At 52.7% G+C, this 70,492-nt stretch overlaps 1 protein-coding gene across 1 annotated transcript; it reads left to right on the forward strand.

The window, feature by feature from the left end:
- The first annotated feature begins 1,020 nt into the window (after positions 1–1,020).
- Positions 1,021–21,040, forward strand: DHCR7 (7-dehydrocholesterol reductase). The gene is made up of 9 exons (XM_068976940.1): positions 1,021–1,035; positions 7,027–7,155; positions 9,462–9,565; positions 10,139–10,361; positions 11,823–11,913; positions 12,595–12,808; positions 14,521–14,725; positions 15,537–15,668; positions 19,051–21,040. The coding sequence occupies exons 3-9, from the start codon at positions 9,468–9,470 to the stop codon at positions 19,513–19,515; spliced, it is 1,428 nt and encodes a 475-aa protein (XP_068833041.1). The 5' UTR covers positions 1,021–1,035; positions 7,027–7,155; positions 9,462–9,467; the 3' UTR covers positions 19,516–21,040.
- The last annotated feature ends 49,452 nt before the right edge of the window (positions 21,041–70,492 follow it).

Here is a 70,492-nt window from a genome sequence, read left to right on the forward strand (position 1 = left end):
TTGAGTCTTTGAAGGTTGCTACTGGAGGCCAGCAGATTGCTGTTCTGAGACTGGCCGGTGGTCCTTGAGGGTGATAAAGTTCAGAAAACTCAAATTCTCAGTGACGCAGGAACATGTATGAAACCCTGTCCACAGTGGTCATCCAGAGCCATCTCAAATGCCTGAACCATAGGTCCCCCATTTCGATTTTTTTAAACGGGCTTCTTTGTTTTGAATGGTTAAAGCAGAGGTAGAAAGCCTGGTTTAACAGGCCACAGACGGGTTGTTTTGGTGAGCCTGCAGTTCGCCGCCCGCCCCCATCCCCCATTCAAATTCTCCCTCTGGCCAACTCTGCTACTTCTGTCCTCGCGGCACTGCACAGCTGATAGTACCCTGAACGCCACCTCTGGCCGCCTTCCAGGCGAGCCCTCACTCGTGATGGCCTTCCAGCCGAGAGCTCTCCCTGATACCCCGAATAAAACTGCAGCCTGTGCCGTCCTGCTTCTGCCTCCTCCACGCCGGTTTTCACCATATTCCTCACTGACGGTTTGGTTACTGATCCCGCTTCCCCGGCACCGCCACCCGCACGTGCACCCCAAGGACAGCGATCTTATCTGTTTCGTGGGTTGATGTGGACCCGGCAGTCTGTACACGGTTGGCTCAGTGTGCGCTGAGCGCCTTTGAAGCCCCATTGGCAGAAGAGGAAACAGGCTGGGGAGCTCAGCGGCCCGTCCACCACCGCGGCTGGGGACGCGCCCCCCAGCCTGGGCCGCGCTCCCGGGGCCCCTGGGTCCGCCCCCGCCGGCAGGCGGCGCGCTGGGCAGGTCCTCCGCTGTCAGTCTCGCGCCCCGCGGCTGCGGAGTGGAGCGCGCGGTGGCCCGGAGTCAGCCCACGGGGTGGGGCGAGGCGCCGCGGCCAATCGCCGGGCCCGAGGGGCGCCGGGTCTCACGGGGCCCGTCTGCGATTGGCCGCCTGTCGCTACACCTCATCGCGGGGACGGGGCGGCGATCGGCTCAGACCGCGCGGGTCAGAGCTGGCGCGGAGCCGGGTGCGCAGGTGAGCAGACCCGCCGCGCTGGTGTGTGCTGCGCGCAGGTGGGTGCGCGCAGGGGGCGGGTGGACAGATCCGGGCCCGCGCGCAGGCCGGGGGTGGGCTGGGCTCGGAGGGCGGCGGGTGCTCCGCGTAGGAGCAGACGCATGGGCAGGGAGTGCGTGCGTGCGGGCGAGCAAAGTCTGGAGGTTTGGGGGCCCGGGTTGGCCACCCGAAGACTGCTGGGTGGACTGCTTTGGGGATGCTGGTCCCCTGGCGGTGGTCGGGAGCTCCCTGGGCGAACTGAGACGGGGCGGAGCCAGGTGAGTGCCTTTTGGGCCGGGGGTGGGGGGCTCTTCCTTCCTCAGGTGCCCCGCACGAGTGGATGCAGCTTTCTGCTGAGGAAACATGGGGCATCTGTCTGCTCACTGAGAAGTGGGAGCCCGGAGCAGCGGACTCTGAATTGCTTCTAGGAATAGGCTAATTGCAGGGGGGCTGGGGGTAGGGGTCGGGGCCCCGGCCGGCAGTGCAGGAAGTTGCTCACAATAGACCAATCGCGCCCTCCTCTTCCAGCGTTCCCCACTAACTTAACTGATGGAGTAGTATTGCCTCTTTCTTGGACATTTTATAATTTTATGGAAAAGAAGGGTAGGAATTGCCCTGGGGAGATTTCAGACAAGAGAAAGGAGGGAGGAAAACTGCAAATGAGGAGATCGAGTTTATCAAAAGTGGGGTTTCCTGAAGGTCCAGCGCTGTGCTGGGTGCTCTGACCTAAATTCTCAAAACACTGCGTTCTAGACATCGCCCCATCTTACAGATGAGAAGACTGAGGCTCCCCAGAGGTGCAGTGACATGTGGAGAGTCGTGTACTTAGCGACATAGCCAGGGTTCAAACCCAGAGATACTGGCAACAGACTGGTTTGGAGAGAGGAGTCCTCAGGGCAATGCCTGCATTTACTGGGGGGGAGGGGGGTGGGTGGGCAGGTGAACAATCCCAGCTACCTTGAAGGCCCCCAGGAAGACTGGCAGGATCAGGCCTGAGGGGGTGGAGTTACCCCACCTGCAGGACACTCTCCACAACAGGATGTTTCCCAGGCAAAAACCCAGAAACAAACATGCAGTTACTTCTTACAATAATCCTCATAAAAATCCTTCTGTATACTTACTGCTTAAAAAAAAAAGGTACGGATTAATGTAGCAGATTAAGAAAGTAGATTAAGACTAAGATTAGAAAAAGCCAAGAAGTGAAGTTTCGAAAGAATCTGGAGGTAAACTAATCTGGGGGGGATAAAAGGAGGGAGGGTGGGTGCATATCTAGTGACAAGTAGCTTGGTGACAATCTGGAGAATAAGCAGCCAAGTTCAGGGACTCCTGGGGCTGGACTGAGGGGATTTGCACTTTTAAGAAACAATTTTCTTTCTTTATTTCTGGCTCTGCTGGGTCTTTGCGGCTTTGAGGGCTCTCTCTGGTGGCCGCGAGCGGGGGCTGCCCTCTATTGCAGTGTGCAGTCTTCTCCTCGCGGCAGCTTCTCGTGTTGTAGAGCACGGGCTCGAGGGTGCTTGGGCTCAGCAGACGTGCACCATCAACATCCTGACACAGGCTTAGTTGCTCCGAGGCATGCGGGATCGTCCTGGATCAGGGACTGAACCCGCATCTCCCCCCATGGCTGGCAGACTTTTTGTTTTCACCACTGAGCCACCAGGGAAGCCCCGGACTTGGACGTTTGACTTCTAAACGTGATTGTGTTATAGGGAGCATGTGTGTTGCTAACTTTTGAAAAACAGAAACCCTTGCGTCTGCAGTCAAAGCTGCAGTTTACCCTTTAGAATTAGAGAGTTAGAATTAGGACTTGGTGTTTCTGGAATTTCCTTCCAGGGCTCTTGCCTATTTCTGGAGGCCCCAGAAGGGCCCCAGGCGTGAGTTGCTCCGCCCCAACCAGGACCTCAACCCTCTCCACGGCAGCCGGGCCAGAGCTCTCCAGGGCGAAGCTCTGGGAAGGGCCAAGAGCCATCTCTGCATTTGGCAACGGAGGCTCGTGAATTGCACGTGCAGGTGAGAGGATGACCACTCCACCCAAAGTGGGTGGGAGGACGTCAAAAAGCTGCAGGTAAACTCAAGTATCACTGCGCACATCACCACCCCCTGCCTTGAGGACCAATGACCTCCCTGCCCCTGGAGAGAGCCACAGATGTTCTCAGAACTGTGGATTTAAGGACTCCCAAGAGCTATTTCAACAGCTCTTTTTATTGTTGTTAAATTATTTTATAATACAAGTACATGTCTACTAGAAAAATTAGGAAAACGGGCTGGAGGAACCCAAGTGGAAGGCCCACACTGTTGAGGATTTGGTGTATGGCTTAAAAAAAAAAAAATTTAATTTGCCTGCACCAGGTGTTAGTTGCGGCAGGTAGGATCTAGTTCCCTGACCGGGGGTTGGACCTGGGCCCCCTGCTTTGGGAGTACAGAGTCTTAGCCACTGGATCAGAGTGACTTTTTGAATAGCTTTTTAGTGATAGACTGTCTTACAGCTTGCCCTTGTGCTGGTACATACCAGGGAACCTTCTTCCACATTAACCTCATTCTTTGTAATAGCTGCTGGGTATTCCACTGTACCAGGGCGTCATTGTTTTTCTCGTCTCCTATTGATAGTCATGTTGTCAGCTCCAATATGTTGCAAGTGCTCCGGAATGGAAGTGCTTGCATCTGCCTTTTCACACAGTCATGTGTTTATGTCCCAGGATAAATTCCGACAGGTAGCGACTGAGCCAACCCGGAGGTCTACCCGGCCTCTGGAACTGTCCTCCAGTTGAAGAGCAGCTGCCCAGCCCTCACTGGCCCTGAATTCTATCATTCCTTTAAGTACGAGTTAGGGCACGTCTGTCCTTTTATGTGTCTCCTACTCTTTAGACAGACGCATTTCTAAACCAGAACCTCTGCTGTTCCAATAATGCTCCAGCTGCTTCTCTGTGTATGTTAGGATAGTACCTAGCCCAGCACTCACAGAGATTGACTGTTATCATCACTGCTCGGAATGTTTTATTTTATTATTATTATTTTTGTTTGGGCTGTGCTGGGTCTTCGTTCTCGACTTGTGGCAAGCGGGGGTGCGCTTTGCTGTGGTGCGTAAGCGTCTCGTGTCGGGGGCTCCTCATTGCGGAGCGTGGCTTCAGCAGCGGTGGTGCAGGGCCTGTGTTCCTCTGTGGCATGTCGGCTCCTCTGGGACCGGGAAGCAAACTGGTGTCCCCTGCGTTGCGAGGCTGACTCTTAGCCCCTGGACCTCCAGGGAAGCCCACTACTCTGAATTGTACTCCTCAGCCTCCCAAGTGTGCCACAGGAGGTGGCGTGCCCGCAGACCCAGCTCCGTCCCTGTGGCTCTGTGCCAGCTATGTTCTCCACTTTCCTTGCCTCAGCTTCCCCATCTGTAAAACTGGGCCCGATGACGGGAGTCTCCAGAGTGGGCTGGGAATTCGGTGGTTCGCAGGTGCTGGCAGCTTGGTAGCTGCTCTGTGGCCCTGTGACTGCCTGTGTCACCCAGGGACGGCCCCGACAGTATCTCGTGCTGCCCTAATACCTTGCTGCTCCCCGATCAAGAATCAGAGCCTGCTTCCCCTCCCCTGGAAAGGTCGTGGGCTTCTGACCCAGTGTAGCCAACAGAACGCTCTGGGAGTGATGTCACATGCCTTCCCAGGAAGAAGAGGCAGCTTGGGCACCTCCTCCCTCCACCCTGAGGCCTCCATGCTGGGAGGAAACCCAGGCTCACCCACACCATCACATCCCAGGCTGGAGCTAGCCTAGCCAGCCTCCCCAAGTCCCCAACCCACAGGAACACTGAAAGAGGGCAAAGGATGGTTTGGTTTGGTTTGGACTGCACTGCTCGTGGGATCTTAGTCCCCTAATCAGGGACTGAACCCAAGCCCTCAGCAGTGAAAGTGCAGAGTCCTAACCACCGGACGGCCAGGGAATTCCCAAAAGACTATTGTTTTCAGCCTCTGCACTGAGAAAAGATGAGTTGCGTGGAAGGCAGCAGGATGCTTCAGTGTTGGGCATTGCAGGGGCATCCGCCTTAGACCTCTGCCAGGCTGAGCTTCACCCTGACACCCTGCATGAGCCCACCTTCCTGAGGCCTGGGTGGTGCTGACGGCGGTCTTGGCAGTGGCTGCCTCTCTGGGAAGAACTCCAGCAGCTTGGGAGGGGCTCTGAGCACCTGGCCCTGGGACTTCGTTTACCCCACAGGGTGGGTTACTTTGTAGATGAGGAAACTGAGGCTAGTGAGCAGAAGGAGCTGCTCACGGTCACCCACTTTGGGTTCCAAGTGGGGGTGTGTTGGCAGCAGACCTGATCCTGCAGGGAGCTCGCAGCCTTGCCAGTGGCATCCGGGCCTCCTGGGCATCACCGTGCCATCCCATCTCTGCCGTGCTTCTGCACCTCTGATGCTTCTCCAAACACCAAATCCTCAAGATGCTTAAAGGGCTGCCACAGGACTTAAGTCATCTGTTGCACGGGTCCTGGGCTGTTGATGGTGGTGTTCTCAGCTAGGAACGCTGAAGGCACTCACCTGGCCTGCTTAACTGTGAGAAGCCCTGTAAACCCTGCTCCCACTGGGACCACGAAGTGGCCAGACCGGCCCTTGTGGTTCTTATGATTGCAGGACACCATCAGCAAAAGCCATTACGGAAGGTTGAGGAACAAGGTTTATTACTCACAGGTCCTGTGGGTACTTGCCTGCCTGCATCCATTCAGCCACACTGTGTGGGTGGAAAGAGGATGAGTGTGGGCCTGGAGCCCTGCCTTTACCAGGGCATGAGAGTGAAGTGTCTAGAGTTTCATGGGCTCACTCTTTTAAAAAATATTTGTCTATTTTTAAACGGAAGATAAGAGCTTTACAGTAGTGTTGATTTCTGCCACACATCAATATGAATCAGCCGTAGGCATGCGTATGTCTGCCACCTCCCACCTCCATGAACCTATTTGCAGGGCAGCAGTGGAAACACTAGTCACGCATGGATGTAAGGGTTGGACCATAAAGAAGGCTGAGCACCAAAGAATTGATGCTTTTGAACTGTGATGCTGGAGAAGACTCTTGAGAGTCCCTTGGACTCCAAGGAGATCAAATCACTCAATGCTAAAGGAAATCAACCCTGAATATTCATTGGAAGGACTGACACTGAAGTTGAAGCTCCAGTACTTTGGCTACCCAATGCCAAGAGCCGACTCATTGGAAAAGACCCTGATGCTGGGAAAGATTGAGGGCAAAAGAAAGAGGGTGACAGAAGATGAGATGATTGGATGGCATCATTGATTCAATGGACATGAGTTTGAACAAACTCTGGGAGATGGTGAAGGACAGGGAAGCCCAGTGGGCTGCAGTCCATGGGGTCGCATGTGGAACTCAAAAAGTGGCCCAGGGAGCTGACCAGGGTGCCGAAAAGCCCCATGCACTTCCTTGGCTCCTCCCTGGGTGTGTATGGGGGCTTTGAAGCCCCAAGACACTCAGGAAGGTCACTGGGTCCAGTAAGTCTGCAGAGAACCAGGCTCCAAGCCCAGATCACTGTCTGTGATGCCCTGTATTCACGGCACTCGCTGGTTCCGGGAATGTGTAGGGAGAAGATGCGTGCTTCGGGCTAGGGGTGGGTGTGGGGGTGGAGCGGGCAGGGTGGGACTTGATCCAGGTCATGTGCACTGCCCAGTATGAGTCTGCAGAGAAGCCAGCTTGGGCTGTTCATCAGTCCACCATGTTAAGGCTCGTCTCCAGGGCAACGCCTCCACGAAGCACCCCTCATCCAGCTCTACCTGTCGTTCATAAGTGCTTCCTCTTTGGCAGACATCTCGTGCCAGGCAGATAGGCTACGAGATAAGATCACCTTATCGTGGAGATCCCCACACAAGGGCCCTCTTGCACTTTCAAACCCTGGACACTGAGCCACACCTTTCGCTTGGTTACCAGGTGGGACTTGAGAAAATTATGATCTTTGGTCCTTATCTCCCTGAGTCTTTTCATCACCTTTGTGTGCCCTGCAGGGCTCTGTTCAGTGGGTTGAAAAGGATCTCGCAGGCCTGTGGAGCATAGGAGTCTAGAGAGTTGAAAGGGAGCAGTTCAAGAAGGAAAACCTGCATTCTGCAGTCGAGCCGCTTGGGAAGAGGTTGGAGGTAAGCACCTCTCAGAGCTGCTGCTTGCTTTCAAAGGCAGCTGGTCCATCAGCACTCACTGTCCACTCCTACCTGATTCTTAGGAAAAAAAGTTAAGTTACTTCCTGGACACCACCCTCTCCCCTGTTTTCAGCTATCTACTGCTAAGGGTGTCCCTTCCACATTTATTAAAAATTCAGTGCTTATGACAGAGGTGCATGGATGGTTCAATGGTAGAATTCTCACCTGCCACGTGGGAGGGACACATGCACCTCCTGGCCCACGCAGCCACAGCGTTCCCTTCTGGGGCTTCCCTGGTGGTTCAGGTGGTAAAGAATCCATTTACAGGGCAGGAGACACAGGAGACCCGGGTTTGACCCCTGGGTCAGGTTGATCCCTTGGCAAAGGGAATGGCTGTCCACTCCGGTATTCTTGCCTGGGAAATCCCATGGACAGAGGAGCCTGGCAGGCTACGGTCCATGGGGTGGCAGAAAGTCAGACATGCCTGAGCAGCTCACACACGCTGACAGAGAGGTGGATGAAGGCCATTATAAGTGCAAAATAATTGCGTGAGCTTGTTTTAATCCTTAGAAAATATGCTTTTGTGTCCAGTGTTAGCTCTTGGCCTGTACATTTCTGGCCCTTTGGCAGTTTTCCAGCATGTTAGATCAGAGCAACTGCCACGTGCCAGGCTCAGTAGTCTGTGCTTTGGGCTGAAAGATGAGTGGCTCTCTGTCCATAAAGAACTCTTTCGTCTGCCGAGTACGTCATGAATGCTCCATAAACTAACCTGTGAGAATAAAGTGATGTCCTGCAGCTTTCATCATTGAGAAATTTTAAGTGACTGTACAGTTGTATTAAAGTGATTCGTCTTCACATTTAAAATGAAACCAGCATTAAAAGACTTATATATAAAAAATAAACAGTTCCCTACGTCATCTTAGAGTCCCGCTTCCCAGAAGCAAGTACTTTTTCATTCTCTAAGCTACTTTTGTGTTGTTTTTTACCTGCTTATTTCTAAATGATTTCCTTTTAACACCCTCAACTTTACACTTTTTTTTTTTTTTTCCTGTCTGGCAAAATTATTATTTACTGTTAAGCCATGTAATGTACTATAATTATGGTTTGGTGTTTTTCCCCTTATATGGCTTTTTATTTATTTATTTATTTGGAATGAATGGTTGCCTCCCTTTTTCCACATGCTAAGGTTTCTATGTACCTGTCACTAACTGTTTTTCCTGCATGTTGTAACAGAGCCATCATAGTTATCAGTAATTTTTGTATACTCTGCAACACAACAAAATGTGTTGTTTTCATTCCCGGCTTCCCCCCGCCCCTGGCCCAAAACCATTCATCTTGTGCCACAGTGGGCTGGTTACTGTCTGGTTCACTGCCCAGCTGTTATCTTGGGATCTCCTCTTCTGCTTTCACTGGCCTTTTCTTTAGCAGCTTACGTTTCCCTCAGGATTTTTAAAGTTTTCCATCTTGTCTCCTAGAACCAGCTTGCTACTAGCGTGATTCTTACTCCTGGATTTTTTTCTGAAAGCATTGAAGATCATCTTTTTTTTTTCCATGCCTGATATTCTGAAACGTCACCATTGTGAATTCATTCTGAAAGTGGGGGTGTCCCTAGTTCCCTCATTATGACCACGGGTTGGCTTGTCTCTTGGTACAAGATGAATGGCTATGGGTGGGATGGAGAAATGGAACTGATAAACTGTGCTGGAATATGTAGAGAAGTTATTAATGTGTATGACAGCTCATTAGAGCATTCAGAAGAAAAAAAAATAGTGCTAGATGCATAGAAATCTTAGTGAATGGAGAAAGTGAGGCAACCATTAACTCCAGGAAAAATAGAAAGTCGTCCCGAGGAGGGAGCATTTTGTGAGCCCCAAATAAGGAGACCTGTGAAGTGTGTTCTAAGCAGAGAAATAGCAGGTATCGTGAATAAGATAAATCACGTTCATGGAGGGATAGAGACTTCTGTGTGCCTGCAGCAGAGGGTGTGATGGGAGCGTGCCGGGGAGGGGGGGAGCAGGAGCATGCGGTGGGGGGTTTCTAAGCCACGGGTGTTTGGGTTTCTGTAACAAGAAGGATGTTCTGCTGTTGTTGGAAAGTGAACTGAGATGAGAGCAGAAGTAGGGCTGGGCGGGAGGCTATTGCAGGCTCCGGGAGTGGGAGTCCCTGCCTGGAATCGCCCATCCAGGACGAGGTGGAGAGTCAGAGAATGAAGGAGTCCAGCCCCGTGGAGGCCTGTGAATGATGGCAGGGAGTTGCAGTGTCTGTTTCTCAGAGGATGATCTCAGCGTGGTGTCTCCTTCCCTCAGGGCCCAATGGCTGCCAAGTCCCAGCCCAGCGCCCCTAAAACCAAGAGTGCCAGCGGCCTCACCAATGGCAAGGCTGCAGCCCAAGGGCAGTGGGGCCGAGCCTGGTAAGCATCTCATCCGTCTTTCCAGCTGGAGAGTAAAGTGGGCTCTCGGCGAGAGGTTGCCAGCCTTTAGGATTTCAGGAACCTGTTTAAACGATTCTTTTTTTATCAGTAGGACTGTTATTAGTAGCAGTCTGCCAACTTAGGAAGTTAGGAACCCAAAGAAGAATCTACTGTGGAAGCTGATGTCAGGGGCAGTGGGCGGCCTGGTTTTGCCCTCAGTGTGTAAGACACGGGGTCATGGATCTCAGGCCACAGAGTGATGGGGACTTGGTGAGGTCCCAGATGGCCCAGAACAGGAAGCCTCTGGACCCGTGGGGTGCGGAAGGCCTTCTGTGCCGTGTCCTGGGCCCTGGCCTTTCTGGGGTATCCATGGGCTCGTCGGCCTTCAGACTGCTCAAAGCGGATCATGCGAGTGGGGTGCCTTGCCTAGGCAGCGGGGGCTTTGGCCCTGCGAGCCGACAGCCTTCTCCCGGAAGGCGCTGGCTGGTGGGCCCGTGGGGCTCGGGGTCCCGCGTGTGAGGCCGGGGGCCGGGCAGCAGCCCCGTGACCGGCTGCCGTCCGTCGGCCCCGCAGGGAGGTGGACTGGTTCTCCCTGGCGAGCGTCATCTTCCTGCTGCTGTTTGCGCCCTTCATCGTGTACTACTTCATCATGGCCTGTGACCAGTACAGCTGCTCCCTGACGGCGCCCGTGGTGGACCTCGCCACCGGCCGGGCTCGGCTCGCCGACATCTGGGCCAGGACGCCGCCCGTGACCACAGAGGCGGCCCAGATCTACGCAGCGTGGGTCACGCTCCAGGTGAGCCCTCCCGGCCCCTGCAGCAGAGGCTCCCCTCCTCAGGGTGGGCCTGGCCCCTGGTCGGGGCTGGTGTCTGGCTCACACGGACATCCTTATTCGTGGGACCCAGCCGGGCCTCACCCGCTGCCTGATGGACTTAGCTTTGTCTTCAGGTCCAAGGCCACCTGGTGGCATCTCGGTGTCCGGCTCGCCTTCCATTGAGCCTCCGTGCTGAGCAGGGAGCAACGCTCCCTGGGAGGGCATGAGGGCGTGGCTCCCTCCCAGGAAGCCCTGTGCCTGATGGGAAGCGTGTCCTAGGGTTGCCCAGCTCCTAAGAGCTGCTCTAGGTCTTGGCAAAGCCAAGGCCATGTCCCCAGAGATGGTCACACAGGCCTGGCCAGTGGAGGTGGGTGGGGTGGGCCTTGGTTCTGCGGTGACCTCACTAGCTTCCCAACCAGAATGAGTTCATCAGAAGGCTGTCTGCACCATGAACTTGGTGAACAGATAGTATTTAATGTCTGAACAGACAGTGTTTAATATTGAATATTAATAATGATGTTATCATTTTCCTGGGAAATGGTGCAGGGAGATGCCCCCTGCCCCAGACCCCTACCCGCCAGGGTTTCCTGCCCTGGACGGAGGCTCTAACCTCTGCTAGCTGTTTCTCCCCGTGATCCCAGCTTTGGGGCTTCAGCTTCCCTCTCATTTCAGGCCTCTTGGTCTTTTTGAGTAAAAGGTGATTTGGAGCCGTGAGAGTCACAGTAGCCTAAAGGCAGACACAGCCCACGTGTGCATCGGCAGACGTGGACACACACGTAGTGTGATCCAACCACACAGGGCGCTGTTATTCTCGTGGAAAGGAGTGAGGGTCTGACATGGGCTGCAACCCGGGTGCCTTGAGAACCTGATGTTCAGTGAGAGAGGTTGGCTACAAAGGGGCGTGTCCTGTCTGTCTGTATGCACAGTCCAGGACAGGCAGATCCGCAGAGATAGAAAGTCCATTGCTGGTTGTCAGAGGCTGGTGGGGAGGGGCTGCTGGGAGGGACTGCCGGGGGGGTGTGGGGCTCCTTTTCAGGGTGATAAGAATGTTCTGGAATTAGCCCCTGGGGATGGTGGCACAAGCTTGGGAATACGCTGAACACTTTCAGTGAATACTTTTCAAGGGCGAACTGTATGGAATGTAAGCTAGTGGGCTCTCCCAAAGGGAGTGGCTGAGCCCTGTGGGGAGACGGCGTGGGTGTTCTGAGTGATGGTGACGAGTTTCCTGTTCAAGACTCCCCTCAAAGCCCGCAGTCAGCCTGTGGTCAGTGTTCCCGGAGCCGTAAGCTCTTCTGGAAGAAGTAACCAGCCACGGTCGTGGTTTCTCCCGTCCGTGCGGTGCCTGCCCATCCGTCGTCTCAAGTGACAAAGCACGGCCGTGTCGAGGCACAGCTGGGCCCCGCAACCCGCGGGGAGCCCGGCTGGAACATCTCTGCGTTTCAGGTGCTTCTGTACACCCTGCTCCCTGACTTCTGCCACAAGATTCTGCCGGGCTACGTGGGGGGTGTTCAGGAGGGCGCCGTGACTCCCGCAGGTAACCTGGGGTCCGCCCCCGCTCGCCCCATGCCGCCTTTCCCTGCCTGTTCCTCCTACAGGGCCTGACCGCCCACCCACCCCACCAGCACACATACTCACACAGCTTCCAGGGACGGCCGCCAGAAGTGAGGTCAGAAATCACATTCCCAATCTGGGAATGAAATAGTGCCCCCTCCCTGCTGGTTGTGTGGTTGGGCTTACAGAGCATCTCCCCAGCGGGGACACTTGGAGTCCCCCAGGGGCATCGCGGGGGCCCAAGCTTTGACTCACAGGGCCTTAGGGCCGCCTGGTCCATTCATTCCCTGCAGTCACTGAGACCCCAGCCCAACCCACAGAGAGCTCTTGGCTACCCTCCCCCCACCCCCAGCCCCACCAGGTGCCATAGGGGACCCTCGTCCCTTCTGTGGCTCCAGCTTCCAGCAAACTGCAGGCTGGTGACTCAGCCTCGGGCCGGTTATAGACGTCCTGCGCCCGCTCTCCCCCTCTTAGGGATTCAGCCAGCATGAGTGGTTAGTCCTCAGCTCACAGTGTGAGGTGTCCTGCTGGCGTGTTGACCCCGAGGGCCTGAGTGGCAGGAGCCGCTGACTGGCTCTGGGGGCTGGGGGCTGGGGACCCCAGAAAGGAGCCAGGGGCAGTCACAGTGGGCAAAGGGCCCCGCTCTCACGTCTCCCCTTTGCAGGAGCTGTCAACAAGTACGAGGTCAACGGCCTGCAGGCGTGGCTCCTCACGCACCTCCTGTGGTTCGCCAACGCCCACCTCCTCGGCTGGGTCTCCCCCACCATCATCTTCGACAACTGGGTCCCGCTGCTCTGGTGCGCCAACATCCTGGGCTACGCCGTTTCCACCTTCGCCATGGTCAAGGGCTACCTCTTCCCCACCGACGCCCGGGAATGGTACGTCCTCAGCGGCCGCCTGAGCCCTAGGGGGCGGGTCAGCGCCTTTTTCTAGTACGTCGGGCTAGGATGTTGCAAAGGTCTGAGGACTGAGCGTCCTTGAGGAGGAGCTCAAGGGACCATGGTGGACTCTGAGGAGCATCCGTATTGAATGGGTAGCTTTTCCCACTTGGGGAGGATGCAGTTGAAGGTGGCCAGGTCTATCTTCAGTGGTGGCTGAGTTATCTCCAGCAGGGCCATAGGGAAGAAGGAGGGCGGGAGGGGCAACTCCTTCTTACAGGCAGGGGCAGCCCGTTCCCTCTTTCTGTGAGACGTCAGTGCGGCCTGAAGCAGTCTTAGTAAGAAGTCTTGTTATCTCGGTGGCTTTAATGCAGTAGCTTCCCAGGGAGAGCCCTACTGATCATTCTCATGGAGCGTTGAGGGAGAGTTAGCAACCATCCAACTACCCATCTCTTCATACATCCATATATCCAAATCTTCATCCATTCATCTACCACCCATCCACCCATTTATCCATCCGTCCATCCAACACATCCACTCATTTACCCATCTACCCATCCAGCCACCCATCCATCTATCCATCCAGCACACCATCCATTCATCCACCATCCAGCCACCATCCACCTACCCATCTATCCCACATTCCCCGTCCCTCCCTCCCCGTCTCCCTGTATCCATCCAGCCGCCCAGCCGCCCAGCCATCCGTTCACCTAGCCACGCATCTGCTGTCCTCCCATCGCTCCCTCCCCGCCTCCTTCCGTGGACTCATTCATCAAGAGATGTTTGTCGGGCCCCTCCTGTAGACAGGTGTAGGCAGTGGGGCTTCAGGTGTGAACAAGATTCTGGTTCTGATTGCATTTTAGTTTTGGTTCCAGATGAAAGCAAAGTGTGCTTCCTGTAACTGTTAGCCCTAGGCTCTTAGGGAGCGTGTTTGGAGTATGGCACTTTGAGCTTGCGTGATGATCGAGTAACGAGGCTGGTCTTCTGCGCCTCATGGAAATCATTTTCTCTGCTTTATAATCACACCCCCTGTTGTAGACTTTGTATATTTTCCTTCTTTCTATTTATCCTAGTTGAGGGAAATGGACATGAAAGTGTGTTTCCCGAGCCAACACAGAAATCCCCGTGTATGGGCAGCAGGTGGTAGTGCGAGTCCCCAGCTGGGTTATCCTGGCTGATTCTCTGTCACGCCTATGGTCAGGTGATGGGGGCAACAAAACAGTTAAAATTTGCCCAGCAAGCCATGGGTGTGGGCCCTGGAGCCGGGCACCTGGCTCTGAGGCTGGCGCTATTATCGTTTATAACCTCACTTGCCCACAGAGGCCTGAATGCTCTATGAGTCCTTGAGAAGAAAATCTCTGTCCAGTCGAGCCAGTTAGGCAGCTTGCCTCCAGGGAAGCTGGAGGTGGGAGGAGGATCCTGGGCACCTGCCCAGGTAGAGTCTCCCCACCTTCATTAGGACAGAGCGAGCATCTCAGCTCAAGGCCGGGGCTGAATGCCGAGTGACGTATCACGGCTGTCTGGGAGGGGCTGGAGGCGCATGCGGTCTCTGCGTGCTGGGCCCTTGCAGCTCGCGGCAGGCCTCCCCCGGGTCTTCTCTCTTGGGCCTGCACTACCCAGGCCGGGCTGGGCACCTGTGTCCGTGCCAGCCAAGGAGGCTGCTTGTGAGAGGCACTCGTTGACAGCATGCATCTGTCGTTTGTGTTTTCAAGCAAATTCACAGGCAATTTCTTTTACAACTACATGATGGGCGTTGAGTTTAACCCGCGAATTGGGAAGTGGTTTGACTTCAAGCTCTTCTTCAACGGGCGCCCCGGGATCGTCGCCTGGACCCTCATCAACCTGTCCTTTGCAGCCAAGCAGCAGGAGCTCTACGGCCACGTGACCAACTCCATGGTCCTGGTCAACGTCCTGCAGGTAGCCTGTCTGGGGCCTGGGTCGGGGGTTGTGAGCCCTGACACCGACTGGTGCTGGGGAAGCCCGAAAGCCAGATTGATTTCAAAAGAGACTAAGAAATATTAGTCGCTCAATCGTGTCTGACTCTTTGAGACCCCGTGGACTGTATAGCCCCTCAGGGTCCTCTGTCCAGGGACTTCTCCAGGCAAGAATACTGCAGTGGGTAGCCACGTCCTCCTCCAGGGGCTCTTCCCAACCCAGGGATTGAATGAACCCGGGTCTCCTGCACTGCAGGCAGCTTCTTTACCCTCTGAGCCCCCAGGGAAGCCTCTTCAAAGACTGTAGAAGGGGGTCGGCACCCTTCACACGTGTCTGGGAGGCTGGCTGCAGAGTGGGAGGCGGGGGAGTCATGTCCTCACCTGTCGGGCACTTCACTGGCCCTGGGGACTCGTGTGGCCCATGGCGAACTCCAGTTTGCCACTCAGGCGTGTCAGTGGTCCTGGCAACCCAGCTCTGATGGCTGTGGAAGGACCCTGTCCCAATCCCCCACCCCCAGAGCCATCTCTCTGCTTCCAGCTCCACGGCCTTGGGCATCGGCGTCCAGGACGTTGCTGGGTGCCCCTCATCTGGGCCACGTGTCATCTCAGACTGCCGACAGGGACTCCCTCCCCGACTTATCCCCGATGGCCCAGGCCCGGCAGGAAGTGCAGCAGCTGCCCCACGGGGCCTGTCACCAGGGGAGCTCAGGGACACCCAGGGACCCTGTCCCGTCCTGGGGTGTGGTTCCCCTGTCCGCGCCTGTGGTCAGTATACGGCCGTTCCTGTGCTGCAGGCCATCTATGTGCTGGACTTCTTCTGGAACGAAACCTGGTACCTGAAAACCATTGACATCTGCCACGACCACTTCGGGTGGTACCTGGGCTGGGGGGACTGCGTCTGGCTGCCATACCTGTACACGCTGCAGGTGAGGAGTGGGCCAGGGAGCCCCTGTGATGTTTGCCCCCCCACCCCTCCGCCGCCCAGCAGGACCTTCAGTGGCCAGGTCCCCAGGCATGCCCAGTGCTGCCCTCAGAGCAGACAAGCTGGCACATGCCAAGCCTTGTCCTTGCCCAAGTGTCTGGATTTTTCAGGTGGGGGCGGGCACCAGAACCTGGAGAAAGGAGGCTGGTAAGAGAAGGTTTAGTGTGTGAGTCAGCACAGATTGCTGTAAAAAGTATCTCAGACCGGGTGACTTGAACAACAGAATTCACTGTCTTCAGGAACAGGGTTCACTGGGATTCCTGGAGGGTGGACTTGCAGGCCTGGGTGTGGGCGGGGCTAGTCCTCCTGAGGCCTCTCTCCTGGGCGTGCAGACGGCCGTCTCCTCCCCGTGTCCTCACAGGGTCGTCCCTGTGTGTGTCTGTGTCCTGACCTCCCCTTCTTATAAGGACCACAGTCCTGTGGGTCTAGGGCCCACCCTCGTGACCTCATTTTACCGTAATCACCTCTTCAAAGGCCCAGCTCCCGATACAGCCACCTGCTGAGGTCCTAGGCTCAGCACTGCCACATATGAATGTGGGGGACACAGCTCAGCCCCTAAGACTCAGAGAAGAGGATGATTCAGAGTAGACTGTGGGTCTAAAGAAAGATCAGGGTGGGTGTGAGATCAGGGTGGATAAAGGTGGCTACTGATATTCATATTTATTCATATCTTACCGCTGGAAGGATAAGAGGCCTGCTCTCATCATTTTTTCCATTAAAGGCTCTGAATGTTCACACACGTGAGTGGAGGACATGCTGGGGGGCCCTGCCCTCTCGGAGCTCGTGGCTGGGCAGGGAAAGGTCCTGACGCAGGCATCCCAGGGTGGGGAGGGTGTGCTTGACAGGAAGCGGGGTGCTGACAGCTGAGAGAGGGCCAAGGAGGCGCCTGCAGCCTGGGCGTGGGGATCAGCCAGAGCGTCCTGGGGCAGCCACAGCCAGACCAAGAGCAGAATGAGAGAGTCTGGGGGTAAGAACCCTGCCAGACTAGAGGCTGGGCTCTGAAGAGTCCAGTGCCAGGCGGGAGGCCTGGAAGAGGGGAGCGTTCCAGGGGAGTGGAGGGTGGAGGCCGGCTGGGACCACAGGCTCCAGGAGAGGTTCCCTCGCATGCATCACAAGAGTCGAGTGTAGAAACCTGCCTGGGGAGCCGGAGGGACCTGGCTTTGCACCTCTGTTGGGCCACCAGCCAGGGGATGGGGCCTTGAGTCTCTGGACTATCAGGGCAGACTCACCTTGTTTAGGGCTAGGCTGGTGATTCGAGCTGGGCTGGGCAGCTCTGCCCCGGTGCCCGCCGTGTCCTCTGTGCCACAGGAGCCACCTTGGGGAGGGGGGTGGGTGGTTCTGAGGCTGTTGCGTGCCTGGTAAGTCACTTCAGTTATGTCTCTTTGTGACCCCATGGACTGTAGCCCACTAGGCTCCTCCGTCCGTGAGATTCTCCAGGCAAGAAGGCTGGAGTGGGTTGCCATTTCCTTTTCTAGGGGGTCTTCCCGACCCTGGGATGGAACCCGCATCTTTTATGCTTCCTGCATTGGTAGGCGAGTTCACTACCACTGAGCCACCTGGGAAGCTCTCCGAGGCTGCTGGGGGATGTCCAGCCCTCCACACCGCTCCCAGCTCGCAGAGAAGAGCCCTCCTTTCCTCTGCATGGCGTGCGGGCTCCCGTGCAGGGAGGCTGCGTGAAGAGCCTGGCAGCATGCCGCCTGCTCGTGGTGTGAGCCCAAGTGAGGAGCTGCGGGGTGGAAGAGAACAGGTCCCTGGGCACGTGCGTGGTTTGCGGCAGCCCAGATGGCCTGCTTTAACAGGCTGTGCGAGAGTGGAGGGAACCAAGGTGGACAGAGCCTGCGGGCCGGCCAGGATGAGCGTGTGCGAGGCGGTGAGCAGTCAGCGAGTCCTGCCGTGACGGCAAGGCTGCTGTTACCGGGCTGACCCCCTGCAGCATCCCGCAGCAAGAGCGGGGAAGCAGGAAGGTCCCAGCAGAGCTGGCAGGGTGGAGGGGAAAGAGCCCTGGGCTGGAGGCTGGAAGTTCTGGCCTCCAGTCCCCACTGTGGGGCCTCTGTACAGACCCTCTGGACACCTTTCTCCACTTGGTGGTTGCAGGCTCTCTGGTTCCCTGATCCTGTGAGCACCGTTTTCCAGGCATGTAAACCGATAGCAGTAGGACACACACACACACACACACACACACACACACACACACACACACACGTGTATGTGTCTGTTTATTTGATTGTGTGATTGTGGTCCCGTCAAGTCCAAACACACACACACACACACACACACACGTGTATGTGATAGCAGTAGGACACACACACACACACACACACGTGTATGTGTCTGTTTATTTGATTGTGTGATTGTGATCCCGTCAACTCCAAACTCTTCAGGGCTACTGGCAGCAGTCTGGAGGTCCTGGGACGAGTTGGTATTGCAGCTGGGTCTGACAGCCGTCCGCTGGTGGAATTCACTCTTGCTCCTGAGTCTTTTATTCTTAGTGTCTTCAACTGATTAGATGAGGCCCACCTGCCTTGTGGAGGGTGATCAGCTTCATCCAGTCTAATTGGAAACGTTAATCACATCTTAAAAATACCTTTGCAACAGCTAGACTACTGTTTGGCCGAGGATCTGGGTCCCGTGGCCTAGCCAAGGGGACACAAAAAATTAACTATCCTATTCGAATGGTGTTTTTAATATTATGGTGTGTGTGTTAATTGCTCAGTTGTGTCCAGCTCTTTGCAGCCCCGTAGACTGTAGTCCACCAGGCTCCTCTGTCCTAGGGATTCTCCAGGCAAGAACACTGGAGTGGGTTGCCATTTCCTTCTCCGGAGGATCTTCCCGACCCAGGGACCGAACATGGGTCGCTTTCATCGCAGGCAGACGCCTTACCGTCTGAGCCATAATCGGAAGTCCCATTATTCTGTGTATTTCACATTCATACTGTATGTGATGTGCGTGTGTAGATAGAGAGGCAAGCAGCTACGTGTGCGCATGCTAAGTCGCTTCAGTTGTGTCCGCCTCTTTGCGAGCCCATGGACTGCCCCGCCAGCCTCTGTCTGTGGGATTCTCCAGGCAAGAACACTGGAGTGGGTTGCCATGCCCTCCTCCAGGGGAGCTTCCCGACCCCGGGGTGGAACCTGCGTCATTTGCACATTTACTTGTTTGGTCCCCTCCGAGGCGGCTGCTTCTGTTCACAGGAAAGGAAACCCAGGCAGGGCCGGGTGGGCAGCTGGTCAGGGGCGCAGCTGGGGTGTGAAGCCGGGCCGTGCTCCTGGGCCTGTGGTCCGCCCGCCGCCCGGACAAGGCCGCCCCTGACCTCTCGCCTCGCCCCGCAGGGCCTGTACCTGGTGTACCACCCCGTGCAACTGCCCACCTCCTACGCGCTGGGCGTCCTGCTGCTGGGCCTGCTCGGCTACTACATCTTCCGGGTGACCAACCACCAGAAGGACCTCTTCCGCCGCACGGACGGGCGCTGCCTCATCTGGGGCAGGAAGCCCAAGGCCATCGAGTGCTCCTACACGTCGGCCGACGGGCAGAAACACCACAGCAAGCTGCTGGTCTCGGGCTTCTGGGGTGTGGCCCGTCACTTCAACTACACGGGCGACCTTATGGGCAGCCTGGCGTACTGCCTGGCCTGCGGCGGCGGCCACCTCCTGCCCTACTTCTACGTCATCTTCATGGCCATCCTGCTGACCCACCGCTGCCTGCGGGACGAGCACCGCTGTGCCAACAAGTACGGCCGCGACTGGGAGCGCTACACGGCTGCCGTGCCCTACCGCCTGCTGCCCGGCATCTTCTAGAGGGGGCCCGTGCCAGGAGGAGCCCCCGCAGGGCGGTGAAGAGCGCGGGGCCCAGCCCCGCCCTCCAGGAGCCTCTGCTCACCTGTTAAATGGAGCTCTTGCCCCGAGCACAATCCCCAGGGCTCACACCAGCTGCCTTCTCACCAGCAGAAACTAGCAACTTCCTATGTGCAGGTTCCCAGGGCAAGAGGATGACCTGGTCTGCCCGCAGATGACTCATCTCCTCTCTGTGGTCCAGACAGTGGGTGTCTGACATCAAATGGGACATCCTCCAGCCCCCTGGCCAGTCCTTCCCTTAGCTCTTGCTAAACACAGTAGCAGTGGGCCCGCCAGCTCTGCGGGTTGTCGCTGTACCGCCTTCAGCTCCAGGTGCTGCCTATGTCGCCTGCTTGGCGGTGGTGAGCTGTGTCCTTCAGATTTTCCCCTTTGCACCCGCGCTGTGTTAACACGTTTTTCTGTAGAGGGCGCTGAGGGACGCTGCACACCGAAGGGCCAGCTTCTGGTTCTTTAGAGACTGCTCAGATGACCCAGAGACCTTGGCCACCATCAAGGGGGTCTCCTAGGACACCTGAACCCCAGCCTCGGGAGGGGACCCCTTTCTTACCATGGCCGGCTCCTCAACCCACAGGAATTCTTGACTTTTAGATGTTACTGGCCTGATAGAGTTAATAATCCTTTATTCAGGTGTACTTGGGAGATATCGTGAGTTCAGTTCCTGACCACCCCGGTAAAGCAAACACAGTAAGTCCCTGCCATACGAACAAGCTCTCCTCTGAGAAAGTGTTTGCAAAGTCCAATTTGTTCATTAAGTCCAACAGAGTTAGTGTAGGTACCCAGTGGCACAATTGGCTGTTTAGTACTGTTCTATTATAGTTTTATAGTACTTTTCCTACAGATAAAACATTTTTAATCTCACAGGACATAACTTGAAAAGTAGAGTGGTGCAATACCGTACAGGGGCTGGCATCGAATGAACAGGCAAGAACGCTTACTGGCTGGAGGAGGGGGAGGAGGTGGGCGATGGCGGAGCTGAACGATGCCAGCGGCAGCAGGTGGAGGGCCAGCTGCAGAGCCACGCCTTATGCTGCCAGAGCACTTGTTTGCATCTTTGAAAGTCCGCAACTTAAAGGTTCCTATGCAGAGGACTTCCTGTGTCACAGTAAAGCAAGTCACGTGAGTTTTTTGGCTTTGCGGTGCATATAAAATTCATGTTTACACGACTCTGTACTCTTTTAAGCATGAAATAGCATTGTCCTAAAGGACAGTGTATGTACCTTGATTAAAAAATGCTTTATTGCTGAAAAACGCCGAAATGATGACCATAGTCTTATCAAAGGTCACTGATCACAGATCGCTGTTAACAAATGTAAGCAAAGTTTTGAAGTACGGCCTTTTGCCAAAATGTGACAGAGGGACACAGAGTGAGCAGAAGCTTTTGGGGGAATGTCCCCAGGAGGGTTGCTGGACGCAGGGTTGCCAGCCATCTTCGATTTCTATAAAAGCGCCACATCTGCAAAGCACAATAAAAGAGAAGTACCCATTTTAAACCTCCCCTGTTCAGACTTCCGTGTAGTTTGTCTCCCACTGGTACCTGGCCGTAGACAAGGGCTCAGGTTTTGGTGTGGAGAAGGGATGCTCAAGGAACATTGGATCAGATGCTGGGGTCTGCCTCGTAGCTGTGGGTACCCATCGTGGGATTCACGGGGAGGTAACCCCACTTCCGTCACCGTCGGCCCTCTGCTGGGGCTGCTCTTGTGTGGGGTGTGAAAATCCATTTCGTTTGCCAAAGGGAGAAACTCCATTTGGACCGCCTGCCCCCAGCAAGAGAATGGAGAAACCAGAAAGACGGTGCTAGGCTTGCTTCACACCTGGAGGAACCGAGGACCGGGCTGAGCTGGGAGCCCCACGTTCTGAGCAGGGAGGGCAGGTGCAGGACAACGTGTCCCCTGCTCAAGTTAGAATCGGTTAAGCAAAGCCAGGCAGACTCTGGAATAGCCAGGATCAGAGCTTTTTTCCCACCTGGCCTGACTTCACTGTGGTTCAGTTGCTAACTTGTGTCTGACTCTGACCCCATGGACTGCAGCATGCCAGGCTTCCCTGTCCTTCACTGTGTCCTGGAGTTTGCTCAAACTCATGTCCATTGACTCAGTAGTGCCATCCAACCATCTCATCCTCTGCTGTGCACCTTTCCTGCTCTCAATCTTTCTCGGCATCAGGGCCTTTTCCAGTGAGTCGGCTCTTCACATCTGGTGGCCAAAGGATTGCAGCTTCAGCTTCAGCATCAGTCCTTCCAATGAATATTTAGGGCTGATTTCTTTTAGAATTGACCAGTTTAATCTCTTTGTTGTCCAAGGGACTCTCAAGAGTCTTCTCCAGCACTGCAGTTCAAAAGCATCAATTCATCAGTGCCCAGCTGTCATTATGTGAGCCGTCCAACTCCCGCATCCGTACACGACTACTGGAAAAACCATAGCTTTGACTATACGGACCTTTTTTGCGTACAGTGGCGTCTCTGCTTTTTAATCACTGTCTAGGTTATGGCCGCCCACTCCAGTGTTCTTGCCTGGAGAATCCCAGGGACGGCGGAGCCTGGTGGGCTGCCGTCTATGGGGCCCACAGAGTCGGACACGACTGAAGGGACTTAGCAGCAGCAGCAGGTTTGTCATAGCTTCCAAGGACCAAGCGTCTTTTAACGTCATGCCTTCTGCCGCCATCTGCAGTGATTTTGGAGCCCAAGAAAATGAAATCTGCCACTGTTTCTATTGTTTCCCCATATATTTGCCCTGAAGTGATGGGAGCGGGTGCCACGATCTTGGTTTTTTTGAGTGTTGACTTTTAAGCCAGCTTTTCCACTCTCCTCTTCCACCCTCATCAAGAGGCTGGGCCAACTCAGAGCCATGGCTTTCCTGTGCTGCTAGTGCACCCCTGCCCGCTGGCGCTCAAGGGTCAAAGGGGGTCCTGGGCATCTCACCAGCCACACGAGGCACTCGAGGACCAGCCAGAGCACTGGGCCCCTGCTGGGATGGCCCTGAGTACAGTGGACCCCGCCGTTTCCTCCCAGACCTCGGGCGAAGTCACTTTAAGGAGGCTGGAGGGTGGTGTCTGTGAGCCAGATCCTGTCTTCCCCGCTCAACAACTGTGGGAACGCCAGCAGGCGACCTCCCTCTGTGTGTCCTCGTGTGAAGAATGAGGGTGATGATTCTTTCGCCTTGTGTGAGAAGCCTTCTGAGATGGATTTCCCAGGAGAGCTCTAGGTTCAAGCCTGAGATCGGCCTGTGTGTCACGTGGCCAAGTCTCGTCTGTCTGTGTCGGCGTCTTAGAGCTGGGCTGCAGTTTGATCTGTTTTGTCCAGCACGCTAAGCCAGCACAGTAAAGCCGGGCACCTTGTGCAACAGGGCAGGTCTGTCTGCCTTTGCTCACCTCTTCTGCATACGGATGAAACCCAGCAGCCCTCTGTGGCAAGGAACGAGGAGCCTGGAGTGCCACCCCTGTGCGTGGTGAGGCTGGTGTGGGCAGTGGGGGAGAGGGCGGTTCCCACACCAGAGACACGCCGCCCACGGCGATGGGCTCGGTTTCACTACTGTTTCTGGGGAGAGTTACTCCAGGAAGGTATTCCTCTAGGTCTTGGAACTCCCTTGTCTGGATGTGGGTGTGGTTTCATTGGTGAGAAGCCAGGCCAGGCAGTGACACAGCCAGCTTCTCTGGGTGAGAGGCTGAGTTGAGTAGAATGTACAAAATCAAGACAGAAGTTCACACCACATGCTTCTTTTCTAGAAGGAGCAGGCCGTTCTCACCCCATGGGGGTGAGACCGCAGTGGCTGGCGGGCCAGGAGGGGATGACATTCGTTTCCAGAAATTCAGTGCCCTGGATTGGCTCGTCACCAGCGATCCATGGGCAGACCTGGCCATTCCACCCAGCTCCTTGTCCCAGAATACGGGCAGCAGTTGGAGGTTTGTACAGGACCAGTGTGATCACCTGGACAAACAGGGAGGCTCAAGAAATCTCTCAGTAACCTCATCTGTCATTAGTGCTAAGTCACTTCAGTCATGTCTGACCCTGTGCAACCCGGTGGACCAGCCCACCAGGCTCCTCTGCCCATGGAGTTCTTCAGGTAAGAATACTAGAGTGGGCTGCCATGCCATTCTCCAGGGGATCTTCCCAACTCAGGGACTGACCCAGGTCTCTTGCACTGGAGGTAGATTCTTTACCATCTGAGCCACCAGGGAAGCCCACTGACATGGTAAATTACCGACTTACCTTGCTTACGTCTCCCTCACTGGAATACAAGCCCAGCGAGGGTAAATTTCTGATTATTTTGTGCCCTGATGTATCCCTAGCCTCAGAACACCATCTGCCACAAGTCAGAAGCTGACTCTTACAGCTCCTACCGTGCTCCAGCCACCGTCATAAAAACCTTACACACACCCTGTGACCCTCACAATAACCCTGCTGCTAAATACCATTGTCATTCCCATTTTACAGTTAGTGAAACTGAGGCGCAGATGGTCAGTGAGACCTGCCCAGGTTGCAGGCTGATGCCTGGCAGAGCTGGGGCTCAAATGCCATCTGGCGTCAGAGTCTGTGCCCTCTACCACCTCCCTCTGGAGCTTTCTCTCCTCTTGCTCCAGGTGTTAAATAACTAGACAGGCTGTGTCATAAAGCAGGGAAGGTCCAGAGGCAAAGCTTTCCACCAGCACTTTGCAGACTATGACTTGCAAACTGCTCTTGGGTCATAAAATCATCACTAGGAAGAGGCAAGGTTATGTATTATCCATAGCTGTGTTGTAAGTGACTCCTACACTGAATGGCTTAAACCAGCAGTAGACATCATCTCACCCAGTTTCTGAGGTTCATGAGTTCAGAAGGAGCTTAGCTGGGTCGCTCTGGTCCAAGGTTTCTCATAGGGTTGCAGGCAAGGTGTTGGCCAGGACTACATCACCTGAAAGCTCGACTGGGGCTGGAGGACTTGCTTGCAAGGCGGCTCCAAGTGTGTTTGGCAATTGGTGCTGGCTTCGGGCCTCCCTGGTAGCTCAGCTGGTGAAGAATCTGCCCACAGTGCAGGAGACCCCAGTTCGATCCCTGGGTTGGGAAGATCACCTGGAGAAGGGTGTGGCAACCCACTCAAGTCTTCTTGCCTGGAGAATCCCCATGGACAGAGGAGCCTGGCGGGCTACAGTTCATGGGGTCGCAGAGAGTCGGGCACGACTGAGTGACTAAGTACATGTTTGTGTTGGCTGGGGGCCTCAGCTTGTCACCGTGTTCAAGGGTCCTCCCAACATAGCGACCCCCATAGTGGGCGATCCCCTTCACACAGCAGCCTTTCCACCAACCTCAGAAGTCCTGCACCCCCACCTCTGTGATATTCCACTGGTGACACAAGGCAGTGCCTTTCAATGTGGGAGGGGGCTACACAGGTGTTGCCAGCAGCCAGAGGTGTCATCTTGGAGGCAGGCTGCCACAGGTCACTTGACGGTAAAGTAAACTTGCAGAGGTCCCTGGAGGTCGCTGATGCTGGCAGGTCTGATGGTGGCAGGGTTCCAGTAAGAGGTGAGAGCATGTCACCCTCCAGCAACTGCACCTCCCACTGGGGTCCAGCGCTCCCTGTGGCCTGTAGCTGCTGCCCGGCTCTGCCTTCTGGCCTGGCACCTGGATGGTTCTCAACACCTGGCACTTAACAAACAGCACCTGAGCAACCAAGGGACGTGTATCAGAGAACTCGGTCAGGTGATGAGACATCTGATGATCAAGGGGGAAATGAGGGGCTTTTCAATAAAAATTGTTCTTTTTAATTTATTTGTTTGCTTTGGATTGTGCCGGGTCTTCCTTGTTGCGCGAGGGCTTTCTCTAAGTGCAGAGAGCGGGAGGCTCCTCTCTGTTGTGGTGGGTGGGCTTCTCATGGCGGCGGCTCTCTTGTTGCCAAGCATGGGCTCTAGGCCACGTGGGCTTCAGTAAGTTTCAGCACGCAGGCTCAGCCGCTGTGGCTCCCAGGCTCTAGAGTGTGGTCTCAGTAATTGCGGTTACATAGGCTTAGCTGCTCCATGGCGTGTGGGATCTTTCTGGACCAGGAGTCGAACCCATGTCCTCCGCACTGGCAGGCAGGTTCCTCTCCACTGAGCCACCAGTGAAGTTCCTAAAAGTTGTCTTAATTAAAAAATAATAAATGTACACTTGGGTCAGATGAAGACCCAAATGGAGGAAAACGAATCTTGACTCCAGTTCATATCATAGTGTCGGGGGACTGTGTAATTTCCCTGGTTCTGTCTTGCCACAGCAAAAATGTGAAGCGGCGGACCAGTGTTACAACTCAGTTTAAGCATTAGACCGGTGTTAGGAGGTCCCTTGTAGCTCAGTCGGTAAAGAATCTGCCTGCAGCGCAGAAGACCCAGGTTCGATCCCTGAGTTGGGAAGGAAATGGCAACCCACTCCAGTATCTTTGCCTGGAAACTCTCATGGACAGAGGAGCCTGGTGGGCTGCAGTCCATGGGGTTGCAAAGAGTCGGGCACGACTGAGCGGCTAACACTGACACTTACAGCTCGGTGACAACTTAGTTTTATTTGGCAAGCAGAGGACTATATACCCTTGAGGTGTGAGGGTGGGCCAACCCTAAAGATGGGAAGAGAAGGGGGAGGCTCAGTTTTGGCTCCTCTTTTTATATGTTTTTTCTCCTCCCTCCGAGCCTGCCCTATGCAAATTGGGCTAGCCAAGAAAGGGGCGTGAATGGTATTTTCCATGCTCAGGTGTAGTTTTATATATCCTTGTTGAACTGGACAGAGACAAAACAGGTTAGACAGTTGATAATACATGGACCAATCATAAGCAGCACCAATATGGCGTAACAGGGATTAGTAAGGGCATTAGCCAGCTCCAAATTCCCCCTCGCAGGGAGAAGGATCCCCCAAAAGAGATTGCAATCACTCCCAAGAACTCTCCAGCTTGTTCTTTGAGATCCTATAGGATCTGAATGGTTTTTTGAGGATTGTGAGACTTTCTTTAACTTGGCTGGAGGTATTTATCTAGAAGCAAGACATCTCATTCAAGATGGCTCAAGTCCTTCTTGTTCAGGGATCAAGAGCTCTATCTCCTGTCTATTTCGGAGTACAACCTCTGCCAAAGTGTGTTGGCTCTTTAGAGCTGTCCTGAGAAATCTTATTTCCAGAAACTTGATTTTGGGGGTGTTTGTGAATGACACCCGATTGTAGTCCTGAATAGGTGTCTGAGATCTCCCAGGGGCTCACGGGGGTATTGATTTGGGGGTGTTCATTAGAATGGCACTCATCTGTAGTTCTGAATAGGTATCTGAGCTCTCCCGGGGCTCACAGGTGTATTGATTTTGGGGTGTTCATTAGAATGGCACTCATCTGTAGTCCTGAATAGGTGTCTGAGATCCCCCAGGGGCTCACGGGTGTACTGAGTGTCCTCTTCTGTCTTCTTCCATGGCTTGACTCGTGAGTAGTGAATCCAGGTGTCATGTCCTGGTACCTTGACTGCTGTGGGGGTAGAAAGTATTGCAGGGTAGGGGCCCTTCCATGTGGGCTGGAGTTGAGCCTTTGGGGACCCATCTTTCCAGACTTTAATTAGGACTTGAGTCCCTGGAGCATATCGTGGTGACTCCTTAGAATCTTTTGGGTCCTGGTTTATACCCACAAGCGTATATCCTGTTGGAGTTGCCCAGTGGCCACGCTATAAGACTGGAGGGTCTGAGCCTCTGGATCCAGGAAGAGGTCACTGACATAGACAAAAGGTCTCCCATGTAGCATCTCATAAGGACGAAGACCAAGCTGTTCCTTAGGGGCAATGCGGGGGCGGAGGAAAGCTATTGGTAAAGCCTCCTTCCATCCCAGGGAGCTCTCCTGGGTTATCTTTTTTATAGCTGATTTTAAGAATTGGTTGGCTCTTTCTACTTTTCCTGAAGACTGAGGCCTCCAGGCACAATGGAGATAATAAGTAATGCCCAATGCTTTAGAGACCCCTTGGGTGACCTTAGAAGTAAATGATGTCCCATTGTCACTTTGTAATGACCTGGGCAGACCAAATCTTGGAATGATTTCATGGGACAGTTTTTTTTTACCATCTCTTCAGCCTTTTCAGTCGGGTGGGAAAGCCTTCAGCCCATCCTGTGAATGTATCTATCATGACTAATAGATATTTATACCCTTGAGAAACTGGCATCTGGGTGAAGTCCATCTGCCCGTCCTCTCCTGGATAGGTCCCACATTGTTGGACAGGCTAGGCCAGCTGGGGCCTTCGAGCTCCTTGGGGGTTGTTTAATTGGCAAGTGGGACAAGAGGAGACCACCTGTCTTATAGTTGTTTGGAAGCCTGTTCCTCTGAAAGACCTTTTTAGTAATCTTTGGAGGGCCTTCTCCCCTAAATGAGTGGTGGCATGTGAGGAGTTAACCAACTTCCATTGGAGGTTCCCAGGCAGAGAAAGGAGTCCCTCCTTTTGGAACCACCCAGTATGATCCTCTTGAAAGCCCTCACTCTTAGCTTTAAGAGTCTCACCTTCAGTGTATGAAGGAGTTTCTGGCAAATTAGTCTGTGGACCTAAGGTGGTAACCCCTGTTGGGTCATGGTTCTGTGATGCTGCTCTCCCAGCTGCCTGATCGGCTGCTTGGTTCCCTCGTGCCACTTCCATGCTCCCTTTTCGGTGTCCTTTACAGCGGGAGACTGAAACCTCAAGGGGCAGGTGGACTGCCTCCAAGAGCCTAAGGATTTGATCACCATCCTTGACTGGGGACCCTCGGGTGGTCAAGTGGCCCCTTTCTTGCCAAATAGCAGCCTGTGCGTGTAGCACCAGAAAGGCACACGTGGAGTCAGTGTAAATGGCTTTTCTTGTTCAACTTTTCCCAGCTCTAAGGTTCAAGTCAGGGCTATGAGCTCAGCCAATTGGGATGAAGTATCTGGTGTCAAAGGTTTAGCCTCTGTGGTCTCAAAATTGGAGACCACTGCATATCTGGCTGTTCTTTTTCCATCCAAGGCAAAGCTGCTTCCATCAGTGTGCCAGATTTCCTCAGGAATGGTCAGGGGATCTTCTGACAATCCCTCTCGGGGTTTTGTCCAGTGTCCCAAGGTTTCTAGGCAAGAGTGAAAGGGGAGACAGCCCTTGTGGGTAGGCAGGAGGGTGACTGGGTTAAGAACCTCACAAGGGGATATAGTTAGGATTTTCCATCAGCACTACTTGATATCTGAGAATCCTTTGATCAGACATCCATAAATGGTCTCTCCATTCAGGAGTTGTTTCACTTCGTGGCTGATAAAAATACTTTGCCCCAAAAGAGAGTTTTAAAGCATCTTCTGTCAGGACTGCGGTAGCTGCAAGATTTCGAAGGCAGGGAGGCCAGCCTTGGGCAGTTGGATCGAGCCTCTTGGATAAGTAAGCTACAGGCTGGGGCTCAGATCCCAACCTTTGAGCTAACACTCGCAAGGCTATTCCTTCCTTTTTGTGGATATAAAGTTGGATTTTTTTGAGGGGGGAGGGTCTGGCAACCTTAAGGCAAGTGCTTGAGTTAAGGCTTGTTTTAGTAGAGCCTCTGCCTTCTTTTGAGGAGTTCTCCACATCAATGGAGTTGAATCATCCCATCCCTTCAAACTTTCCTTAAAAGGAAAGGGCCTTTTAAGAAAGCCCTTTAAAAGGGCTGGGCAATTAGCCCATAGTTGGGTATCCAGATTCTACAATTCCCAGTTAGCCCCAGGAAAGCTTACAGTTGTTTTTGAGTCATGGGGGAGGGTGATTGGAGGACTTCCTGTGCTCGATCAGAGGACAGCCTCCTGGACCCATGAGCAATCTGAACTCCCAGGGAAGTGACCTTTGTCTCGACCATCTCTGCTAAAAAGTATAGAACCTGAATTGCATGTTGTTAGGCATTTTTCTCACTGGGAGAGTAGATTAGTAGGTCATCTACATATTGTAATATTTTCCCATTAGGTCCCAGATCTAGGAGATGCTGGCTAATAGCATGCCCAAACAGTGGGGCTCTCTCTGAACCCCTGAGCTAATACTGTCCAAGTCATCTGCTGGCGTTTTTCTCCTGGAGTCTCCCACTCAAAGGCAAAAATATACTGGGATTCTCTAGCCAGTGGTACGCAAAACAATGCATCTTGGAGACCCGGGACTGTAAACCACTCGGCACTGGGAGGGATTTCTCCCAAGATTACATAGGGATTGGGTACTGTGGGAGGGAGGGGACTACAGCTTCACTTATGATCCGGAGATCTTGAAACACTCACCAGGTCCTGTCCTTTTTCTTTACAGGGAGGATCAGGGTGTTACACAGCACATTTATGAGGACCAATAGCCCATAGGCAAGGAATTTATTTATTAGAGGCTGTAGTCCTTCCAAGGAGCGGTGGCTGCATAGGCGCAGGAGGGCCTAAAGAAGCTATCCCACGTTGAAGGTCAGGAAGGGCAGCGGTGAGGAGATACCCTTTGTCCAAGGTAAGGAGCAGCGGCTGCACTTTGCTGGAGCAGCCGTGAAGAGATACCCCACGCTCAAGGTAAGAGAAACCCAAGTAAGATGGTAGGTGTTGCAAGAGGGCATCAGGGGGCAGACACACTGAAACCATACTCACAGAAAACTAGTCAATCTAATCACACTAGGACCACAGCCTTGTCTAACTCAATGAAACTAAGCCATGCCCACAGGGCAGCCCAAGACGGGTGGGTCATGGTGGAGAGGTCTGACAGAATGTGGCCCACTGGAGAAGGGATGGCAAACCACTTCAGTATTCTTGCCTTGAGAACCCCATGAACAGTATGAAAAGGCAAAATGATAGGATACTGAAAGAGGAACTCCCCAGGTCAGTAGGTGCCCAATATGCTACTGGAGATCAGTGGAGAAATAACTCCAGAAAGAATGAAGGGATGGAGCCAAAGCAAAAACAATACCCAGCCGTGGATGTGACTGGTGATAGAAGCAAGGTCCGATGCTGTCTGTGGTGTTGGAGAAGACTCTTGAGAGTCCCTTGGACTGCAAGAAGATCCAACCAGTCCATTCTGAAGGAGATCAGCCCTGGGATTTCTTTGGAAGGAGTTGATGCTAAAGCTGAAACTCCAGTACTTTGGCCAACTCATGTGAGAAGTTGACTCATTGGAAAAGACTCTGATGCTGGGAAGGATTGGGGGCAGGAGGAGAAGGGGACGACAGAGGATGAGATGGCTGGATGGCATCACCGACTCGATGGACGTGAGTCTGAGTGCACTCCGGGAGTTGGTGATGGACAGGGAGGCCCGGCGTGCTGCGATTCATGGGGTCACAAAGAGTCGGACATGACTGAGCGACTGAACTGAACTGAAGTCCTTCCTGAGCTTCTCTTCTGAGGGGATATTGTTTCTGGTTTTGGAAATCGAGTGGGATCTCGGAGGACAGTGATGGCCGCTTCAGCCAGGTGGGCTCGCCCAGGAGCCCCCTGGTCCCACAGCTGGGGGTTAATTTTGTCCTCCCATAGTTTTTGGTCCCTCCCTATTGGAGAGGGTGGAGTGGGTTCCTCAGTAGTAACCAGGAGCTGTAGGGCTGAGAGAGTCCTTTCCTAGGCGGGTTGATAAGAAGTCTAGGGGTCCCTAAGGAGAGAGGGGTCTGGAATTCTCGAGGAGGAAGAAAGAACAAACTCTATTTCCCTCTACATTCCTTAGGATTATATGACAATAACGTGTCCTGCCTGAGGACAGTCTCCAGATTAAACCTTCTGGTGGAACCTGTTATCTTAAAATGTAAATCATGGGGGTAGGTCTGGTGAGGTCTTTACAAGGATTTTATGACGATAATGTATCCTGCCTGAGCAGTTTCTGGATTAAATCTTCTGGCTAATCTGTTATCTTAAAATCTAAATCATGGGGGTAGGTCTGGTGAGGCCTTTACAACCTCCAGACATTCTTTGGATTCATTGGAGAGCATATAACTCCACCGCTTACACTAGCAAGGGGGTACTCTTTCTGCCCCCTCTGATGCCTATATGAGAAGCTTTCTCTATCTCCTTTATACTTTAATAAAATGTTATTACACAAAAGCTCTGAGGGATCAAACCTCATCTCTGGCCCCAGATTGAATTCTTCTCCTCCGGGGGCCAAGAATCCCAACATCTTTTCGTGGTTCAGCAACAACATTTCAGGGCTCTAGGGGCTGAAAAGCTTCCCATCACAAGGATAGTCCCCAGTTTAGTGAGTATATCTCTCCCCAATAAGGGAGTAGGACACTCAGGGACCACCAGTTTCCAAATATGGGAAATATTTGTCCATCCCAGCAACAAAGAAGCTCTCAGGTGAATTTTTTTGTAATTGTTTTTCCTGTCGCACCCAAAATGGTACAGGTTTTGGAAGAGAAGGCTCTGGAGTAGGAGGTCAGAATAGAGTAGGTAGCCCCTGTGTCAACCAAGAAATTCGCAGACCTACCTGCCACATCCAGTTGCACCCTTGTCTCCAGCCCCATGATGGTTATCTGTGACAGGCAGGCTGGCTGGAGCGGGCCGCTTCAGTCCTGTTGAACCATCATGAGGGAAGGCTTGGAGATTGATCTTGAGGCTCTTGGGTCCTGAGGCAGAGTGCCACCCAATGTCCCAACTGATGGCATTTGTAGCAAGCCATTTTAGGAGACTTGTCACGGTGTGGACACTCTTTGGCCCAATATCCCACCTGTCTACAGTTTAGGCATTTGCCTTGTGCCTTGTCCTTTAAGGACTCGGAGTTTGCCTTAGGCTTCCCTGGAGGGCAGCCAGCATCTGGGAATGCCTGGTCTCTTTCCTTCTCTTCCCTTCCTGGGCCTTGGCCTCCCTTTCCTGTTCTCTGTAATAAAAGGTACTAGTGGCTGTCTGGACCATCTCATCTAAAGAGGCACCAGGGCCCTGCTGCTGTAGCTGTTGTAACTTTATCCTGATGTCTAATGCACATGAGGACAGGAATTTGTCCTTTAAAATCACCTGTCCCTCATAAAAGTCCAAGTCCAAATTGGTAAACTTTTGGAGGGCCTCCTTTAGACTTTCCAGATAGGCAATGGGTTCTCATTGGACTCCTGAATTATTGCTGAGACTGGGCACAGTCCCAAAACTAATAGACTTCCTGCTACTTCCATGGGTGGACTTCCTTAGGAGTGAATCTTTCTGAAGCTTATCCTACCCGGTACTGTTGCAACCTGAGAGCCAGGTGTTCCCAGGTCAGGGTGCAGATCCCCAGGCAGGTTGAGGCATGATAACCTCCTGGAGATCGAATCCCCGGGCAGATCGAGGCATGTTGGCCTCCTGAGAATTGGGTCTCTGGGCAGGTCAAGGCAGGTCGACCACCTGGGACCCCAGGCTGGTGGATCCCCAAGTAGGCTGAGGCATGACAACCTCTTGGAGACTGGATTCCTAGGCAGGTCAAGGTGGGTTGACCTCCTGGGACGCCCAGGCTGGAGTTGGGCATCCCCGAGGTCTCCAGTGTGACTAGTGCTGGGTAGGATGAGGGGGTGTAATCTTAACTCATTGCTGATTTGTCCACTGTGGATGGGAATAGATACCATGATTTAAAGCAATCCAAGTCTGTGCCCTGACACTGGGAACCTGGTGAAACAAGACTTATCCTCTTCTTGCTCCGATGGAATGTAAGTCGCTGATTCCTTCCCCTAGTCCTTCATAAGAGCGGTTTAAGGTGTTTTCAGTGGTAAAGCTTTCATTGTCATAGACCCACTTTAGGTAATAACAGAAGGAATGACAAAGGAATGGGTTATCTGGTCCTGTTAGGGACATTCAGTTCAGTCCAGCTGCTCAGTCATGTCCAATTCTTTGCGACCCCATGGGTTGCAGCATGCCAGGCTTCCCTGTCCATCGCGAACTCCTGGAGTTTACTCAAGCTCCTGTCCATTGAGTCGGTGATGCCATCCAACCATCTCATCCTCTGTCATCCCCTTCTCCTCCCTGCCTTCAATCTTTCCTGGAATCAGGGTCTTTTCAAATGAGTCAATTCTTCACAGCAGGTGGCCAAAGTATTGGAGTTTCAGCTTCTGCATCAGTCCTTCCAATGAATATTCAGGACTGATTACCTTTAGGATGGACGGGTTGGATCTCCTTGCAGTCCAAGGGACTCTCAAGAGTCTTCTCCAACACCACAGTTCCAAAGCACCAATTCTTCCACACTCAGCTTTCTTTATAGTCCAACTCTCACGTCCATACTGGAAAAACCATTTAGAGTATTTTACTAATACTGGGTGGAGTGATGTTGCCCACAGGGGAGCAGGGTCCTGGTTGTAGGAGTTAGGAAGGAGCTTGAGAACAAAAGGATAAGAGGCAACAGGCCAGTTACCCCATAAAAGTGGAGTGGGGATTCGATCCAGGGGTGTGTTTGTAGCTTTAGGAGGAAGGTGGTAAGGGTTTGGACCCAAAAGGCCTGCAGGCCTAACTCCCAGCGGCAAACATTGTCCCTGGAAGTCCGGTTGCCCTCGAAGGGACGCCGCCAACAAATGGACTCCTAGCAGGCATCCTGTGCCTGTCGCCCGCCCTAGCGGGTCTACTGAGAGTTGCTGTTGTTGCGCACGTTGGAAACATGGAAGATGAAGGCCTGAATATCTAGAGGAAGTGGATTTCCCTCCCAAGGCCCAGCTATTTTCTGGTTATCCCTCCAGAAGATGGTGAAGGCAACATTGTGGGCCCAGATGGGGCTCAGGAAAAGAGCATGAAACAGGAGCGAAGAGGGCGGGGCACAACTTTTGAAAGAATGACGTGGCCCAAGGGCAGAATATAAACCAATTAAAATCAAATGGGTCCAAGATGGCAGACAAGTAAAATTCAACTAAGCCTGGATCCTCAGTCTGCAAGCTAAATGACACACCCAGAGGCGCCATGACAGTTCCAAGGCACCATCAAGAGACCAAGGAGTGGGTGGTTCCCCAATTATCATAATGATCCTCCAACTCGTTAGCATAGGAAATCACCCCTCCCATGAAAAGCTTACCACACCACATTTCATGGCCACTGCGTTCGCCCTCTGCTGTGGCCCACACCCTGTGGGATGCGCTGTTCTCTGAATCCGAACACATCTACCTCTTACCTATCACTGTGTCTCTCACTGAATTGTTTTGCAATGAGACATCAAGAACCTGAGCTTCATTAGGTCCTGAAACCAGGCACTGTGGGTTTTGGCCAAGTGACTAAGCATAGCACAGAGTCACTGCCACATGGGTTTGAGTCCCAATCTTAGGTAAACAGTTTCCAACACAACTTTCAGAAATGCAAAGATGCCCAATACCTGCCCAATACTTTGTAAGCAGTGGCATAGATGGAGAGAGGAGTTGAAGGACAGAAGGAAAAAGCAGTGGAAGAATGTGCCAAGGAATCCCCTTCATAACCTGCTGGAAAATCTGCTAATACCTGACCTGTGCTCACAGTTTTCATTGGCCTGATCCTTGGCACAAAGAAGATTAAGGACAGAAGAACCCCCAGCTGCTTGGGCGACAGCAACTAGGGCACAGCCGATAGTGGAGCCTTCAGGTCACACTGGGGAGTGGCCCCTGCCAATCACTTAATTGTACCCACTGCCACTTGCCCGTTCTCAGGAGGTTCAAGGAAGCAGTAAATGAGAGCGTGTAAAGGAATTAAGGTTTTGTTAGCCTTATGTCCTTCCAGCCATAGGAGTGAGGGCCTCCTACCTTAACCGGAGGTCTTCTGGAATCTGAGATGGAGCTGCGTGAGCTTTCTACCGAGTTCGTTTTTGCTGTCCCGGTTTCCAGCACACTGGGCTTCTTGTCCCTTCCACTGTGCTGGGCTTTCTTTGCGTTCAGATTCCACCGTGTAAGCTTTCACTGAGTCGGGCTTCTGCTGTGCTTGGCCTCTGCCTCACGGGGGCTGAGCCGAGGTTGTTTCAGCCAGGCTAAATCCGAATCACGGCACCAGAGATGGCGGGGGAGTGTGTGATTTCCTCGGTTCTGTCTCACCACGGCAAAAATTTGAAGCAGCAGACCAGGGTTACAGCTCGGTTACAGCTCAGTTTTATTTGGCAAGCAAAGGAAAATACATCCTTGAAGTGTGAGGGTAGGCCGGCCCAAAAGACGCAAAGGGAAGAGGGAGGCTCAGTTTTGGCTCCTTTTTGCTGTATGTTTTTTCTCCTCCCTGCTGAGCCTACCCTGTGCAAATTGGGCTAGCCAAGAAGCGGGTGTGTTTGTTTCACCTGAAATTCTCACTCCGGTCCGTGGATTTTCTTTTGTTCCATTTTCATGGGCTTTTCCCTTTCTTTGTCTTTTAGCCACCACCATCTGGGACTCCTTTTTCCTATCCTAACAACCTGCTGCTGCTGCTGCTAAGTCGCTTCAGTCGTGTCCGACTCTGTGCGACCCCATAGACGGCAGCCCACCAGGCTCCTCTGTCCCTGGGATTCTCCAGGCAAGAACACTGGAGTGGGTTGCCATTTCCTTCTCCTAACTACCTAACAATATACAAAAAATTGAGATGTAAAAAGTAAATCAATAAAATCTTCTTTAAAAATAAAAGAGGTGGGGGGACATCCCTGGTGGTCAATGGCTAAAATTCCGTGTTCCCAATGCAAGGGGCCTGGGTTCAAACTCTGGTCAGGGAACTAGATCCCACATGCTGCAAGTAAAAAATATCCTGTGTACTGCAACTAAGATTTGGGGCAGTCAAATGAATACATATTCTTTTAAAAATAAATTTAAAAATGAAAGAGAATCGTCTTGGTTAGGCAAAGATTTCTTTACAAAGGACGGTGAAGCACTACCCACAAAAAAGAAAAGACTGTATTTCAACAAAATTAAACTAAATGTTCCCATTTCATCAAAAGGGAACATTCAGAGAGTGAAAGGGTAATTCACAAGGAGGGAAAGGTGTTTGCGGTGATGCTCCCTCCACTGGAGGACTCATGGACAGAATGTGGTTAAACGGCATCACTGACTCAATGATCACGAATGTGGACAAACTCCAGGAGGCAGTGGAGGACACAGAAACCCGGCATACTGCAGTCCATGGGGTTGCAAAGAGGGAGACATGACTTAGCGCACTGAACAGCTACCACAACAGGCCACTAAGATAGTGACTGGCAAGCTGATTTTTGTCAAGGAGGAAGAGACTTGAGAAAAGGACCAATAACCATATGAGAATGTGCTCAGCATCCTTACTGTCAGGAGGGTGCAGGTGAAAGCACGACCCCGGGTGGGGGAGCGAAGATGAAACGGCCCAGAAGCCTACCTGTGCAGCCTCAGGCAGTCTGCCCCAGATGGCGGTGCAGACTGGGATGGCCCCTTCAGGGAGGAGTCTGGCAGCATCTCAAAGCCCAACACCTGTGTCCACTCAGAGTAACTCCCCTCGCCAGGTTGGCCTCCAGGGACCAAGCGTCTGTGCTCACAGCAGTGTTCACAGTGGCACTGCTCATAAACAGGAAGGAGCCTGAAAGCCTGTGGACAGCAGAGTGAGTGACCCAGGTAACCCCCTCCCCCAGGCTACAGTGCACGGGAGACTCATGTGCATGGTGTGGAGCAAAGGAAGTCCGACCCAGGGGGAAACACTTGCAGCAATTCCAAGGTCAGGCCGGCCGCAACATTGCACCAGGAGACAGAGGGTGGTTACCTCCAAGGCTGGCAGGGGTGTGGCCAAAGCGGAGGGTACAGGGTGGCCCTTCTGGGGACTAAAAACACCTGAGTCTCCATCCGGTTACACAGGGACAGTGAACATCAAGGTCATCCCGGTGTGCCCGTAAACACATGCGCTGCGTTACCTGGACATCATGTCTTTCCGCAAAGAAGAAAGGAGTCAGGCAGCTCCTCTGCATGGACACACTGAGGAAGGGCTGGTGCAGAGTCCCTGAGTGTGGAGAGCTAGGCTGTCCAGCGGTCTCCGGGAGGAAAGTGCCAGGCGGGCAGGGGGCAGCTGTGCTGCAGATTTTGGCAGAGACCCTCTGAGTGCAGAGGGAGGTGGCAGAGGGACAGACACCCTGAGCAGGCGGACAAGAGGGAGCCACAGAGCCCCCGCGCTGAACGGCGGCTGGCATTCATCACACACGTGCATTTAGAAGTCCATCCCTTGCAGCCACTCACTCGCCCCTCACCTGACCAGGTGGGTCTGTGCATCCTCCATGGGGAGTTCATGGAGACAGCGTTAGGAGAGGATCATGGACGCAGGAAAGCAGGGCTGTTACAGCTTACCTCATTGGGCCCCTGGGTTTGCACCCCACATGCCAGAGGCTGTGCCGTGATCCTCTGAGCAGACTGGTTCCAGGAGTCTCGTCACCCCTTGCCTGTGGGGCCCCACCCTCTGGGATGGGAGGTCTGGAGCCGCCCCGCTCTCTGCCTCACCAGATATGCGCCCTTTCAGTCAAGGCGCTGGGATGGCCTGCCCCAGAGGGGACCCCACTGCTTCTGCCCCTGCCTCATTCGGCCAGGACACCTGCCTCTGCCAGCCCGTTGCCTTCCTGCCCAAGGCTGAAGGTAGCTCTGCCTAATAGTCAACTCTCCTCCAGTGCCCAGAGCTCACATCCCAGGGGCAGGCCTCGGGGGTCTGGCAGGGGCCTGAGTCTCCATTCTTCTGCAGCAGGGCCGATTCCTGGAGGGCCCCATATGCCAGAACAACCACAAGAGTGGATACAGGAGAAGCAGAAAGGAGGTCGTAAACACTGGACGGCAAGCCGGGAGCTGGCAGGCTGGAGCTGATGTCAGGGCAGGACCCTGAGGTCACAGCTGTGTCATAGCACAGGGTGATTGTTCTGCATCATGGTGGCCCCAGGCCACCAAGACAAGGCCACCCCACAGCCAGCATCCTTGGTGAAGCAGGCAGAGAGGTTTGTCATCTCCTTGAGAGGCTTGTGTGTTTGCAAACGTCATGTTTACGAAGTTTCAGTTAACCAGATAGCTCGGTTTTATGGAAGGCCTTTTCTTCAGTGGACGGGGCAGAGAGGTCGTTAGTGGGCTGCACTGTCTGTGACGGTCATTCGGCTCTTTGTTTTGGTACCTCTGGTTTGGCCTAGACGCTTTCACTGTTTAATTAGAGGACTTTGAAATCTTTTTTCTAACAGAAGGAGAAATGTTGCTGAATGAGACTGATGGTTCAGCACTGAATAAACAAGAACCCCTCTCCTGAGAGCCAGGCCTGCACTGGCCACGTGTCTTCCCTGGGAACTTGGAGGTAAGAGGGGGCTGGTTGCTTTCCAAGAAGCAAGATGTGCTTGGGAATTTCAAATTTCTTGCTGACTAAGGTGTGTATAGTTAAGGCTATGATCTTTCCAGTAGTCATGTACTGATGTGAGAGCTGGACCGTAATGAAGGAAAAACACTGAAGAAATGATGCTTTCAAACTGTGGTGTTGGAGAAGACTCATAAGAGTCCCTTGGACTGCAAGGAGATCAAACAAATCAATCCTAAGGGAAATCAGTCCTGAATATTCATTGGAAGGACAGACACTGTAGCTGAACCTCCAATACTTTGGCCACCTGATGCCAAGAGCTGACTCAGTGGAAAAGACCCTGACGCTGGAAAAAAGACTGAGGGCAGGAGGAGAAGAGGGCAGCAGAGGATGAGATGGTTTGATGGACATGAACTTAGTTATGCAAACTCTGGGAGATGATGAGGGGCCAAGAGGCCTGGCGTGCGCAGTCCATGGGGTCACAAAGAGTTGGACAAGACTTAGAAACTGAACAGAAACAACAACAAAAATGAATGGTTTCATGTTTTCTCTTTTCCAAAAAATTAGAAATTTTGTTTTTGGCTACACTAGGGCTTTGTCGTGGCGGGTGGGCTCCTCACTGCCGTGGCTTCTCTTGCTGTGGAGCATGTTCACAGGCAGGTGGGCACAGTGGTTGTGGCACGAGCCTTAGTTGCCCCATGGCCTGTGGCATCTTCCCAGACGTGGGATCGAGCCCATGTCTCCTGCACTGGTAGGCAGATTCTTAACCAATAGTCCACCAGGGGATTCCTCATCAAGGTTTCTCTCGATGCTTCTTTTAATCTTCTTCCTTCAGATGTATATATAAAAGATTTCTAAGTAGGGATTTAACCAAATTATGTCTGAAACGGTCTGGAATTCAATTCTCAAAGTCTCAGGAATTCCCCGGTTTTTGTGAGTCTGGGCACTTGAGCAGACTCCCAGGCCCCGGAGTCAGGGGCTCCTGGTAGAGCGCAGAGTAAGGCAGCCTGGGTTTCTTTCCTTGTGTCCAAACAGGCAGGGCAGCCAGGGCAGGTGGTCATGTGAGAGCCCGGCCGCTCCAGCAAACCGCCCAGTGCATCCAGACGGCAGCTCACCCCGCAGGCAGGCCCAGCTCTGGGTGCCCAGAGCCGAGATCCTACCTGGCACGGCAGCTGCCCCTCAGGTGGGCACCTTGCGAATGGCACAGACAGCCACACCGTCTGTCTCCCCTGCAGCTGGCTCACGCGACACCATGAACGTGCCCCTCATCTGTGACTACGGCTCGGGCTTCAGCAAGGTGGGCTTCGCGGGGACAGAGGCACCCCTGGCCGTGTTCCCAACCACCCTCGGGAAACTCCGCCACGAGGTGAGTGCCAGGCGTCCTCCCTGCGGGCCGCAGCCCCCCACCGCCCCCCACCCCCAGCTAAGATTCAAAGGGCCTTGAGCCTTGTCTTAAGACAGCCCACCGAGAGGACCTGGCTTGAGAACGCTACGCGTTGCTTGCTTTTGCTCTGTGTTGCTTTGCTCGAGCTGCTGAGACAAAGGCCCACAGCCGGGGCAGCTTAAACAGCAGACAATTCCTCTCTCCAGGCCTGGAGGCTGGAATCCCGGACCCAGCTGAGGGCAGGGCTGGTCCTCCTGAGGCCTCTCTCCTGGGCGTTCAGATGGCCGTCTCCGCCCTGTGTCCTCACAGGGTCGTCCGTCTGTGTGTGTCTGTGGCCTGACATCCTCTTCTTATTAGGATCCCAGTCCTGTGGGTCTAGGGCCCCACCCTCGTGACCTCATTTAACTGTAATCACCTCTTTAAGGGCCCGGCTCCCGATACAGCCACACTCTGAGGTCAGGGCTTCAACACAGGGTTTGCTGGGAGGACACGCAGTTCAACTGATAACATGCTTTAAGCAGTAATGAAGGGTGTGCTCTCTTGGGGGAGGGAAAGGAAGCACCAGCCTTGCCCTGTCTGAGCCCCTTCTCTCTGAGGCCATCCCCTCCCTCCTTCTGTGTCTCCTGGTTGCCCCTCCAGCCGCATACCCTGGAGCCAGGTGGGCCCATCCTGTGCGTCCAAGAAGCAGAGAGAGGAAGAGCGGGGGGCTGGAAGAGGCAGAGCCGCCTGAGTCAGAGGCAGGGGAGCCTGTCGGGTGTGCGGGTTTCCTTGGAGCCTGAGCCACCCGACCTCCCGGAAGAGCCGCCCAAGCAGCCCTTGTCTAGCCTTTGTTGCTGGTGGTGGCGGCTGACTTCCAGTCCCGGAGGCTCCGGAGTCTAGGGCAGCGTGAACGCTGGAGATAAGGAAAGGCTGCAAGAGTCCCGCTTAATCCACTTAGCACAGCTTAGCTGGCTGAGAGAGGGGTCCTGACACCCCTCTGGGCCGCCCTCCCAACGCGCAGCTGCAGGCAGAGCTCTGGCCACTGTGACAGCCGCCGGTCAAGGCCAGGAAGGAGCAGACAGTCCGTCGGCCCCTGCCCTCCTTCCTCCGCTTCCCCAGAAGCAGCGGCTTGGCCCGAGGCCTCCCCTGGCTCCTGCCTCCCAGAGGTTTGGGGCCTTTGAACCCCCTCTGCTCTCCACTCTCTCTTGGAGACTGAACTGTCTCTGAATAATTCCCCACCAGCCTTGAGAGGATGGAAATGCATTCACCTCGCCCCTCGCCCAAGCTGCTTTTTAGGGGTTTATCTTCTAGATAGTTGGGAGGCGGGATGGGAGTTAGCTGGGGGTGTGTGGAGGAGGGAGGCTTATACTTCATCTGTTATAACTGCTGCTGGGTTAGTGCCCTGGGGCGGCCGTGACCGAGGGCTGCTGTCTTGGTGCCGAAACAGTGCAACTACGGACCCCAAGGCCCAGAATCAAGGTGTTGTCGACGGAAGCAAAGAGACAAACCGGCACAGCTTGAAAGCTGAGAATTCTGTTTTGTTCGGTGGACTTGCTGAGGGACTTAGGTCCAGGAGACATGCTCTCAGGTCGCTCTGAGGATCTGCTCTGAAGGGTAAGGGAGGAACCAGGGGACATAGGGGGTTTTGTGATGAAAACCAGGTAGTCGGTACATCACAAGATTGCTCTTAGTTAAGGAAAAGCACATATCTCGAGTCAATAAATTTAACGGTCCTCTCTATACTGGAAGAGGCAAGAATCTGGGCTCACTGGAATCATTCCTTTGATATGCACTTCGACTGTCTGGCTCAGCTGGTGAAGAACCCGCCTGCCAATTCAGAGATGCAGATTTGATTCCTGGGTCGGGAAGATCCCCTGGAGAAGGAAGAGGCTACCCACTCCAGTATTCTTGGACTTCCCTGGTGGCTCAGACAGTAAAGAATCCACTGGCAATGCAGAAGACCTGGGTTCAATCCCTGGGTTGTGGAAGATCCCCTGGAGGAAGAAATGGCAACCCACTCCAGTATTCTTGCCTGGAAAATCCCCATGAACAGAGGAGCCTGGTGGGCTGCAGTCCATGGGGTGGCAAAGAGTCGGACACGACTGAGCGACTAGCACTTCCAGCTGTCTGGGGCCAGCATCTGCTTTTCTCCATCCCGCGTCCCCTGGGGGTGCACAGTCGGGGTGGCTGCAGTGGCTGGGGGCTTGTTGGCTGTGACACCCTCTGTTTACTTATACAGCAGGTCACAGCGCGTCACAGGGCCACACGCTCCAGGGTCTGGGGGAGGGTCCTCCTGGTGTCTGCCCGCTTCTGGTGGCGTTCACGGGGCTGAGGCTGGATCTCTGAGGCCTCTGCCTCCATCATCCTGTGGCTTCTCTCTCCTCCTTCCCCTTCTCCGCTCACTCTCCCCTCCCTTCTCTCTCATAAGGACACTTGCCACTGGGTCTCAGTTCAGTCGCTCAGTCGTGTCCGACTCTTTGCGACCCCATGAATCGAGGCGCACCAGCCCTCCCTGTCCATCACCAACTCCCAGAGTTCACTCAGACTCACGACCATCGAGTCATCCATCCAGCCATCTCATCCTCTGTCGTCCTCTTCTCCTCCTGCCCCCAATCCCTCCCAGCATCAGAGTCTTTTCCAATGAGTCAACTCTTTGCATGAGGTGGCCAAAGTACTGGAGCTTCAGCTTTAGCATCACTCCTTCCAAAGAAATCCCAGGGTTGATCTCCTTCAGAATGGACTGGTTGGATCTCCCTGCAGTCCAAGGGACTCTCAAGAGTCTTCTCCAACACCACAGTTCAAAAGCATCAATTCTTCGGCACTCAGGCTTCTTCACAGTCCAACTCTCACATCCATACATAACCAAAGGAAAAACCATAGCCTTGACTAGATGGACCTTAGTCGGCAAAGTAATGTCTCTGCTTTTCAATATGCTATCTAGGTTGGTCATAACTTTCCTTCCAAGGAGTAAGCGTCTTTTAATTTCATGGCTGCAGTCACCATCTGCAGTGATTTTGGAGCCCCCAAAAATAAAGTCTGACACTGTTTCTACTGTTTCCCCATCTATTTCCCATGAAGTGATGGGACCAGATGCCATGATCTTCATTTTCTGAATGTTGAGCTTTAAGCCAACGTTTTCACTCCACTTTCACTTTCATCAAGAGGCTTTTTAGCTCCTCTTCACTTTCTGCCATCAGGGTGGTGTCATCTGCATCTCTGAGGTTATTGATATTTCTCCCGCCAATCTTGATTCCAGCTTGTGCTTCTTCCAACACAGTGTTTCTCATGATGTACTCTGCATATAAGTTAAATAAGCAGGGTGACAATACACAGCCTTGACGTATTCCATTTCCTATTTGGAACCAGTCTGTTCCATGTCCAGTTCTAACTGTAGCTTCCTGACCTGCATACAGATTTCTCAAGAGGCAGGTCAGGTGGTCTGGTATTCCCATCTCTTTCAGAATTTTCCACAGTTTATTGTGATCCACACAGTCAAATGCCTTGGCATAGTCAATAAAGCAGAAATAGATGTTTTTCTGGAACTCTCTTGCTTTTTCGATGATCCAGCGGATGTTGGCAATTTGATCTCTGGTTCCTCTGCCTTTTCTAAAACCAGCTTGAACATCAGGGAGTTCACGGTTCACATATTGCTGAAGCCTGGCTTGGAGAATTTGGAGCATTACTTTACTAGCACGTGAGATGAGTGCAATTGTGTGGTAGTTTGAGCATTCTTTGGCATTGCCTTTCTTTGGGATTGGAATGAAGACTGACCTTTTCCAGTCCTGTGGCCACTGCTGAGTTTTCCAAATTTGCTGGCATATTGAGTGCAGCACTTTGACAGCATCATCTTTCAGGATTTGAAGCAGCTCAACTGGAATTTCATTACCTCCAGTAGCTTTGTTTGTAATGATCCTTTGTAAGGCCCACTTGACTTCACATTCCAGGATGTCTGGCTCTAGATGAGTGATCACACCATCGTGATTATCTGGGTCGTCAAGATCTTTTTTGTACAGTTCTTCTGTGTATTCTTGCCACCTCTTCTTAATATCTTCTGTTTCTGTTAGGTCCATACCGTTTCTGTCCTTTATCGAGCCCATCTTTGCATGAAATGTTCCCTTGGTATCTCTAATTTTCTTGAAGAGATCTCTAGTCTTTCCCATTCTGTTCTTTTCCTCTATTTCTTTGCATTGATCGCTGAAGAAGGCTTTCTTATCTCTTCTTGCTATTCTTTGGAACTCTGCATTCAGATGCCTATATCTTTCCTTTTCTCCTTTGCTTTTCGCCTCTCTTCTTTTCACAGCTGTTTGTAAGGCCTCCCCAGACAGCCATTTTGCTTTTTTGCATTTCTTTTCCATGGGGATGGTCTTGATCCCTGTCTCCTGTACAATGTCACGAACCTCATTCCATAGTTCATCAGGCACTCTATCTATCAGATCTAGGCCCTTAAATCTATTTCTCACTTCCACTGTATAATCATAAGGGATTTGATTTAGGTCATACCTGAATGGTCTGGCAGTTTTCCCTACTTTCTTCAATTTAAGTCTGAATTTGGTAATAACGAGTTCATGATCTGAGCCACAGTCAGCTCCTGGTCTTGTTTTTGTTGACTGTATAGAGATTCTCCATCTTTGGCTGCAAAGAATATAATCAATCTGATTTCAGTGTTGACCATCTGGTGATGTCCATGTGTAGAGTCTTCTCTTGTGTTGTTGGAAGAGGGTGTTTGCTATGACCAGTGCATTTTCTTGGCAAAACTCTATTAGCCTTTGCCCTGCTTCATTCTGCATTCCAAGGCCAAATTTGCCTGTTACTTCAGGTGCTTCTTGACTTCCTACTTTTGCATTCCAGTGCCCTATAATGAAAAAGACATCTTTTTTTGAGTGTTAGTTCTAAAAGGTCTTGTAGGTCTTCACAGAACCGTTCAACTTCAGCTTCTTCAACATTACTGGTTGGGGCATAGACTTGGATTACCGTGATATTGAATGGTTTGCCTTGGAAATGAACAGAGATCATTCTGTCGTTTTTGAGATTGCATCCAAGTACTGCATTTCGGACTCTTTTGTTGACCATGATGGCTACTCCATTTCTTTTGAGGGATTCCTGCCCGCAGTAGTAGATATAATGGTCATCTGAGTTAAATTCACCCATTCCAGTCCATTTTAGTTTGCTGATTCCTAGAATGTCGACGTTCACTCTTGCCATCTCTTGTCTGACCACTTCCAATTTGCCTTGATTCATGGACCTGACATCCCAGGTTCTTATGCAATATTGCTCTTTACAGCATCGGACCGTGCTTCTATCACCAGTCACATCCACAACTGGGTATTGTTTTTGCTTTGGCTCCATCCCTTCATTCTTTCTGGAGTTATTTCTCCACTGATCTCCAGTAGCATGTTGGGCACCTACTGACCTGGGGAGTTCCTCTTTCAGTATCCTATCATTTTGCCTTTTCATACTGTTCATGGGGTTCTCAAGGCAAGAATACTGAAGTGGTTTGCCATTCCCTTCTCCAGTGGACCACATTCTGGGTCTGAGGCCTGCCCTAAATCCAGCCGCATTCCAGATCCTTAAATGAGTCACATCGGCAAAGACCCTGTTCCCAAGCAAGGTCACACTCACGTGGGTTCTGGGGGCTACGCGTGGACCTATCCCACGAACCGCCATTCAAACCTCTGCTCTGCTCTGTGATGCTGGCACTGGGGCTCCTCTACCAACTGGCCTCTGAGAGGTTCTGCAAATAGGAGGCACCAAAGCCACTCAGAAGGCGGCAGGAGGGGGCGGGCTTCCTGTTCCCCATGCTGTTCAGCCCCTCTACCCCCTACCAGCAGGCGGTCTTCATCCTCCCCTCCGTCTGTGGATTGCCCTGCCGCCCCGAGAGGGCCTCTCCCGGCCCTGAGGGGCCTCCTCTGAGCCTTTGTTCTGCAAACCCACTGCCCGGTTCTTCCCCCAGTCGAGGGGCCTCCAGGGGGTCCTACTCTCTGTCCTTTTGGCGTTTTCAAACTCCCAGCACGGTGTAACCGCCTCCCTGTATTCAGTCCCTCTGTTTGAAACCCTTGGTGTGACATCTCTTGCCCCAACAGGTGTGATCACTCGTCCTGCAAGGTCAAACTAAACATTGAACCTAAAGCAGTGCGAAAGGGGGTTCAAGAGGGAGGGGTTATATGTATAACTAACGCTGATTCATGTCGATGTATGGCAAAAAAATCACAATATTGTAAAGTAATTATCCTCTAACTAAAAAAAAGAAAGAAAGAAATAGCCTGAATCCTAAAAAAAAAGAAAAATTAACGTTGGCTCACAGAACAACATGCTACAGTCCCAGGGAGGGCGTAAAACCTGTTCATTCTACAGAGAGGCTCAGTGAGAAACCCAGTGTAGGTTACATACCTGGGGAAGCACAAGATTACTGCAAAAAAGTTCAAATTCCTCACCAAAATGGCACCATGTGACCAAGACGGATGATCAGGCAGCGAACCCTCTATTGGAACCGTGGCCTACTGGGTTCTCGGTCTTCGTGTTCCATCAGGCATCTCGGTGCCACCTGTCCGGGCTTCAGGCAAGTCCCTGGTGAAGCTTCTGCTTCCAAGAGGAGTTGGCACATGGCAGGATGCTCCACGTGGGCTCATTTCCATCCGTGCCAACCACGCCACAGTCCCTCCCGGGCCCTTCTGTGCGGCAACAGGAGGGCAGGGGACCCCTCGTGGGGGGCCTCTGCCCATGGAGGGGCGGGACAGGCTCTGCCCAGAGTCACTCAACCGCTGTAACCAAAGCAGTCGTCAGACCCGAGCCCTGTCCACGTTGAACCAGGATGAGGCTGCCTCTTCCTCATTCCCGCAGGCACCCCTGGTCCCTTTCCTTTCTCACGAAGGTTGGGCTGAGCTGAAATCTGCCCGTTGTATCAACAGATACTTTTGGTTTATAAAATGTGTTCCCAGCCACAGACTTACTAGACTTCATCTCTGGCAACACTGTGGCCAGATGCAGGGCCGGCCGGCCATTGTCACACCGGCCAGACAAAGAAGCGGAGCTCAGAGAGGGTGGACTCCATGCGTGAGACGCACGGCCTCTTCCGCCTAAAATACTAATTCCTGAGATGGGAGAGCTCTGTGAGGAGGAGCTGTGGTGCTCCCTGAGGGGGCCTCCTATCTCCGAAATCTGCTGCAGCAGGGCAGCCTGGCACTGCCAGGCCATTGGGTCCCCAGCATCACTGCCACATGCACCATCGTAGCTTGGCACCATGCGGCACGGCCCCCGTGCACCAGCACACCACCAACAGCCAGCTGCCTCCGCACCAGTGCCAGCCTGCCCCGGGACACCAGGGCCGTGCTGCCCGCAGATGCCCTGTAGCCAACAATGGAGCTCAGCGGGACACCCAGGCAGACCCGCTTCTGGGAGACACGAATGGATGAGTGACCCTGCTGAATGCCTTTGACTCAAGGACTCCTCCAGGCCGCCCATCCAGCCCACCGTCCTGCACCTGGCCTCAGAATCGGACACCAGCCTGGTGTCTCTCCTCCTCGTCTGGTGTGCTCCCGAATGAAATCCTTGCACTGTTCATCTCCTCTTGGTGTCTGATTCTTGGTGGACTCAGATTAACACACAGCTGACTCTCAGATCGTTTCCAAATGATGGAACACATGGTTTAATCTGCGTTAAAGTAGATTTGTCTCCCCCCAAATAACGAATTATATTAAATTGGAGACTCTGCCTGCTTACTTTCCAAAGCAGTGTGTCCGCCCCCACCCCCACTTCCAGAGCTCCTTCCTTCCCACCCCTCTCTTTGTGGCCTTAGTCTCCTCACCTACAAAGCGGGCAAGCGCCTGTCCCAGCAGGGGTTCCTGGGTGCACCTTCTGCAAGCAGGTCATCCGCTGAAACCCCTTAGCAGCATTTTGACACAGTGTGGGAGTCTGAGGAGGCCACCAGCAGCGGCGCTGTGACCCAGAGTGGTCCCCGGCATTACACTGGGGCTCCCCGCCGTCCGCTGGGCACCCACGGACCAAAGTCGAGGGAGATGCTGCTGAGGGCAGACGTGGCCTGGCCTGTGTGTTTCAGAAGCCGTTGGTGGGAATGGAAGAGGAAGACTGGTTCATTGGAAACGAGGTTCCGAAAAACCGAGGGAAACTCAACCTCTTATACCCCATCTCTCGAGCTGCCGTCACCAACTGGGACGACATGGAGAAGGTAGGCTGCGGCTTCTGTTGGGTGGGATGCGCTCAAGGGCCCCCACCAATGCCTGGGCTGGTCTGCTGCCCGGCACCTCGGAAGGGATGTACGGATGACATCCAGGGCTCTCCCGGCATCTCCCGGCTCTGGGTCCCTGGGGATGCCACACCACAGTATTCACCACACAGGCTTTAGAGCCACAGACCTGGACCCGAGTCCCGCCTCCATCACGCATGACCTGCATCATTTTGGACCCACAATTTGGCTCTGTGGTCTTCAGTTTCCTAATCTGTAAGAAAGGGATCTAACTTTTCCTACCATGTAATGCTGTTGTGAGAATTAAAGGACACAATGGATTTTAAAAATTCTGAAACACACGCCACACCTATTAAGATGGCTATTATCTTAAAAACAAATAAACACCTCACCCCTCACCCTCCACCAAATGACAAATGTTGGTGAGAACAAGGAGTCAGAAATTGGAATTCTCAAACACTCTTGGTGGGAATGTAAAACAGTGCAGTCGCTACAGAGAACAACATGGTGGTTCCTCAAAGAATCATGCTGGAATCACTGCGAAAGTGAACGTGCTAGCCACCCAGTCATGTCCGACCCTGAGACCCTGTGGGCTGTAGCCCGCCAGGCTCCTCTGTCCATGGAATTCTCCAGGCAAGAATACTGGAGTGGGTTTCCATTCCCTTCTCCAGGAAATCTTCCTGACCCAAGCATCGAACCCAGGGTATCCTGTAGATCAATCAATCTCCAGAAGATTTTTGCTGTCTGAGCCACCAGGGAGGAAATCCCCCTTCAGAGTGAATCCCCAAAGACTTGGAAGCAAGGCCAGGAAGAGATATTTGTACACGTGTGTTCATAGCAGTAAGATTCACAACAGCTAAAAGGGAAACATGACCCAAGTGTCCTTCAGTGAACGACTGGACACACAGTGTGGCCCTTCCATACAGTGGACTATTATCCGGTCTTTAAAAGGAAGGAAATCCTGACACAGCTAGAACGGGGGTGAACCTTGAGGACAAGATGCTCAGGGAAATAGGGCAGTCACAGAAGGGCAATAATGTATGACGCCACTTCCATGAGGACGGAGGGTCATCAAGTTCATGGAGACAGAAAGTTGGAGGCTGGGGACCAGGGGCTGGGGGAGGGCATGGAGAATTAGCGTTTCCTGGGGAGAGAGTGTCCGTTCGGGGAGATAGAAAGTTCTGGAAATGGATGGAGGTGACGGTTTTACAGCAGTGTTCATGAACTTAATGCCCCTGGACTGTGCGGTTGGAAAAAGGTTACAATGGCAAAGTTTGTGTTCTGTGTATTTTTGTTATTGCTGTTCAGTCGCTCCATTGTGTCTGACTCTTTGTGACCCCATGGATTGCAGCACACCAGGCCTCCCTGTCCCTCACTTTCTCCCAGAGATTGCCCAAGTCCATGCCCGTTGAGTCGCTGATGCGATCCAACCATGTCCTGTGCAGTATGGTTGGGATGGGCACAGCTAGCTTGAACCACTCTCTCAGTAACTGAGGGCTCCATATGTAGTCGAACAGGTCCACGTTGCCTTGGACGATGTGTTAAGTATCGAAGACTTAAGGTCATCCCGACACGGAGTGGCTGGAAACAGGGATGGTCACTGGTTACCTCCCACACTTTCCATGGGCCAGGGACTTGGGGGCAGCTTAGCTGGGTGGTGCTGGCTCGATTCTCACGGGGTTGCAGGCAGGTGTTGGCTGGGGCTGTGGCATCCAAAGGCTCAACCAGGGCCGGAGGACCCATTTCTGAGACGTTGCTCTGCAGGGCCAGCAAGGGGGCCCCTCTCGATGTGGCCTCTCTGCGGGGCCTCCCTACGGTCCTCGAGGCCCGCGGCTGGCCTCCTCCTGGGTGGGCAATGGTAGGGGCCGGGGTGGGAGCCACGGGGCGCTGACGGCCACACCCCCTCTCTCTTCAGATCTGGCATCACTCCTTCTACCAGGTGCTCCACGTGGCCCCAGAGCAGCACCCTCTGCTGATGGCAGAGCCGCCCTTGAACTCCATGTCCAGTAAAGAGAGACTGTCACAGGTGAGGGGCCAGGAGCTGAGCTCGGGGCTCAAGGAGCAGGCTGGGGGAGGGCGGCAGGGGCCCCTCCCAGCGAGACCTGACCCTTTCGACAGCAGCAGCAAGTGGCAGCTTCCATCAGAGGGCTCAGCACACCGTCGAGCACAGGTAAGTCATTGAAGCCGAACGGGTTCATTGGGACCTGCAGCCACTCTCTGTGCAGGGCGCTCATGTGCCCCTTTGGGCAGGCAGGGAAACTGGGGCTTCCAGGAGCCGAGGAAGTCATTGGCTGAGGTCACACAGCGAGTGGCCTGTGGACACATCCAGACCCCCGGGGCCTGTGTTTGCAGTGTATTCTCAGCATTGATGCCTAGTGTGTCCGGCCTGCGGGTCTAAGCCTGACTTAAAAGCTCCAGGACCTCCTCCGTCTCTAGGCCTCACCCCCTGGCTTGTCCCCCAACCCCAAGGAGTGTGATGTGTGCTGGTTGGACTGCCTCAGCTTGAACTGGGTTGAACTGGGTTGAACTGGGTGATGGAGCCCATCAAGACTGGTGGGGAGAGGGGAGTGTACGCCCAGTGCAGATGGCAGAGCCCTCCTCAGGGCTGGGGTCCAGATGGGGCAGGGCCCGCAGCGGCTGCCTAATGAGGACATCGGCGAGCTAATTAAGCAAGCAGCCAGGTTCTGCCACCTGGCTCGGACTCCCTGGATCCAGCGGCGCTTCCCGCGGTGGGCAGTGACCCAGCAGGCATGCCCAGCAGTCCGAGGCACCATCTGCCCAGAGAGGAGGCTCCCTCCACGGCCCAGAAACAGAGGGGCGTCCACCTCTGTTTAAATTCACCTCATTTAACACAGGGCTCGGGGGCGCCCACGAGTCCCTCCCCTGCACGTTGGCGGCGGGCCATGCCGGGCGGCATGTGGACCTGGCGTAAGCCTCAGTCGTGCCATGGCAGACAGCAGCTTTGAGAATGCCCAGTGCCCGAAGGGGCCCCTGTGAGCCGGAGAGAAGAGAGAGACAGAAGCATCCCTCCCCCGAGGGGACGCGCTGCTCCAGTCTTGTTCGCGGCTCCCCAGGGAAGCAGAACCGGGAAGATACACATGCGGTGGAGGAAACACGCAGAGTCAAGGGATTTAGACCTGTCCCTCCTAGAGGAAACCAACCCTGAATGTCCACCGGAAGGACCGATGCGGAAGCTGAAGCTCCAGTCCTTGGCCACCTGATGCGAAGAGCCGACTCACTGGAAAAGACCCTGATGCTGGGAAAGATTGAGGGCAGGAGGAGATGGGGATGACAGAGGATGAGATGGTTGGATGGCATCACTGACTCAATGGACAAGAGTTTGACCAAACTCTGGGAGATGGTGATGGACAGGGAAGCCTGCTGTGCTGCAGTCCATGGGGTCGCAAGAGTTGAACATGACTGAGCGACTCAACAACAACAAGGAGAAATACATATTATTGTAAGGAGTCAACGAGGATCGTGGGAGCCGGCAAGTCCCAGCATCTGCAGCCAGCAGGATGGACCCCAGAACAGTCAGTGGTCTAAGTTCCAGTCCAAACCCACAAAAAAAGTGATGTCCCAGGATTTCCTGAGGGCTCCATGGTAAAAATCTGCCTGCCAACGCGGGAGACACGGGTTCGATCCCTGATCTGGGAAGATTCCGCACGCCTCAGGCAACGAAGCCCGTGTGCTACAACTCCTGAGCCTGCGCCCCAGAGCCCGGGAGTCGCACTTACTGAGCCTGCAAACCCTAGAGCCGGGGCTCCACAACAGGAGAAGCCACGGGGCTGGAAGCTTGTGCTGGCTGCAGCTAGAAACAGCCCGGGCAGCAACGGAGACCCAGCACAGCCAGAAATCAATAAAATAGTAGTAAGGAATATATTTTTTTAAAAAGACCGGATGTCCCAGCTCAAAGGCAGTCAGGCAGGAGGAATTCCCTCTCCTTCAGGGAAGTGCAGGCCTTTTGTTCTGTCAGCCCTTCAGCTGATTAGATGAGACCCACCTTCCCTGGTGGCTCAGGTGGTAAAGAATCTGACTGCAGTGAAGGAGACCTGGGTTGGATCCCTGGGTGGGGAAGATCCCCTGGAGAAGGGAATGACTACCCACTCCAGTATTCTGGCCTGGAGAACCCCACGGGCCGAGGAGCCTGGCGGGCTACAGTCCATGGGGTCACAAAGAGTCCAGCAGAACTGAGTGACTCGCACTTTCACTTTTACACCACTCACTGTGGGAGAAGCAATCTGCTTTGCTCAGTCTGTGGGTGGCGCTAGTGGTAACGGACCCGCCTGCCGGTGTAGGAGACCTAAGAGACACAGGTTCAACCCCTGGGCCGGGAAGATCCCCTGAAGGAAATGGCAACCCACTCCAGTATTCTTGCTTGGAGGATCTCATGGATGGAGGAGCCTGGCGGGCCGGCCACAGTCCATGGGGCTGCAAGAGTCGCCCAAGACTGAGCGACTGAGCACAGCCCTTAAGTGCCAGTCTCGTCCAGAAACACCCTCAGACACACCCAGACCCATGTTTGACCCAATGTCTGGCCCCCCTGTGGCCCAGGCAAGTTGACCAGCCTCGCACTAACTGCAGTGCCGGCCACGAGGCCTGGCTCGGGCGCTTCCCCACCACCCCCAGGCCCGCTCCCTGCCTTTCTGCCACAACTGTCTCTGAATTCACTCCCTAATTGTATCAGGATCCCAGCAGGAAACCAAAGGATGCCCACATGGGGTAGCGTTGGTGAGAGTTTATTGAAGAGCCGACAGGCACGGGGAGCCCAGGTCTCAGAATGGGCACAGGAGAGGCTCAGGGCTCCGGGCTGGTAACGAGCCGACACACCCCCAGGGCTGAGTGGGCAGCCGGTGGGCAGCAGCAGCCAGAGGGGCCAGGAGGGAGGGAGTGGGGCCCAGTGCCTTCTCCCGCCTCCCTCGTCTCTCCTTCGGGACCCCCATGGGCAGATCCCAGTGGGTCACCCAGGGCAGGGGAACCTGTGAGCACAGCCCAGGACAGAGCAGTGCTGGAGGGCGGGGGCTTCTGCAGACAAACCAGAGGCAGCTGGCCGTGGCGGCTGCGCTGAGGCCCCGGAACGCCACCTCCCTGCGGACAGGGGACTTCTCCACATCTGCGGCTCTGTGCCGAGCTCCCCGTCCTGCCCCGGCCTTCCAGCGGGGCTGAACTGCGGGGCTGGTTCTCCTCCGAGAATGAACGTGTGTCTGAAGAGGATTTCTGGGGACCAGGTCCCAGGAGAGAAACCAGTGTGGGGTCAGCCCAGCACACAGGGAAGGGCGCGGGCTGGCATTGAGACCCCCAAGTGCTGGCCTCGTGACCTCGGGTGGGTGACTGGTCCTCTCGGTGTCCTGGTGCCCCCCTCAGAGGATGATAACAGTATCACCGGGGGGCGCTATGGAAATGAGATGAGTTAACGCTGTAAAGCGCTTGTCCCAATGCTTAGCACCATCAAGCACTCACTAAACGCTGGTTCTCATCCCTAGGCCTCTGTTTTCTCATCTCTGAAGTGGGAGCTTGACCTCAGGTTCCCTGAAGACCCTTCTAAGCTCTTGCCAGGCCAGGGGGAGTGGAGCTGCTTTTTTCTTTGTGTTTTTAAGGGGAAGGGTCTCTAGCTGAATCGTGAAAGCTGCCCTCCCACCTCCACTAGGATCCAAATTCCAGGGTCCAGTCGGGGGGAAACCCAAGAATGGCACAGACATACAGGCAAACCTTTGTGCGGACGGACTTGTGTTCTCACCTCTCGGGGTAAATCATCAAGGCCCAGACCCTGCTCTGTAATAACCCCCTTAGAGGGTAGCACGCTTTGTGAGTAACACACTCAGTGGGGTGTGTTCCATGTAGAAGGTTGTTTAAAAAGGCTGTCTTGACCTGGCTTGGGGTCTTGGCTAGAGGCTGGTTAATTTCTGTCTTGGGCAGCGGATTAAGCCCACACCCCAACCCCTCTGTTTGTGGCCCTGTCACACACCCCGGGCACTATACACCTGCCCTAATTGCTTCAGAGCTGGGCACTAGACCGCTAGGGTCTGCTTCTATGCACAGGAGCCCATGACCTTAGCCAAACAAGCCGACCCAAAGGATCCCTTGAAACCGGGCAGACCACCCCATGGGCACCCGTGCTCTGGACCCAACAGCGCCTGCTCACCCTGTGCCTGGGTGCACCCCCGTCCCACCCCCATGGCGCCGCCGGCGGTCATCCCTGGTTTGGGGCTGCACGTGACCAAGTCTGCCTGCTACCTACCCGAGTGACACCACGCTGAGTCCCGCCACTGGAAGAGCCGATACAATTTCCCTGCTGGTCCAGTGGTTAAGAATCCTCTTGCCAATGCACCCACAGGTTCAGTGGGGACACAGCTTCGATCCCCTGTCCAGGAATATTCCTCATGCCGTAGGGCAACTAAGCCCATTCACCACAACTACCGAGCCCACGCACCCAGAGCCCAGGCTCTGCAACAGGAGGAGCCGCCACCGTGAAACCGGAGAGGAGCCCCCGAACCCAGACCAAAGCCAGCGTGCAGCAAACCAGCCCGTCCAAAAAAACTGCCAAAAGTGGCTGCGTCTGGAGTGCAGGGGCAGGAACAGTCTTAGGAAGGACTTAGGGAACTTTAAAAAAAAGAAAAAAAGAACCCGTAGTCCTGTGGACCCCAGTGTCCCCATCTTGAAGGAGAATCGTTCACTTACCCCACCAAGGCCCCAGAGGCGGTGCCCCGGCATGCCCCACAGCCCATGCTCACATCCCACTGCTGCCACCTGCTTGCCCACTGGGCACTCATGTGGATGGGGTTGGGGGGATCCTACATCACACCCATTAGGGGGCTGCCACTGTGGGCCATAAACACGAGGTTGTGCCTCCCCTGTGCGCTCCTTCCCCCCCGTACATAGCACCCAGGAGAGATTTCTTGACCAAGCCATGTCTGGACTAAGTGCCTGGCCTGTAGTTGACACACAATGGCTGTTACCTTTCATTGCTCCATCGTGATGAAACAAGCGAGTTGTCCCAAGTCCAAGTGTCGGAATTTTGATGACGTCTGGAGACAGGATGTCCTGGGACCTGGCCTTGGATGTGGTGCTTGCGCTGGGACACACCTCTCCTCCAGCAAAGAAATGGTCAGTCAGTTCAGTTCAGTTCAGTCGCTTAGTCCTGTCCGACTCTTTGCGACCCCATGAGTCCCAGCATGCCAGACCTCCCTTGTCCATCATCATCTCCCGGAGTTCACTCAGACTCACGTCCATCAAGTCCGTGATGCCATCCAGCCATCTCATCCTCTGTCGTCCCCTTCTCCTCCTGCTCCCAATCCCTCCCAACATCAGAGTCTTTTCCAGTGAGTCAACTCTTTGCATGAGGTGGCCAAAGTACTGGAGTTGCAGCTTTAGCATCATTCCTTCCAAAGAAATCCCAGGGCTGATCTCCTTCAGAATGGACTGGTTGGCTCTCCCTGCAGTCCAAGGGACTCTCAAGAGTCTTCTCCAACACCACAGTTCAAAAGCATCAGTTCTTCAGTGCTCAGCTTTCTTCAAAGTCCAACTCTCACATCCATACAAGACCACAGGAAAAACCATAGCCCTGACTAGACGGACCTTAGTCGGCAAAGTAATGTCTCTGCTTTTCAATATGCTGTCTAGGTTGGTCATAACTTTCCTTCCAAGGAGTAAGCGTCTTTTAATTTCATGGCTGCAGTCACCATCTGCAGTGATTTTGGAGCCCAAAAAAATAAAGTCTGACACTGTTTCCACTGTTTCCCCATCTATTTCCCGTGAACTGATGGGACCAGATGCCATGATCTTCATTTTCTGAATGTTGAACTTTAAGCCAACTTTTTCGCTCTCCTCTTTCACTTTCATCAAGAGGCTTTTTAGCTCCTCTTCACTTTCTGCCATCAGGGTGGTGTCATCTGCATCTCTGAGGTTATTGATATTTCTCCCGGCAATCTTGATTCCAGCTTGTGTTTCTTCCAGTCCAGCATTTCTCATGATGTACTCTGCATAGAAGTTAAATAAGCAGGGTGACAATATACAGCCTTGATGTACTCCTTTTCCTATTTGGAACCAGTCTGTTGTTCCATGTCCAGTTCTAACTGTAGCTTCCTGACCTGCATACAGATTTCTCAAGAGGCAGGTTAGGTGGTCTGGTATTCCCATCTCTTTCAGAATTTTCCACAGTTTATTGTGATCCACACAGTCAAAGGCTTTGGCATAGTCAATAAAGCAGAAATAGGTGTTTTTCTGGAACTCTCTTGCTTTTTCCATGATCCAGCAGATGTTGGCAATTTGATCTCTGGTTCCTCTGCCTTTTCTAAAAGCAGCTTGAACATCAGGAAGTTCATGGTTCACGTATTGCTGAAGCCTGGCTTGGAGAATTTTGAGCATTACTTTACTAGCACGTGAGATGAGTGCAATTGTGTGGTAGTCTGAACATTCTTTGGCATTGCCTTTCTTTGGGATTGGAATGAAAACGGACCTTTTCCAGTCCTGTGGCCACTGCTAAGTTTTCCAAATTTGCTGGCATATTGAGTGCAGCACTTTGACAGCATCATCTTTCAGGATTTGAAGCAGCTCAACTGGAATTCTATCACCTCCACTAGCTTTGTTCATAGTGATGCTTTCTAAGGCCCACTTGACTTCACATTCCAAGATGTCTGGCTCTAGATTAGTGATCACATCATCATGATTATCTGGGTCGTGAAGATCTTTTTTGTACAGTTCTTCCGTGTATTCTCTTCTTGATATCTTCTGCTTCTGTTAGGTCCATACCGTTTCTGTCCTTTATCGAGCCCATCTTTGCATGAAATGTTCCCTTGGTATCTCTAATTTTCTTGAAGAGATCTCTAGTCTTTCCCATTCCGTTCTTTTCCTCTATTTCTTTGCATTGATCGCTGAAGAAGGCTTTCTTATCTCTTTTTGCTATTCTTTGGAACTCTGCATTCAGATGCTTATATCTTTCCTTTTCTCCTTTGCTTTTTGCTTCTCTTCTTTTCACAGCTATTTGTAAGGCCTCCCCAGACATCCATGTTGCTTTTCTACATTTCTTTTCCATGGGAATGGTCCCTGTCTCCTGTACAATGTCACGAACCTCATTCCATAGTTCATCAGGCACTCTATCTATCAGATCTAGGCCCTTAAATCTATTTCTCACTTCCACTGTATAATCATAAGGGATTTGATTTAGGTCATACCTGAATGGTCTAGTGGTTTTCCCTACTTTCTTCAATTTAAGTCTGAATTTGGCAATAAGGAGTCATGATCTGAGCCACAGTCAGCTCCTGGTCTTGTTTTTGTTGACTGTATAGAGCTTCTCCATCTTTGGCTGCAAAGAATACAATCAATCTGATTTCAGTGTTGACTATCTGGTGATGTCCATGTGTAGAGTCTTCTCTTGTGTTGTTGGAAGAGGGTGTTTGCTATGACCAGTGCATTTTCTTGGCAAAACTCTATTAGCCTTTGCCCTGCTTCATTCTACATTTCAAGGCCAAATTTGCCTGTTACTCCAGGTGTTTCTTGACTTCCTACTTTTGCATTCCAGTCCCCTATAATGAAAAGGACATCTTTTTTGGGTGTTAGTTCTAAGAGGTCTTGTAGGTCTTCATCGAACTGTTCAACTTCAGCTTCTTCAGCGTTACTGGTTGGGGCATAGACTTGGATTACCGTGATATTGAATGGTTTGCCTTGGAAATGAACAGAGATCATTCTGTCGTTTTTGAGGTTGCATCCAAGTACTGCATACAGCACCAAAAATAACTGCGTGCATGTGCACTGGGGAAAAATTCCAGAGCAAAAGATACAAAGAGACCAAAAAACTCAACTGCCACTTCTGAAGAGCTGGCAGCAAAAGAACAAACAAACAAACAAAAAAGAAAACTGGCAGAAAGTGGGCAGTGCTGGCAGAAGTGGGGCCGTGCGTGTGGCCCCTGCTCTCAGCACCACGAAGGGGCGTGCAAGCCACCTACACCACTCCTCTGCTCACCCCTGGACACACCCCGAGCCTCCCCCATGTCAGGAAGCAGCTCATCCCCACTCAGGGGCAGCCAAGCACCTATTACTTGTTCTTGCCACACACACCCTTTCTGCAACAGGGGCCCCGATCAAGCCTTGCCTGAATGTCTTGTCTGGCCTCTGGTCGATTTCTATTGATTGGGGAAGGCCAAGAACCCTGGTCCGTATGGGTCCGCCCGCCCTTGGAGAGAGGAAAGAAGGGTGTCCTCAGTGGAGGGACCAGCAATGGCTTCTCAGAGGCTTTGGGAATCTGCGTTTTCCCCACCGTGAGGAAATGGTGGCTTACAAGACGGCGTGATGCCCTCTAGTAGGTCCTGAGACTGCACAGAAGGTGCTCACCCGTTCGGTACCTGGGAAGGGTGCGGGCCCATTCTGCAGACGGGGAGACAGGGTGTCACAGAGGTCTTCAGGGTAGGGCTGGGATGAAGAGGAGCATTCCTGACCCTGCTGTCTGGATCCCGCTGGGGGAGTCATGTGCCTCTGGCCAGAGGGACTCATGTGCTCATGGAATTTAGGCAAACTGCCTCCTGACTGCTTCCACACCTCTTGCACGCAGATCCTGTTCGAGACCTTCAGCGTGCCTGCTTTATATTTAGCCAACCAAGGAGTCCTTTCTCTCTATGCTTCTGGCCACACCGCTGGTGAGTGGCCCTGAGGAAGCCCACCCCTAGTAGCCCACGCCCACACCCAGCCCATCCCTCTGGCTGTCTACTCCCTTGCTGCCAAATAAGAAAAGAAAAGAAAAATGCATAAAAGCCACCTACGGGCCCTGTCCAACCCTCCTGGTTGAACTTCCCCCTGACCTCCCGCACTGACTCACTTTTTTCCTGAGCATCTTTATTGAGGTGTGATTGACATGTACTGACCGGCAGTGCGTACAGCTGGATACACCTTGAGGTGTGAATACACCCTGAACCCACCGCACAGTCAAGAGGACGAGCTTGTCCATCACCTGCAAGCACTCCCCGCCCCACCCCACACGCTGCCTCCTCCGGGCGTCTGTCCCCACACATGGGTCTGCCTCTTCCGGAGTGGGTACCCTTGCCTGTACAGCTTTTTACACTCAACATGATTATCTGGAGACTCACTTGTGTTGTTGTTTGCATCAACAGCTCATCTCATGCTGCTGCTGAGTGATGCTCCTTTGGGTGGGTGCCCATACTTCATCCATTCACCCGGGAATGGACATTCGGGATGTTTCCAGTTGGGGAGCTTTATCAATAAAGTTTCTGTGGACATTTGTGTACAGGTGTCCATCTGTGCACATTTGCACGGACACTTGTTTTCATTTCATTTGGGCAAATACCCAGAAGGGAGGTGACTGTGTTATATGGTAGGTGGATGTTTAACTTTTTAAAAACTTGGCCAAACTAGTTGCAGAGTGGTGTTGCATGGGCCGTTTTGTGTGGTCCCACACAGCCGTTGTGAGGGGCCCGGTTCCTCCAAGGCCCTTGTTGGGGTCAGTCTTTCATTTCTGCTTTTGAACAGGTGTGTAGCAGTATCTCATTGTGGTTTCAATCGGCATTTCCCTGAAGACCAATCCGACTCAGCATTTTTCATGTGTTTATTTCCATCCGCAGATCTGCTTCAGTCTGTTCAAATGTTTTGCCCAATTTTTTTATTGAGTTGTTTATCTTGAAGCCTTATGAATTCTTTTCGTATTCTGGGGACAAGTCTTTTATCAGACAGAAGTTTTGCGACTATTTCTTCCCAGTTTGTGACTTGACTTTTCACCCTCTTCAATGTGTATTTTGAAGAGCAGAAGCTTTTAACTTCAAGGAAGATCAATTTATCAATTTAGTTTCTGTGGATCTTATTTTCAGTGTCATATCTAAGAAAAACATGCTGAGCTCAAAAAGTTTTCGGCTGTTTTCTTCTAGAGACTGTCATTTAGTTTTCCATTTAGATCCATTTCGAATAAATTTTTGTATATAGTATGAAGTATGAGTGAGGTTTTGTGTGTGTGTAGAGGTCTCATGTTCCCCACAGTATTTGTGTAAAGACCAGGCTTTCTTCATTGAATTGCCTTTGCCCATTTTTTGAAAACCAGTTGTCTGTGTGGGGGGGTCTGCTTCTCTGTTCTCTGTCCTGCTTCCTCAGTCTGTTTGTGTGTGCTAAGTCGCTTCAGGCATGTCTGACTGTCTGCGACCCCATGGACTATAGCCCGCCAGGCTCCTCTGTCCACCGGGTTTCCCAGGCGAGAATCCTGGAGCGGGTTGCCATTCCTCCTCCAGATCAGTTTGTGCAGCTGTAGGATGATACTACTTTGTCTTGATTACTGTAGCTTTGAAAGGGTGAGTCACTCAGTCGTGTCTATCTCTTTGTGACCCCATGCACTGCAGCCTACCAGGCTCCTCTGTCCATGGAATTCTTCAGGCAAGAATACTGGAGTGGCTTGCCTTTTCCTGGCTTAAGAAGTCTTAAAATAAGAATATGCTGGTGCCATGCCCTTGCTGTTGTTCAGTTGCCAAGTCATGTCCTACTCTTTGTAGCCCCATGGACTGCAGCGCGCCAGGATTCCCTGTCCTTCACCATCTCCCAGAGTTTGCTCAAACTCATGTCCATTGAGTTGGTGATGCCATCCAACCATCTCATCCTCTGTCGTCCCCTTATCGTTTCTTCTCCTCACTCTTTCGCAGCATCAGAGTCTTTTCCAGTGAGTTGGCTCTTATGATCTGGTGGCCAAAGTATTGGAGCTTCAGCTTCAGCATCAGTCCTTCCAATGAATATTCAGGACTGATTTCCTTTAGGATTGACTGGTTTGATCTCCCTGCAGCCCGAGGGACTGCCAAGGGTCTTCTCCAACACCACAATTCAAAAGCATCAATTCTTAGGTGCTCAGTCTTCTTTATGGTCCAGCTCTCACATCCATACATGACTACTGGAAAAACCATAGCTTTGACTATACAGACCTTTGCCAGCAAAGTAATGTTTCTGCTTTTCAATACGCTAAGTCTGTCATAGTTTTTCTTTCAAAGAGCAAGCATCTTTTAATTTCATGGCTGCAGTCACCATCCACAATGATTGTGGAGCCCAAGAAAATTAAGTCTGTCACTGTTTCCACTTTTTCCCCATCTGTTTGCCAGGAAGTGATAGAATCAGATGCCACGATCGTTGTTTTCTGAATGTTAGTTTTAAGCCAGTTTTTTTCCTCTTTGACCCTCATGAAGAGGCTTCTTAATTCTACTTTGCTTTCTGCCTTTAGAGTGGTATCATCTGCATATCTGAGGCTGTTGATAATTCTCCCAGCAATCTTGATTCCAGCATGTGATTCATCTGGAATTCACTGGGCGTTTCACATGATGTACTCTGCAATAAGTTAATTAAGCGGGGTGACAATATACAGTCTTGAACATGGTCCACTGCAGAAGAGAATGGCAAACCACGTCAGTAGTCTTGCCTTAAGAACCCATGAACAGTATGAAAAGGCTAATACCTGAATGTCTGATTTAATTAGAAAACCTGCAGGCTTCCTCTCCAATGCATTTAGCCGCTGGTCTGACCCAGATTGGCACCATCCCCGTACATTCTCCTGCAGGGAAAGAAAGTGTCCTCCTCAGATCCCTTGTTTTCCCATCCAGTTATTGCTCCTCTGCCATGTCTTCAGGCAGACCTGACAGCTGATAAGCAATGCCCTGTACCTGACATTATGATGCCAGTGTGTTTTCTTGCCTAGGAATGACAATTGAATCCGGAGAAGGAATGACATACTTCGTGCCCATCGTTGACGGCTGTCCTTTGCACCAGTCAACCTTCCACATGGACATTGCCGGCCAAGACCTAACCTTGTACTTCCTACATCTGCTGTCAGAAAGTGGGCGCTCATTTGTGAGCACAGGTAGGACGTTGCTCTTCTCAGCCAGGTAAACCAGTCTTTGGGCTGTAACGGCCTCCTTAGCTTCCTCCACCTACAGCTCTCAATTTGTAAAGCAAAGGCTACTGTATCATCCTTCTAGTTCTAAAAAGCAATGCTAGCTACGTTAGGGACCTTTAGTGCATTGATGATGGCAACAAGGATGATGGTGAAGATGAGGATGTGATGGTGATGAAGGTGGTGATGTGGGTGTCATGGTGCTGATGGTGCTGATGGTGGTGAGGGGATGCTGATGCTGATGCTGATGAGCTAAGCTTTACAGAGCACTTACCTGTGAAAGGCACCAGGCTAAGGAAGCAGTTCGCACCCATTCTTTCATTGCTTTATGCTTCGATACCCTGAGTAGAAACAATTACCTCCACTGCAAGAGGAATAGGTTTAGGAAAGTTAGATGACTTCAACTTCCCATGACTAGTAGGTATAACTGCTGGGAAGGGAACCCAAGGACTGCAGACAAGGAGGTGCCCGTCCACTCTTCACCCACTGCCGCGGCCAGCACAAGCAAGAGTTGCACCTGCACAGGGAGAGAACGGAGCATCCCCGCTAAGAAAAATAAGAGAGAGACAAAAGATGGGGTTGAGAGGATCAGACCACAATTGGCTGATGCCTTTCTTTATTAGGCTATAGTATTTATAGGATAATGTACGTGACTTAAGACATGTACAAGATTATTTTTTAACCTCAGGATACAATCACTAGACCCTTACCATTGTGTACAGAGTATACTAAGTAATCTATCTTCTATGACATGTTGCAGGACACCCTGACCTTAAGGGCTGTAAAAACTCTTCAAGGGTGGCGGGACAGGGAGCTTAGGAACAATGCCTAAGGCTCTGCATACCTGCCGAGCAGCTCCCAAGACTTAACCCTTCACGGGCAGTCCCCCGCACCCACTTCCTGGGCGAAGTCCCAGCCTGTAGACCCTACCTGACCCCCATTCCCAACAAGCCTCTAACCCACCTCGTGGTTCCGGGTCTTCTCAGGCGAGGGGTCTGTATCCAATCCGTGCAAAGTACGAACCCAGAGGAATAGCGGCAATTAGAGGAAAGCAAGGGACAGTGGTGGGGATCGGCTGGGACAGACTCAGACGGGTTACTGACACCTCACACTCAGCAAAGTCACGTAGGCGTTATTCCATCTCATCCTTACAGCAATGCTGTGAGGGAGGACCAGCCCCACTCTTGAAGACAAGGAGACGGAAGGCTAAGAGGATAATGAGCTTGCAAGTGAAGTGAAAGTTGCTCAGTTGTGTCCAACTCTCTGTGACCTCATGGACTATACAGCCCATGGAATTCTGGCCATGAATACTGGAGTGGGTAGCCTTTCCCTTCTCCAGGGGATCTTCCAAACCCAGTGATTGAACCCAGGTCTCCAAGATTGCAGGTGGATTATTTACTAGCTGAGCTACAAGGGGAGCCCAAGAATATTGGAGTGGGTAATCTATCCCTTCTACAGAGGATCTTCCCAATCCAGGAATCAAACTAGGGTCTCTTGTACTTCCTACATCTCCTGTCAGAAAGTGGACACTCATTTGTGAGCACAGGTAGGACGTTTGATTCAGATTCTTTACCAACTGAGCTATCAGGGAAGCTTGGCACTTGGTAAATGGCAGAGGTGGAAGAGGTAATTTGAACCTATACTTGTCTCACCAAAGCCCAAACCAGGCAAAGAAGGGGAAACTATAAGGTGTTACCCAGGAGACAAGGAAAGAGAAGGGTGTGACCTACAGCATCAGTTGTTGGAGGGAAAGAAGTCAAGAAAAAGTCAACTTTCAACGTTCACCTCTCCTCCTTCTGCCATTACCAAGTGACGGATTCGTCATCTCGGTTTAGGTGAAGTGACAGGCAGAGGTCAGATGTCCATGGGCTGAAGGACCAGTGGGATTTCCAGATGAGGAGATAGAGGGAGAGCCCTCTGACCCACTCTCAAAAGTGATGAGGGATGAAAAATAGAAGTCTAACACCAGCAGATGCCGCTGAGTCTGAAACCTGTTGTCAGCAGTCCAGAAGGTGGGATGTTTCTGGAATAAGGGGCTTCCATTGCCTTGGGCAGTTCTCCAGAGGAGGGGGCAGTTGTGAACTGTTCAGAGGCAATATTTGTAGCAGGTAGGGATGCGAGCACTATCATCTCCTAGATTAAGAGATTAAGAGATGATTAATTGAACTTGATTATCCAGCCCCCAAAGCACACGGTAGATAAAATGAAGATGCTTCTCAAACATATGCATTTTAGCTCAGAACATCCCTAGTCCACCCTTCTCGAGCACAGACCTGGCCCCAACACATGTCACAGGTCAGCAGGCACGAGAGAGCTGTTGTTTAGTCACTAAGTTATGTCCAGTTCTTTGAGACCACATGCACTGTAGCCCCCAAGGCTCCTCTGTCCATGGGATTTCCCAGGCAAGAATACTGGAGCAGGTGTCCGTTCCCTTCTCCAAAGAATCTTCCCAACCTAGGGATAGAACCCGAGTCTCCTGCATTGCAGGAAAAATCTTTACACTGAGCTATGTGAAGTCCGGTTCTAGAATATGAGATGAAAATAGGAATTGCCGCTGCATGGTTCTGTTGCAGGAAAAGGGACCCCTTCCAGGGCCCGAAAATGGGCTCTTGTCTAACACTCGGAAATGAATTGTCCGGAGACACATCTGCTGACAAAGCAAGAGATTTTATTGGGAAAGGGCGCCCGGGTGGAGGGCAGTAGCTTTGTCACACGGCCTGCAATTTTATGGTGATGGGATTAGTTTCCGGGTTGTTCTTAGCCAATCATTCTGACTCAGAGTCCTTCCTGGTGGTGCATGCCTTGTTCAGCCAAGATGGATGCCAGAGAGCAGGATTTTGGGAGGTGGTCGGACAGGTGGTGTCTCCTTTCGACCTTTCCCGAACTCTTCTGGTTGGTGGAGGCTTATTAGTTCCCTGTTCCTTACCAGGACCTCCTGTCGTAAAACAGCTCATGCAAATGGTTACTATGGTGCCTGGCCAGGGTGGACATTTTCAATCAGTGTGCTTCCCTTAACAGTTCCGTCTGGTCCCCACACCTGCAAGGAGCTGAAGCTTTAGAAGGAGGCTCCTGGAGAAACAAATCCTTTCGTGAACTCAACTCACAGCCAGACCCTTTTCGTTTCTTCCACAGCTGATCGGGAGTGTGCGCGGGACCTGAAAGAGAAAAACTGTTTTGTGGCTTTGGACTTTGAAAAAGAGAAGGCAGAAGCCAACTCTCCCTCCTACCCACAAAAGTGTCAGCTTCCTGATGGCCAGGAGATAGACCTTGGGAGGGAGAGGTTTTTCTGCCCCGAAGCGCTTTTCCAGCCAGACCTCATAGGTGAGTCCGTGGAGGGGGACAGACAGATGAGCACATCGCAAGGCAGAAGGAGATGGGTTGCCAGGAGGGCATTCTATTTTGAGTAGCAAATAATAGCAAGCTGACACCTCATTTCAAAAGGTCCCCTGATATCAACCGTCACTTGTTAAGCACCAAAACACAGTTTACCGCTATTTAAGAAAGTCTCCAGGACTTCCTCGGTGACTCAGCAGGTAAAGAATCCACCTGCCAATACAGGAGATGGGGGTTCGATCCCTTGGTTGGGACGATCCCCTGGAGAAGGAAATGGCAACCCACTCCGGTGTTCTTGCCCAGGAAATCCCATGAACAGGGGAGCCTGGTGGGGTTCAGTCCATGGGGGTCACGAAAGAGCTGGACATGACTCAGTGACTAACAACAATTAACAACAGCATACCCGTCGGAAAGGAAACCCAACAAAGAGGAGATGTGTGTGTGCGAATAGCGGATTCACTGTGCTGAACAGCAGAGACCATTTGTACGTGGGCTGTGGCCTTTCTGCCTTCCCCAGATCTCACATTATTTCATCTTACAGATGAAGAACCCCACTAGAAAGTGTTAGCTCATTCATCAGACGTGATGAGATGCTTCCCTGGACAGCAAGCCTCTTTCACTATGAATTATTTATACTCTACCTACTTACAAGATACTGCGGGATATAGGTACTGAGACAAAGCAAAGAAGCAAAACCCATGGAATTTGAAGGAAGCTTTAAAAATCTGGCTGATCTAGAGATTGTAAATGAAGACTGAGCTGACAAAGCTCTCTGGCAGACATGGGAGAACGGGGAAAAAAAGTGATGAGTTGTAAAATTCCCTTTGAGTGGGCAAAAGAAGTCTGCAAAGTAGTCAAGGAAAGCCAGCGCTTGCCTGAAATCAAAACTTAAAGATAATTGGTTACATTAATAAGGGACAAAGGGGAATAAAAGAGAAGTAAACTTCCGCAGAATTAGTACCTAGCAAGGACCCGGCGTTTTTATCTAGTACAGGTGAGCCGGGTTCTGTGTTCTCTGACAGGCTGTGTCGGGGGTAAAGGTTTAAAACATGGCACGTGCCTCCAGATATTAAGGGGAAGTGAAGCCGTTGGATAAAGTTTCACCCGCAGTGTGAAAGTTCTCTTCCGGGTCTAGGTAGACTGCAGCTTTGCGGGCACAACTGTGACTGTGACGGTAGCTGCTGGTGCACACGTCTACACGGCTCCTGTGAATTCGACTTTTCGGTCCTTATCCCAGCGTCACACGTCGGTACCGTCACAGCTGGGGCCACAGGGATAGGCACCAGCCATCCCTCCCGGCACCTCACACTCTCAGGCAGACGGGGCCACAGCGCACACGTCCTTAGGTCTGTGCTCGTTGCGTCTGAGGCCATAGAGGCGAGGGATGAGCCCAGAGAGGAAGGACCAGGATAATTTTCCAAGGCCCCCTGAGCAAAGACCCTGCGGCTACAGAAGTCCTTTCATAAGGCAACTGATGCCAACACATTAAAAACGAATAACTCACAGACAAAGAGAACAAACACATGGACACCAGGGGGGTGGGACGAATTGGGAGACTGGGATCGACATTTCTGCACTGTTGACACTGTGTATAAAACAGACAACTAAGGGGAGCCTGCGCACAGCTCAGAGAACTCAGTGCTCGGTGACCTAAACGGAAAGGAAATCCAACAAAGAGGAGACGTGTGTGTGCGAATAGCGGATTCAGTTCCATGGGGTCGCAAAGAGTCGGACACGACTGAGCGACTGAGCTGAGCTGAACTGAACTGAGAGACGGACAAACAGCATCGTAAAGAAACCATACCCGATAAAAATTAATCTAAAGATTTTAATTAAAAATTAATAACTGTCTGTGACGTTTTGATGCAAGGTCATCCGGATGAGCGAGGAGAATTAACATGTATTTCTTCAGTCATGAGTAGTGGACCCCACGACTGCACTGGGCAGGTCACGTACTTTGCTGTGTTGAACCCGTAAGGGCCTCGCAGTCAGCAGTGCTGTTTGTCCACTGCGCTCGAACTGCCTGAGACTCGGGGGCCCCTGCCTCCCTGCCGGTCCTCAGGCGTGCAGCTGCTAGGCCTCTGGTCCCCTAAGTTTCTTCCTTGTTCCGTCCATCCTGACAGAGAGGAACAACCTGGGCATCCACATAAAGGCATTCGAATGCATCAGCTCCTGCAACCCCGCCCTCTGGAAGATCCTTTTTGGCCACATCATCCTGTCGGGAGGTACGGGCACCTGTTCTGGCTTGAGGTCCCGGCTGCAGAAAGAAGCATCGGCCCTGGTCTCCCCGAAGATTCATGTGAAGGTAGGGCCCCTCCACCCACCCTCTGGGGCTCAGCGATTTATTCCACAGGTGTTCCTGGAATGTCTCTGAGGTGCCAGGCGCTTGCAGGAGCCTCAGTTAACAGAAAACGACCAAACTCCGGGAGCTTACATTGTAGTGTGTGCTGGGGGCGGTGATAAGGAGCAAGCAATGTAGTTCATACGGACGGAGGTAATGTGCCGGGAAGGGCTGTTAGCCTCGGGGTGGGGAGACAGTAAGGAAGGAGAAGGGGAGAGCGGCCAGGACAGGGGCATTCCTGGAAAGGCAGTGTTGAGTGAAGACTTGAAGGAGAGGGGAGCAGGTAGATATGTGGGGAAGAGCATCCAGGCTCAGGGAACAGCCCCCACAGCGGCCCAGAGGCTGGTTTCTTAAGGAAACGCTGAGAAAGGTTGGCTGGGCTGAGAGAGGGAGCGGGGTAAACGGGGTCAGAGAAGCCACGTGAGATTTTACCGTGAAGGAGACTGGAAGCCAGCAGGAGGTTTGGGCAGAGCAGTGACAACATCAGGCCAGGCTCTGGAGGAAGAGTCAGGCTGCGGGGGGGTGGACTGTGTGGACGCAGCTGGGAGGTGATGCTGGCGTCCAGGCGAGGGATGCTGGTGGCTCAGCGTCGGCAGCACGGAGGGTGTGGGGAGGTGGCCAAATTTTGAGCTCACACTCAAAGCAAAGGCAGTAAGATTTTCGGGGAGGTGTGAAGCAGGGCTGGGACAGAGGAACCCTGGGCGGGTCCTGAAGTTCTAGCCTGAACAACTGGGGACACAGAGACGCTGTGGCAGAGACGGTCGAGGCCACCAGAGGGGTGGTCAGGGGAAGTCTGAAGTGGTGTTTTGGACCCATCCACTGGGGATGTCTCCCCTCTGTTGGGGAGCAGAATTCAGGAGGGCTAGAGCTCAGAGGTGGGAGGAGGCTGGGCTCCACCACCACACTGGAGACTTCATCAGAGGCAGGAGGCCTAGAGACCAGGGGCAGGGGTGCAGGCGGGGTACTGGGCCGAGCTCCACATGCAGCCCCCTCGGTCCAGCGGGAGAGGCTGGAGGAACAGGGGTGCCCCCAGGAACCGGAGCTCCAGAGCGCAGGCAGGAAAGGACAGTGGGCAGCCGCTGCTACTGGTAGCACAAAGCCGGACTAGAAATCCTGCAACATTGGCAGGTGGGGCAAGGCTCACGACCAGCCCCTGGGGGCCTGGGATTCAGCATCTTCTGTCCGGGGAGACAGACCACCTGGAGGGCCTGTAAAACCGATGTCTGGAGGGGACTTGGACTTCTGCTGCAAAGAAGCACAGAAAAGCCGGGCGACACCTGGGACGCAAGATCAGTTTTGTGGGTGCGGTGGCGGTGGTTTTAAGACGGGAGAGCTACCTGCCTGTATGACCTCTGCCGGGGACTATCTGTGGGGAGAGGAAGCTGACGGTGCAGAGAGAGGTTGACGCAAAGGCTCCCCCCGCTTCTCCCACCTCCACCCCCGCTTCCCGGGTCCAGGTCTGCAAAAGGCAGGCCGGCTTCCGTGCACCTCGGGCTTTAGGAAGGCAGGGACCCTCCCCTGCCTGACCCTCCACCCCTGCCAGGGGGCTTCCTGCCATGCTCTCACCACCATGTAAATTTTACTCGTTTACTTTCAAATTCACAGCCTTTATTTTTCAAGAGCAGTCTTAGGTTTACAGAAAAATGGAAGAGAAAGCGAGTTCCCACATATTCCTCCCTGTGCACCCAGTCGCCCTGTGAGCGCATCCGTTGTTCTCTTCTGGTGCATTGGTTACAACCGGTGACCAGTTGTTGTCAACTGAAGTCTGTAGTTGACGTCATGCCTCACCCCTGGGGTTGTGCGTCTGCTGGGCTCTGAGGAATGTAGAAAGCCGTGCACCCGCAGACGCCGTGTCCTGTAGAGGAAGTGACTCCATATTCTCGGTGGCTGTCACATGATAGTTCATGTTATAACGCCCTGGGGGCTGCCCACTGCTCCCCACCGCCCCCGGCCCCGAGCAACGCCGACGGATGATTTTAATGTCTGCATAGATTTGCCTTTTCCAGAATGCCGTGTAGCTGGAATCAAGTCGTTGGACGCTCATGTGGCTGGAATCACAGAGCATGTAGCCTTTTCACGTGGGCTCCTTTTTGACTCCATTTTCAAACCATTTCTTTCTTTTTTCCCCCCTGTTTATAAAAGTAGTTCTAGAAGCAATGTTTTTGCACTGGGTTTTTTCTGCTTCTGTTAGGTCCATACCACTTCTGTCCTTTATTGTACCCATCTTCACATGAAATGTTCCCTTGGGGGTAACAGGCAGGAAGGCCAGGGGTCTCCAAACGGAGGAAATAGGCTACAAGTGCCAGACATTTTTTAATCTCTCTCTTAAGCAGCAGAAGGAGCAGCAGGAGGAAACAAACCAGTTTACATTTTCCCCCCTTGTCTCTGCAAATTTAAAAGGAGGTTTCTCTTAAAATTCTGTGTTGCCAGAAAGACACCTGGCTCCACCTGAACTTAACTTTTCTCAAACCTAGAGCTACTAATGCATTTTTCTTATGGAGATGTTTGTCTTAAGCTATGTTAATGGGCTATGTATTTACCCCAGACTCTGTCTTCAAGCGGGTTCCACCTAAAGGCTCAGAACTGACTTCACAAACCAGTATGTTATACTCACACATTGTTCTCCTAATCTATGTTAATGAAACTATGTGTTTGTATGGAAATCTGCCTTTCTCCAAGATTCATGTCAATCATGTTATGACCCAGGATGACTCATCTGGTGTCAAGGTTCTCTCAAAATGCATCTTGTGGGTGAGGGGCCTGGTGCCATTCCCTGTTTTGAGACATTTCCTTCCTTT

The sequence above is a fragment of the Capricornis sumatraensis genome, chromosome 8 (assembly GCF_032405125.1).
Source record: "Capricornis sumatraensis isolate serow.1 chromosome 8, serow.2, whole genome shotgun sequence".
NCBI classification, from domain to species: Eukaryota; Metazoa; Chordata; class Mammalia; order Artiodactyla; family Bovidae; genus Capricornis; species Capricornis sumatraensis.

Excerpts from the sequence above, each read along its gene's own strand:
- DHCR7 (XM_068976940.1), top strand. The coding sequence starts at position 9,468 with ATGGCTGCCAAGTCCCAGCCCAGCGCCCCTAAAACCAAGAGTGCCAGC. Across the intron at positions 10,362-11,822 it reads CAGCGTGGGTCACGCTCCAG|GTGCTTCTGTACACCCTGCT; the intron begins GTGAGCCCTCCC and ends TCTGCGTTTCAG. Across the intron at positions 11,914-12,594 it reads GGGCGCCGTGACTCCCGCAG|GAGCTGTCAACAAGTACGAG; the intron begins GTAACCTGGGGT and ends TCCCCTTTGCAG.